The following is a 72,089-nucleotide window of genomic DNA, read 5'->3' as shown; positions in this document are numbered from 1 at the left end:
TTTTTATCAAGACATTAAAATGTCTGTCGGATACTACAAATGTCAGGGTCGATGCCATCCTAGTAGTGTGCAGCTTGGCTTGTTGTTAAACGAAGCTCACACTTCTTCTGAAATTCGCCCTCCATTGGCCGAGTGCGTGTCTGTTTTGTCATAAGACCGACTTAAATTACAATCCTTAAACACGGCGACCTGCTCGCCACTAGCTACTAAGTAGATGATTTACCCCTGAATTCAGTAAACTAATATTTAGTGCTCTAAATCAGTCTTTCTCAACTTTTTTTGGCCTCGCGGACCGGTGAAACTGCAAATAAAATATTGCGGACCGGTGAACCTGCAAAATAAAAATTCATCCTTATTTACGACAAATGCATACAACTTAGTTGATGTCTTTTTCATATTAGATACTTATACGTGGTTGTACTAAATCAGTGCTTCACAACCTTTTTCAGTTCGCGACACTCTCTCATCCAAATTTCATTGCACGACCCACCAGTGCCCTTTCGCTACAAAACGTTTAAACCCCTGCGGTGTATATGCCGCAAAACATCAAGGACAAAAATAAACTATACGTCCTTTCCTTTTCCTTTCCTGCTCGTGGGCGCCAAAAGTCAGGAAGTGGACCGTGCTCCAAGCCGTCGGATGCGGAGTTTGTTTGTTTGATATTCATGGTGTTTCGAAATTTTTTACACCAGACCGATATTCTTTATTTGTATTCCCTATTTAACGACTTGTAGCTCGGCCCACTTCTATGCTTTAATAAGACACCGCTTACGCGGATGACGTGGCGAGGAGGAAGCCTAGATAAATCTCCAACACTAAGGTAGGAATTCTGGAGTCGGCCTCTGTCGTACTCAAACCCACATCCCCAGGCCGTGTTATTTTTGGCATTTCAGGAGCCAGATGCCAAAACTGCCAAATATAAAAATTTGAAAATGCCAAAAATAACCAATTTTTGGCATATGCCAAAAATAACACAGCCTGCCAATAGTGTATTTCGTTCATGCTGTTGTGTTAACAGGACCGAATTACAAGCAAGAAGAGCGTGTGTGAATGGCAGGTTTCTTACTCTATGGGTCCAGCCCACCCATTATGGGTGAAAGCATGGTGTCCTAAATGGTGTGGGCACAGCGAGATTGAACGGCTGACTGCACTTGGATTACGTCATACTTTCCATTCGTCCAAAGGCAATTTTACGGCCATTTTTGACCAGCTTGTCGAGCGCTAAATTTGATAAAACGGGTATCAATAGAAAGCTTCCGCTGTACTGATTACTAGAATATAAATTGTATTCTGCTCATGGATCTGGAACCCCCAAATTTCGTTGGTTGAAAAATTAATTCAGGAGAAACTTTGCTGACCTGAGTTTGGAAGCACTGTTACAGTGCAAACAATTTAGGTCTATTCAGAAGCGGTAACAACCAGGTGTATATCGTGTTTGTTAGGCTTCTCATTCTTTTTGCTTATTGGCACCGATTTCGAATGGATACTGCACATTTTGTGGTTTCGTTTGATATTATGAACCTATGTAATCACTAGTTTTTTCCTTATTATTGTTTGTTGGTACTGATTATTAGTGGATGCCGCACATTTTTGGTCTCTTTTATTAAACTGGCCCAAATAAAGCGATTTTATGACTAATTCGAGTCTCAAAATATCTATTTAGAGATCGATGCCAAAACTGCCAAAAATAAAAATTGAAAAATGCCAAAAATAAGCTATTTTTGGCAGTTTTGGCATATGCCAAAAATAACACGGCCTGCACATCCCGTTGGTGTTGTGGATCATACCACTACTCTATCGCGCCACCTAATGCGGAGTCATATTAAGGAAAATCGGCCTGGTGTAAATTATCATTGATTAGTAGAAAACACCATGAATACCACAAACAACAACAGTCGAGAAAGCGCGTATCCAAACAGCAATTAGTCTATTTCGTCGAACACAAAGGCGTTATGAGTAGCTGGTGTTGCGGCAATTGTTTGCTGATTATAACGACAAATTGGGTTGGATTGCTACATTTCTCAATCAACGTTCGCAAAGCCTTTGGGGGAAAGAATGAATTTCAGTCTCACACATGCACAATAACGCACTGGTGGATTTCACGCTCCAATCAATATAACTGTGCATTGGCGTAGACAGGGGGGAGAAAGGGGCGGTCGCCCCCCCCTAAATTTTTGGAAAGTTTTTTTTTCGCAAAATCAATACATATTACAGTATTTTGGGGCAGATGAATGCAACCTGAATTTTTCTTCTCGCCTCGCGCGATTTAGTGTCCATACGTGTCTTAATTTTATCGTCGGTATCCCGAAAAAACTTCTTCCGCAAATACCCATACTTGAATTTAGCAGCATTCTCAATTATGAGAATACAACAGTACCAGAAGATACACTCTAGTAGCCCGAGGTCGTGGGGTTGATTGAGTCTAGGGGTGTCAGTTCAGTTTGGGGGTTGGGGACTGTTAGTTCCAGCAATTTCCGTTCCGGGACACACGAAGACATATAAAGTAGGCTACATGCGACTCATCCGCAATAGCGCTCCCAAAATGATTGACGGCTATAAAACCGACGAATGTTTTCCGAAGCCTTCGATATATATTTTCAGGTGCTTAAATGGCTGGCGCCTAATGCAATCAGACCTCTCCGACATAAATGCGACTGGCACAGGAAAATATCGCAACCTCTCGTTAAAAAGTGCTAATTTGAAATCGCGCGCACGAGTCTGATCAAAGGAGTTTTTAAAATTTGGTCTGGTATGTCTCAGCGATTTCAATCTTTAAAGTAGCGTGAATATTTACCAGGGGTTACTAAATAGCCCTGTTTCAACGAAGTAAATAATAAGAATGGACACCACTTGCTTATATACACGAACCAATATTATTGCTCAAATTCTTTCATTTATTCAAAAAATTTCACGCTCCGCGCACCTAGACCTGAACTTCATACTAATTGTTCATCGCTTAATGTCAGCGATTTGGGCTCGTCCGTGAAACGATCGTCTAATACAAGCCATAGTTGGCAACTGGGAGCTTCCATAGGATGTGTGTGTCTGCGTCTAAGAACCGTATGTATAAAGGGTAGCGATGAAATTTCCCATGGCAGGATGTATCATATTTTGGAATCGGGAAAGCAGGACACTTTTACCAACTCAGAAAAGTTAGTTGATCAAAACTGGAATTAGCCAATTTCGCTATTTCTGCTGAAAAATTGTGTAAGTTCACTGAAAAAAGGACGATTTCGATCGAACCACGAATTTCCTATTTAGCGTTATGGTCGTTTTCACTCGAACCTGTACATTATCTGAGGTGTAAAAGTTGTAAATGATGCCGAATTGCCAAAAAGGAGGACATCTAGGCGTCGGAGGAGGATATTTTCCAAAACCTGGAAAAGAGGGCAAATTCTTCTAAAGGAGCAAGTATGGTAACCCTATCCCAAACTCATAACCAAAAAAAAATGTTTTTCTGGCTACGACCTTGCGTGTGCGCGACCTCTTGAGTGGTGACAGCTTTCTCCGCAAGTCATGAAGTAACAGCAATAAATAACAACTATCCTGTCCGGCGCCCACCCTCTAGAAACTTTAAATAGTCTTGCCATGTGGTATGAACATATAGTTCAAGATCTATAATTAGGTGCCCCTGAATTCTTGATGACACCCCTTCTATCAGCCCTACCAGTAAATCAGATAATGAAAACGTATTTGCAATATGCAAGTGACAATATGAATCAAATAATGAATCAATATCATTCATTAACCATGAAAAATTTTCCGCAAAAGTTTCGACGCCAAATTTTCCACAATCATCATATTATCACATCAGTTCATGTCTGTGAGTAAACTATATGTATAACGATCGCCCCATATGTTGCGTTAATCGTCCAATAAAGGCCCAAAGCAATCACTTTTTTACCTATTTTGTCCTTATCTTCAAGGAGGGGGGGGGGTCATTTACGTCATCGAATTTTTCGATCCCCCCAAATATTTTTTCTGGCTGCGCCCTTGAATATATGCAAGTGGCATTAATAGGATTGGCCGAACTCATTCATTAACTTTGAAAAATGCTAGCGCTTTGTGCGGTTATAGTTCATGAGTGCACTATATGCACGCTGACTTTTCATGATATAATTGTTATCGATTTTGATGCATAGTAATTGAAGTCTTGTTTTCGTCTTTACGTATAGTCTAATCCAGCTCGCTCCTATCGGACGACTAAAGAAAGGTCATATTAACATTCAACATGCAAGTGGCCCGCGCAGTGATTCGCAAATCTCATGTGGCCGCCTCAAAACTTAGCTTTTCGGGCTTTATTCGCCGAAGCAAAATCAGCGACAATATCCTCAAAATCAAGTTTTTCTATAGAAAGAATGGATAGAGCTAATAGCCAATCATCATTCATGGTATAACGTAAATAAGACTTTATCAGTTTGAGCTTTGAGAAGCTTCTTTCACAGCTCGCAATTGAAACACCAATGGTCAGACAATCCGACACGCGAGCATAACTATGGTGTCGAATCAAGTGGGTGTGATTTAACTAACCACGGTAAAACATCAAACGCTGTTGCATTACGATCAAACGTGGTTTCACTGCACCGCACCAGCCTCCTAAATCTGTCAATTTCCGCAGCTAACTCCAATTTAACAATACTGATCTTAATCGAAAGCTATTGCTGCCGCCCTCATTCCGGAAATACGATTTGAAATCTGGTCAGGACAACGGCCTGTACCCAATGGTTGTTATAACAACCTTGATTTGATCCCGAATATAGCACATCATTCAAAATTATAAGCGTCAATTGGTCGCGTGGTTCTCCCCAGCAAACACATTACGGCAAACGGATATCCGTCGGATAACTTGTCATTTGGCCCAGATTCATCCTAGTGTCATCCGGTCGCACCGAGAATGTCGAATCTTGGTGTCATCCAGTGCTCGTCCATTTATCATCCCATCAAGTCATTTCCTGGCCACTGTAGGGACAAAGTCTGGTTGAGACTGATATCCATAGACTATCCACTGATCAACCCTCCGAACACTAGCTAGCTATAGCTAGCTCCTGGACCTGCATATTCCCTTATACCACAGGTTAGGCGACGCAGAAATATACTTACACAAGATTGATTTTGAGGCAAAAAGCTTATATTATCAAATTTTCAACAATAAAAAGCATCAACAAGTAAAATTAACAACTGCTGTAAATCACGTCAAAATCAATCATTCACTCAAGTTAAAGAGATGCCATAAAGATGCAGGTGGACTTGAAAATATCACAAGCAGTCGATCAATCAGGCAAAAAATAAGATGACTACGAAGTATGTACACTGAGAAGAATACCACACATGGGCTAGTGTTGAAAAATTAAAGAAAGTTCGAAGCAATTACCTTGAATTTCGTCAATGAGAATGAAAACAAGACACGCACCGCATTACACATACACAACTATATCAGAAATACCAGAGGTTGGCAAGTTTTGAAAATCATTATAGGCAATAATAAAAACTGCAGCAAAGTGAAGCACAGCACAGCATTGAGTCAAAGCAACAACTGTCAATCAATCAAGGTAAAGAAGCATGCACAGTTCACACTGATAGGATTACAGAATACGACACATGGGCAAGTGTTGAAAAATTATGATAGGTCGAAGCAATTACCTGGCGAAGCAATTAGAAGACACGCACCGCATTACACATGCACAATTGCGCATACACAAATGTATCAGAAATACAGAGGTTGGCAAGTTTTGAAAATCATTATGCAAGAAGACATAGTGATACATTAAAAATTGCAGTGAAGTAAAAGAAGTCAGCATCGAGTCAAAGCAACAACTGTCAAATCAAGTTGAAAAATTACGTTCACAATATGAGAATACATTAGAAATGAGACGGTAAAAAAATTCAAAAAGTGGCAGGTTGAAGTTCTTCAATGACAGTAAAAATCATGCACATTAGGGAAAGACCTGACATTAACATTTAAGATGGCAACTATTCAAGGTGAAGAGGTAATACGAATAGAGATACAAGAAAAATAGGATGTTTTACTCTGGTCAATCGGTCGTTCCGACATCCTCTATGTGCAGATCTGTCACACATTGTTCAAGATGCAGTATAACAAACAAAGCACTTCTACTCAAGTTTTTTCTACTTTCACTGCATGTTTTTGTGACTACTTCTACTTACCTTTCTAAGACATTAACAGTTAGATAGCCCCTATAATGTAGTAATAAGGAATGCAATTTAGAAATCGCACTATAATTGGAGTGCCATTATATATTTTTCGCGATGGTACATCCTGCAATTTTGAAAGCGGCCTCTACCAGCTGCAGTAACCTGCAAGTGTGCGACTCGTTCTACTTTTGGAAAGTACTCAAGTAGTCACAATTTTACATCCACCTTTACTTGAGCAGCAAGGATGACTAACCTTCACCCCTTTTTGATCGTCTAGAGCAGATGAAAATAATAATCAGCAAATTCAACTGTAACTTGTAAAAAATTCCACAGCAAGCAATGCACACTTGCAATCAACAATCTCTCTAGCTGGAAATATCTTCAATCTTCATACAGGTTTAACTTGCAACGAGGTCAAAAGTTGGTAGGAGGGGAATGACTTTATACAGCATCCTCTTCTTCGTCATCGTCTGCTTAAGGCTGAGACAGGATATGGACTTGTTCTGCATTCTTGTCCTAAAATAATTAGCAAGAAAATCATTACAAGCGAACACGAAACAATCCTTCAAAATGCTACCAACTCCGAAAGCCTTGCAAAATACATTCAAGCACTGACAAAGTACAGCATACTATGCATTAACGTACAAATCATGAATATTAAAATTTATGACCATTATAGAACAGTGGACACTAAGGGTGCTCAAAAAAAACTTTTTTCAAATTTGATTGGCTCAACTGGCAAATCATTAGGTTACCTAAAATACCTTGCACAACAAATTTGACTCATTTCAACCAGTAGATGCTGAGGTCATCCAATTCGAAAATTCCATCATTTTCCAAATAATAGTCTTTACGGTGGGAAATTTCACCACTCCGACATGATCAAAAATGCCTAAGATGTAGGGATGCTTTTTTCCACTCATTTCCATCTTTACAGGGGCCTATGGTAGAGTTTGGATGAAAACATCGCCAGTTGACGAGTAAAAGATATGACACGGATTAGCTGGAAATTAGTAGACTTCATTGAAATAGCTAATAGACACGTTCAAGTAATGGTGATATACTTTGCAAATAAACTACTTTTCACACTAAAATTAACGACCACGAAAACGAAAAAAAAACTGACACGTAGGCAAAACAACGGGTAAATATATGAGTATGGTCATGGGCGCCGAGTTACGGGGGGGGGGGGGCACCCCATACAATATGCTGAAACGCCCGCCGTCTGCGATTTCAAATTTTCGTATGTCTCTATTGTCTGGTCATTTCAATACGACATCAGCGCTGTCAATGAGCGAGTCCGTGATATCGCGTAAATGCCAACTATTTACCATTAACCGATTCACGCGCAAATAATTGAATACGCAGCTTCCTAGGCGGCGACAAACTAATGCTTGAAACGCCCCAATAAATTGTAATCCGGGTTTTCGACATGCAATTGTCGTGTTGTTAGACTAGGTTCCAACCAATTGTGCTGAATTCAATTTTGGGAATTACGGATTAGATGCGCCAGGCAAGGCCTACAATATTCGTATCGTAAGCCTCGGATGCGTGCTTTCTCGTTTGCTATCATCTGTAGGGTACTTATTCTTGTCTGGTTTATACACTCGTATTCCCTCGATGTCACCTGTTGGTGTTTGATTCGTTGATAATACTGCGCATTGTGCAGTGCATGGCGTTGAATTACGTTGTCAAATAGTGATGCAACACAAGGTTTTCTGTGGCGTAAATTCTGAATTTATTCGATTAGTTTGAATGGGAACTATTTATTTTCCAATACAATAAGCTTCATTGCTGGACGGACTCGAGCTCAACCATATCGCAGATCGAATTTGAAACCATTAGGTTTGTATTTCTATTGATAAGGTCGCGGTATGCGGCCATATTGCTCTTGCTGCAACAACACATGGATAAATATAACACCATTTCGCGATCAAATTCGACTGGCTGATCGGGGCCTACGTAGGCTCTGGGCTGATATTAAACAGTGTGTCATTAGTATTAAAAACCTTACGCGCATAGCCATGGAGTTCCCCACTTAAAACTCTAAATACCGTCCTTTCGAAATGTCAATTTGATAATTCGTATCATCGGTGCTGCGTACTGCAAATTAGCGAGAATCATTTGTGTGCAATATTGGGTCATTGACATCTGATATGAGCTATCGGCGCTGGTTTGATTCAACGCGTCCGCATGCACGCCTGCATGCTATAATCGCTGGCATGAAATATCATGTGCGCCAGGCTATGCCTGATATCGTTACCAGCCTGAACTATCGAGTCTACAGCAGGACTGGCGCGTGTGATAACATCGCTGGCCTAAACTATAGCGTCTGCTACAGGCATCATATGATTTGCGTGGTATCTCTACTCATTTGATTGTTATGTTGTACTGGTTTAAGACTGACAGCGTCAAATTGAATAAACCTGAATCTGCGCAATTGGCCACGAACAGACGCGAACGAACATAATTGATTAGCGCTAATACTGAAACATCAGAGGATACATGTACTTAACCGTAATAAATGATGCTAACTTGGTAAACTTAAAGAAATTTCAAACCCCTCCCTTGTTTCATCTGGTCACCCTATGTAGAAATAAAAGTCGGCGCCTATGATTACGCAATATAACCATTATCCCCTCTGCGCGATATATTTAGACAATCAATATTGCATCTACCTCGTATTGCTGATTTCTGTTTTTGGATGGTGCATGGCGCAACATAGATCTGACTGCAATCTCGTAGTCCTTTTCCGGAACAGTCGTAGGAATATTGCAACAAGCACCTAAACAGGAAGATTATAGTTAACAATTCATAGAGACGACAAACTAGTTCAACCTACGATATATAATGTCTTGCATAAACTCAGTGCACAAAAAGCTTTCTTCCCAGTTCTGCTCAACTTTATCAGTTACCACTCTATTGGAAAACTCCGCGCTAATCAAATCAATATACTATATACTCACCATTTCCAGTAGGAAATTCCCAGCAGAATGAACCTAGACGACTCTCTCTAGGATGGGCTACTTGCTGAGACAACGTATCTGAACAGATAAATAACAGTCAGTGGCACCTCAAACACACAATAACAGGCATGGGTTGATTAAACGCAGTCAAATAATGGTAATCTTATAGCTGGCGAACAGAGCGCAAAATTGAATAAAACAGGTCTCAATATAAAGCTACTTTCGCACTGATTCAGAAAATATAAATTAAAATCTGGTCCGGGCACTAAAACCCCCCGAAAATTGCCTTCAAAGTCCGAAATCGCCATTGCTTTAGCGGCAGTAGACAATGACAAATCAAATGTCTCGAACTGATTGTGACATCATTGAGCGCCTTGGCGAAGTCGTGCTGAATCTATATTACAATGAAATTCATGAACCGCTGTACCGAATGGAACAAACTGTTTCGTAGATCGGCCTGTTGCGTACTAAGAAATACGCGTTGATAGTAAATTCTACGATATATGTGTAGGCTTTTGTGCTATAATTTGTATTTATCCAAATTTTTGAATGCGCGACGACGCAAAATACACAAACTATTCACATTACCACTTATTCGCGTTACAGCGATTGATACGGCGCGCTATACTCTGAGAATCACGGGGAACACGGCACACGACTTCGCCAAGGTGCTCAATGATGTCATAATCAGTAAGAGACATTGAACGGTCATTGTCTACCGACGATACCATTGATAGGAACAATACCGACTTTGGCCCTTTGAGGGCGTTCCAGTGCCCGGACCAGATTTTCATTTGTCTTATCGGAGTCAGTGCGAAAGTAACTCTCGATTGAGACCCGTGTAATTAAATTGTGCGTTCTGGTTGCCAGCTCTAGCATTACCGTTGAGTTTTCAAATTGGAAGTTTCTACAGTCATCATTGCATGAGCATAAAAAATTTCAAATAATTCATAACTTACATACGGTACTCAGTTCTACTCTATATACTCAGCTCAGCTTTAGACTATATATAAGAGTTAAATAATCTTTTTACAAATCAAACGGTCATAACTGCAGATTTCTTGCTGTTTTGATACCACATGGAGGAATTAAGCTCTAACCTGCATTTGGTGAATTGGTGATGCACTGTCAGTAAAATCATGACATTACTGGCAGATTGCCTCCTTCACTTCTCTTCAAGGTGCTGAGATTTCTTTTCGAACTGTTTTGCTTGAGCTTCAGCAAGATCCGTATCACTGGTATCAGTGGAACATGTGCGTTTTCTTTGAATCTTTTCGTGACCACCCGAATCAGACCTTGAATCGGAATCATATTTGGATCTTCGTATCCATCGTTCTTTCCCCGCATCCGATGCCGAGCTATCCAAGTTAGTATATTGCAATATAGTACTCATACGGTAACCATATATATATATATATAGATATAGGGCTGGGTAGAATTGAATATCGGTACTTCAATAATACAATTTGGAAGCCAAGCATTAATATCATGATTGAAATACCAGCAACCACGACTCTTGAGTAGGGAGGTCTATCACTCAATTTGGGTTACGGGTCTAATTCAGAAATTCTGATAGCTTCTTGCGGTCAGTCAAATCCTGTCAAATGTTACCTTCCACTCCACTTCCAGTCATAAATCACAAAACAGTAACTCTTACCTTATGTTGATCAAGAAATCAGGTTTGGTTACAATAAAAGGACGTACTATAACAGTATCAACTCTAAACAATAATAGGCCTGCCGAACATCCGTCATAGCTCTTCACTATAGGGATTCAATAACCAAGCGCATTTTTGTTCTGCACATACGCCACTTCTGACTTCTGACCGTATCATGACTGACTACACTGCCACAACGAGTGGTTATGGTTAAGTAATCACCGAGCTAAGTGGCACACAGCAAATGTCGAAAATGCTTCTCGCCGCTGACAGCAATTCACTTCACAGAATCACAGTTCAAACTTCCCAGACGAAAATTTGAATCACGTGAACTGGGCTCGCTGCGCAATCCGCCACTGCGCATATCGATGAAAAAGGCTAATGATCTCATTCACTTCACGCATGGCGCCGCGCGACGCACTAGGAAAGCTCTTCAATCGTTGAGTGGTATTAAGCGGGCTAACATCGGTAAAACATTATGCGGTACAAAAATTGTAAAGTTTATTACATGCTCGAAATAAAAGTACGAAAGAGAATGTACCATTATCGAAGTCGATAATAGAGTATACCATTAACTATTCAATATACCAGCATATAATCCTTGTCAATTATATGGCGATCAAGTCAGATTCACTGTGCGCAGTCGCCATTTCTGCCGACCCACTGAGTGCATTCAAGTGAAAAACGCTAAACATCTCACGGCATGACGCACGCAAAAAGTTCGTAACATCTTTCGGAATTGCGAATGTTCACCGCAGGAACAAACAGTAACACGACAGCTAAAAGGACACAGAAATGACAAAGTTTAAAAGCTTGAAAAGTAGGCTCGATAGTGAATATTGACCGTTCAATGCCAGCAAGCATAATCCGGTTACGTGACGTCGCTATGAAGAATCACGTCCAGTGACGATTTTCCTTGAAATTCTCTTGAAATATTTTGAAATACTGAAATATGTGCAATTTGTGCATATCAGCGTCGGGAGTTAATGAGAGATTGACTTTATAGCTGAAACAAAATGGAGCTATCCTCACACTGTCCGAATATCATATCCATTGGAATTCTGATTCGCACTTTCAGTGGACTATCCCGAATATCGGTGTGTAAATGTGCGATTTTCTTTCGAACTGTACTCGAGAAATATTTTGAAAGGATGAAATATGTGCCCTTATCAGCAAGAACTTGAGTGGTTGACTTTTTAGCTGATACAACATGGAAATATCCGCACACTGTTAGATTATGATATCCATTGAAAATTGAATTAGGACTTTTAGTGGACTATCCGAAATGTTTTTCTGTATGTATGTCCTAGGATATCCGAACCGCACATTTTCGAACGTGGATAGCCACGTATTAGCCCACGTCTGTCCAACCGGACACTGGGACACTCGGACACTGCTTGGATAGCCATAGGCAATTATGTGTTTGCTGGGTCGGGCGCGATTCCAGCTATTTCCGATAGCGAAGTACCAACCCGAAAAGACCGACCGGACTTTGAACTCTTAACCCTTTTGACTACCGTTCTTAAAATATGGAGCGGGCGCCAGACCTATTAGGCAATTCTTGAAAACGGGCGCTCCAGGAAAAAAGGTTAAGAACCACTGATTTAGGTTGTTCATTTCATTTTCATGTATTGAGTATTTAGACCAGGGGTCGCGGGCCACTTTTTAAAATTCGTAGAGGCCGGGGGCCGCATGAATTTAATATCGAGATGAAAATAAGCAACGCAGTTTAACAACAGCGTTTTGATAACTCTGCGTCCGTACAAGACTGTGCTCGCTAATATGGACGGCGGCCATAGTTACCACAAAGGAATTATATTTTATTGAAGAGATACAAATACAACAAAAAATATTATGATCATCACTTTCATTCTATTTGGATCTATGAGCTTCGCAAGATACCTGACAACACTCTTCAGCAACTAAAGCAGGGGTGACCAACCTTTTTGCTATCCACATTTTGATTACTTATGTAGCGTACGGCTGTATTCTATGGCATGCAGTCGTAATGAACTAACTGGAGGCCAAATACCCACATTATACTGTCCAGTGTCCATGCCCAATGCCAGTGAACTCCTTACACTCACATCAGCTTACCATGCGCACCGAAATCGTGAATAGTCATTAGTCATGGTATGAATAGCCACTGTGATTCGATTTGCAGTCGCGCGATACGCGAAAATTTTTTCATGTCCATGAGTAAATTATGTCATTAATATTAGTATAGTTTCACATATTACTAGAAAATATTTATCCTTTCTCAGCTCATGTCATCAGATTCATCGGTAGAGTTGATGCAGGGGGAGTCTCCGAAAATTTAGGGAAGTTATTATTGCGGTGCTTCATCTTTGCGTTGGCCAATTGCCATTCGGCTCCTTTGTTGCAGGTTGTTATTTCTTGACCTCCCATCAGGGTTGTCGGTGGAAAGACATTGAATTAGCCCAAACGTATGCCCATCAGAAACAAATTTTCTTCACGACGAGAACACGATTGTAAATTGATATTTGTATCTTTTCTGGTGCGCATCATTTTCCTCTGATGTTTGCATCTGTACTGTGGGGCTCATATTACAATAGGACACTATTATATTAAAATCGAAAATCAAGTGGGATTGAACCGCGTGGTTGGCCACCCCTGGACTAAAGAATCGATATTGGGATTGGCTAGACACGGTAGCCCACTTGATGAAAACTATCTCCTCGTAATTCTTGGTGTTTTGGGGACCCGAAGTCGTTTTCTAAGCGCCTCGGACTTGGCAATGGTGGGCATTGCACTCCATGTAATGATATTATACCATCGTCGAAGCCGTGACAACTGGTGATATTGGGCACCGGAGAATAGCTTACTTTGAACAACAACAATTTTATATGTTCAAACTGAAATCAATTTTAGCGTTTCAAAATGCTTTACTAAGCGTTCTTCCCAAATTTCAAATCAGGTCGCGTGTTGGTGACCCCTCGATTTAGAAGACATTCTGGGCGGTATGGGTAGCCTACGCATATAAAATTCACGAACTCTACTTTGTTGATTTACGAAATGATTTTCGCCCCTCCAATCAGAGGGTTTGGTAGTTACAGTCCTGCACTGCATGTTTACCATTATATCGGTTCCCAGTTAGATAATAAGTTTCACCTCGTTATCGTTAGCCTGGTTCACTCGTCACCAGACTTGTAAAAACTGCCAAGCAAGAGACCGTAATGGTGATGCGTCCGGCATCTTCGTCTGTAGGTCGTGTGTTTAACCCCCGACGGGGTCAGACCAAATACTCGAAAACTGGTATCTACGCTAGGCGCTCAGCATCCACGGATAGATTAGGGAGAAAAGGGTGCTGTAGTCAAGATTACCTTACTTAAATAGGTCGTACCGCATCTACATCGTCAAAGCATCTCGTTGGTGGAGGTGAAAATAAATCTGATCACTCTCTCTCCACTCATTTTTCAAAACTCGTAACTAGAACCACCACCTTTAAAAATTCACAACTAACTAACCAGAAAACACGCACTACATAATAGCTGATGATATACGAATTACCGAATAGCAAATATGAGCGAAGAAATATTGGAGATAGAATCGGTATTTCAAGAGGACGGATTTTCGAGTTGGAAATGGAATGGGATCCAAATCCGACCCCCAAAACCCGTACCCTGGATACGATCCTTTTTGTAGTGAGGACTCTGTGATTGCGATGACTGTAAGAACATCACACAACATAGCAACAGTATCAGGACTAACGCCGAACTTTTCAAAAAGCTCTGTGGCCCACTTCAAAATCCTCCTGTAGCACGATCAGTATAGTTCAACAACCTCAGACTGTCTTTTCATTTTATAGCAATCTTGTGGCGTTTCTGAACGAACGGATATTTTATCAAAAAAACAACCGGAAATGCAAGAAAACATGATTGAAAATTGTAAAGTTATATATCCGGTTTGTACCAGAAACTCATAACGCTACAAGCTGCAAGTAATCGAGCATTCCTCATGTATGTTTCTGCAGCTCTTCAGAGTCCGATGCGTTTTCATCCCTTTTTCGCTTTCGAGATCGTTCGGTTGATAACCCAGCTCGCATATGTGCAATTAATCTCATGGTCCTCTTCGTTCCTTTCAGATATGGGTTCGATAACCAATCAAATTGGTCACGGATATCATCATGCTTCTCCAGTGAGAATACATTTGAACCGGATCTATCCAATGCTTCCTCCACGTCTCTTCTCAGATATCGCATCGGCTCATTGCCCAACTTCAAGTTGGCTATCCCTCGGAACCTATGCAAGGCCAGTACCTTAGCCTTATTCCTTTCTTCCATGATATATGCGGCCTCATTAAGAGCAGGAAAGCCTGAGGGCTTCAAGGTAGAAAATTCCGAGGGTTCAATAGCGAACATGAGGGCAAAGACATCCTTGCCAAAACGATAAACTAGAGCATCATATGCAGACTTAAACCTTTTGATCGCCTCATAAATCGAGTTGATATACGCCAAACAGCCAGGCTTAAGACAGATCCCATACATTATGTTACATCTCCTCATCCCTTTGTTTCTCATTAGGACCTGTGCCTGGGCCCGCACAATGTCACCAATCGGGCTAGTCACTTCAGTTGGGATTGCCAGAAGGCCTAGCAAACCCTTTCCACGTATATATTTCAAGGCATGCTCTTTTATCATATCAACGGCGGCTGATACTTCTTGATGTGAGTAATGTCGAATCTTTGATTTCAACTCAGACTCGGCCATTTGTCGAGCTGATTTCAACCATCCGATTACTCTCTGGACATCAGGGCTTTCCTCGCCTTTTGCGGCATTGAGGTTATCTCGCTTTACCGTGAGCATAGCGAGGCAGAAAGCTCCAAGGAATAGTTGTCCCCCATCCACGGACATATCGTATTGCATGTCATTATTCTCACCAAGTGGAATATGTTCGCATATCGCCCGGCCCATTAGCTTCTCTAGCACGAGAATGCATAGTGCTGCATGTCGGCGATTTGCATGTTTCAGTCGTGCAACGATGTCTGAGCTTGCACTCCCCTGTTCGGTTTGGCTCGTGCCGATAAAGCTACGAGATGTGCGCAGAGTATCCAGCTCCTTTTTTATGTCAAAAATCTCTTTGTATACTGCTCGCCAGGACTCGTCAACACTGCTTACAAATACTGGCTCCGAACCCGTAAGAGGAACAGCAATCTTGCCATGCACAAATTTCACATCAGCCAAGAACTTCTGAAGACAAGCTGGTATAACCACAGGCTTAACGCGACCAGCAATTAAATCATTGACCACATCACGGGCGGCCTGCATTTGACGCTCCGTTGGCATATCCTCCTCCATCACGGTCTCGTCAGGATGATGCCGTTATCGAAATCTAGTATTCGGAGCTAGGCGTGATGCACTGTAGTCTGTCCTTGATTGCAATTGCGGTGCACTTTTGACAGCAAATGTCGCGATCACACTTAATACTGGATTTCCAGTCTCTGTGATGGATTGCTCCTGGATGGATATATTGGTCCAACTGCCAGCCAGATCTAACTCAGTAACTTACTAAATAAAGTTAGTCCAAGAACTTGATACAGCCAAATACCAAAACAGCTCATTGTACATTTTCTGCCTGCCATATCTTGACCATGATTGTGTTACAGAAACTTGATTTTCTCAAGACATTTAAAATGACATAAGCTACTCAGATTTCAGAGCGATGATATCCTACGACCCGGGTCTGGTTTACGATTTTAGAAAAAACACAATATAATGTATATTCGAATGCCGAGATTAAATTTATTTCACTACAGTCTCACTTAAAGGAATCTTTTGTGGTGCTCAACTCCTGGATATCATCTGGATTTCAAGACTTAAAAGAACCCCTGACAAACCTATGGTGAGGTAATCTTATCACACAGTCTATCGCATGGGTTCCCAACCTTTTTGCCTTCTCGTACCTCTTGGACCATATGTACTGCCTCGTCCCACTTGTTGCAGAGCAACCAACTTGATCGGATAATATGTTTTCAGAATTCCCATATTGGTAGGGCTGGGCAGGGGCACATGATTTAAATACATGAATCTGAATAGAGTAGTTTTTCAATGATTTGAGTCTGGTAGTAAGAGATATTTTTTTCAAATCCTGAAATTATACGGTCCTTGCCACAAAGAGAATCTATCCTTGAAAATAGTTTAGAGTCTAAACTTTAGACTATATGTTCTAGGATGGAAGGCTGTAAGCCTTGATTGGTATTGTGGCATACGAAACATGTAGTGCAAAGATACACAGTACACACGTTAGTGGAAATGACATGTTTTTCATGATCAATGTACGACGCAGGTCTTAAACTCAAATGTACTCGCGATAAATGTGCTTGCTGGTAAAACAGTGCTTATTGCATCAGAATTCCCTGTTTTGATAACAGATGGGGTCAAAAATTGATTTAAAAAAATTACAGATAATTCATAGCTCGAAAACGTGATGTGAATGAGAAAATTTGAGGTCATTTTTGGATTCAGCGCCCCAAAATTAGCTAAAATCAGTTGTCAAAACCGAAATTTTGTGTATAATTTCCAAGTATGCCTTATTTGACGGCCGAGCTTGCAGCCAGGCATTCCACAAACATCGTGAAAATGTGATTTACTTAATTACTATTCACGCTTGACACGGAAAAAAGTCACATTTTCAAATAGTTCAATAAAATTGTTTTTGTGCCGGACAAAGTTAGTTAAAATAATGAGTTATAGACATCATGCGAGAGCATGCATCATGACATTGTCTAACTATCGGGTTATAATATTGCAGCTAGTGGACCTTTGACGTGTCACAATTTTATGTCGGCCTAGAATATTTTATAATCTACTGAAGATTGATCTGATATCAGAGCATATGCGCGGTGTAGCCTAATCCGGGTTTTGATATAGTCGTGATAAGTAGGCTATTGGTACTGTCCTTGCCACAGTCAAATTAAATAAGCGTTAGATTTTGCTTTTTATTAGTATTGGAACATGTCAATAACAACTTGAATATAATCATTATTGAGCCATAGTAATAGCCTTGTTTCTTAACTTTAGCGATTATACCCCTCAGGCCCTCATGTTTCCAATAAGATTTCTCGTAGTCCCTGTTCATTTTGAACACAATATCTGATGGTAACTATATTAAAATCAGGAAGCCCATTTCCACAAAATTGTTCGTAGACCAGTGGTTCTCAACCTTTTTGTCTTTACGGACACCGTATGGACGGTCATGGACCCTTGCGGACCCCCTCAAGTTTTCGTTCAAAATTAGCTCAATTATCGTCCAGCCATCATCTGTCTTGTTCAGATACATATTAATTGTAGGCTAGTGATAAACAGCCGAATAACTCCATGTCGAGTTCACCTGGAAAACGAAAAAATGTAACCAATTTTTCAGTTTTTCATGAAAATTGGCATGCTTAGAAAACTCCATTTTCTGATTTATGAAGAACAAATTTCATCAAAATCGGTCAACTAGAGTCGAAGATATAGCCGTTCAAAAATTGCTGTTTTTGTAATCGCTCAAGCGGAAAAAATGTATAAAATTTATACATGTAATTTGAATTTGCCATATTTACGTCAAATTAAGGGTATTACAGGTGATAATTTCATACTTGGCCATTCACATCCTACTTCATTCTCTTACCCGTTTTTTTGGCACATGGGGTCGCATAGTTTGACCTGTGACCCCATGATTTTGTTTGTACCTTCAGAAATCACTCACGCGTGATGACATTTTCAATTTCAAATATCTCTTGCTGACCAGGTGGTATCACCAAGTGTGAGGTGTCGTTGGAAAGCTCTTGTAAAGGACTTTTGAAATCAACAATAATATTAGTGGGGAATTAATCGAAACATTTAAAACATTCGCTGTGAAACAGTCTTGAAAAAATTGTTGAGTTTTTGAAAATTGTTGCAATTTTACTCAACATAACAGGTGTCAGTCTTATATTTGTAGCATGAATATTCGTAAAATAAGTTCTGTTTTGGAAGCTGGTTGTCAAAAAAAGTTTTTCCATTACCAAAAGCAGATATCATCAATAATTCAAAATGTATTAATATTATATTAATTCAAAATGGGACAAGGCAAAAAATTAAAAAATAAATCTCAAATGTAAAGCAAAGTTGTCAGGGTATTTCAAGTTGAATTAGTAGAGCCAGATAAAGTGAAAAATAGAAATGAAGCAGGTTTGGAAAAAAAGAAGAAAAAGAAGTACTGTAACTCAAATTCAACAAGATCTCCAAAAATTCGAGTCCTAACAATGGCTCAAGTAACATCGGTGAAGTATTGTGTATTCAACTCAAACTGTGCAGCAAAATTCCCTTACGTTTTTAAAAATCTTTTTAAAATTTAAGTCAACACATTCTATGTGAGCAATTATCTGTTTGAATTATACCGACTACCCTCCATACAAAACAATTGGCAGATAGAATAAAAGTAAAATTAGGTATTCTACAGAGTTTGTTTTATGAGTGTGTAAGATGAGAATTTAGATTGAAACATGTTATACGCATGTTAGTTCCTAGTTTCTTCTGAAAGTTACTTTCCTTTTTCTTGCCGTTTGGCATCTCTCATCAACCTTTCATTTGCTCAAACATTTCAAGGATTTTATGGAGCCATTGTTAGGACTCGAATGATTTGAGCTCTTGATGAATTTGGGTTATGAGTAATTCCCTCTCAACATGCAAACGCCCGTCTCCACACCATTTCAGATCAAATTGAAAATTTTCACATCGATCAGGCATTAAATTTGGTGCATAACAAACTTTGTTTCAAGAAAATCGGACAATTCGTTACAGAGTTATCGCAATTTGAAAAATGACATTTTGTGCTCACTCGGCCGTGACGCTATACCGCTTGGAACCTGTGTCTAATTGTAATTAACATTATAGTGATCAAATTGCTGCCGGGCAGACTTAAATTTCTGTAGTAAGATATTTTGGTATATGCTTATTGTGATAGACCTAAATTTTTAACTTTACTAATGGGGGTTAGGGGTTAAATGTCAATTCAAAGTCATCATGTTTTCAAAATCAGCCATGCGTAACAAATTTGCAACTCTGCCTAGCGTAATTCTATTTAAACCGATTTTTTCGAGTAAGGTGTCAAATGGAAGCTTGGAAAGAGTAGAACGTTGCTGAATTGGTATTACATGTGATATTTGACTGCCACTTGTCTAAAACTTCATTGAAAAGATGCGCTCTAAATAGTGCATGACCTGTTCTGCATAAAGTGTCAAAGTATATTTTTAACCTTGTTCCTGTCTTATATTCAATTCATAAACAATTCTGATGGATTTTAATTGATAACAGCTTTCACATGACACCTTACTTATGAATTTTGAGTTAGATAGAGTCGTGCCAGAAAGTACAAAAATATCGTCACGCATCACTGATTTTAATATACTGGTATGTCAATTTTCAAATCAAGATTTGAACCTTGATTCTGTAATGCAGAGGGGAATTCCTAGTGGGTGAAGAACATGTACCACCAATCATTGCTTACCAGCATTACTACCTGCAGCCTGTATAAGTAACGATTTTAGCAGTTATAATTATACGCAAATTTCATTCTTCATACTACAATTGCTCAAGAACCGATCAATAAAGTTATATTAAATAAATTCTATTCTACTCAGAATTGGGTACTTCAGTTGTACATAATATTGCAGAGAAATCTGAGAGGGTGTGAAGACGAATTGAAATATTATTTGGATGTTGACTCGAATTACTGATAGTCGGTAAACCCAGAAGCACCCTTGCAAGAATAATGCACATGCAATAAATAAAAGTACTCTCTGAGCATGGCAATAATTATCCACTGAAACACATTATCATACAAGGAGTAGAATAATGGCAAAATCACTAATCACTGAATTAATATAATTAAAATTAATTAAAAAATGACCTATTTTGCGTTATGCACCAAATTATATTTTTAACCATGTTGCTGTCAAATATCAATAATAAAACTAAGTTTCGTGCATTCTAGTTGGAAACAGCTTTCAAATGACACCTTGCTTGTGAATTTTGGTTTAAATAGAATTGCACCAGATGAGTTGAAAAATATCGTTATGCATCACCGATTTTAACATATGTCAATTTTGAAATCGCGTTTTGAACCTTGACCCAATACTGTGCAGCGGGGAAATTCGTGGTAAGTGAAGAACATGCACCAACAATTATTGCTAAATAACATTCAAACCTTTACTCTACGTAACCTCTGAGCTATATCAGTTACAATCATACACAGGTTTTGTGTTGCCAAATTTCATGGTTGAGTAATCACAAAATCATCATTTTTCAAACTGCAATAACTCAAGAGCCGTTCAACGAAATTGTCCGAAATAAATTTTGTTGTACTCAGAACTAGATACTTTAGTTGTATATAAATTTAGAGAAAAATCTGAGAGGGTGTGGAGACGGATTTAAAAAATATTTACATGTTGACAGGGAATTACTCTTATTGATTTTTCTTTTTATATTATATTTTTGAAAGTTGCTTCATTATAATTTTTCACTTTATCCGTCTGCCGTCTCCACTAATTTTGGCATCTCATCACCTTGAAAACTTTGACAAGCTTTGCTTTAACATTGAGATGAAATTTTTCTTTTGACATATCCAATTTTCAATTGATAAAATATGATCTATTTTTAATTTTTGTTTTTGGTAGTGGAAAACCTTTTTGTGACAACCAGCTTCAAAAACGGAACCTATACTAGAAATACAAGACTTAATCAATAGGCTTGCAGCCTGTTATGAATGTATAATAGTAAAAATTTTCAAAAACGTGACAACTTTTTAAAGACTGTTTTACAACAAATTTTTCGATTGTTTCGATTAATTCCCCACTAGTATTATTGTTTATTTCAAAAGTCCTTTACATGAGCTTTCCAATGACACGTCAAACTTGGTGCTACCACCTGGTCAGCAAGAGATATTTGCAATTGAAAATGCCGTCACGCGTGAGTGATTTCTGAAAGTGCGAACAAAATCATGGGGTCACAAGTCAAGCTATGCAATCTCAGGTGTCGAGCAAGGGGTATAAGTATGAAGTAGGGTGCAAATGACCAAGTTTGAAAGTATCACCCTCAACACCCTAAATTTGACCAAAATATGGCAAATTTAAATGACATGTCTAAATTTTTGGCATTTTTTCCGCTTGAGCGATTACAAAAACAGCAATTTTTGGATGGCCATATCTTCTATTCGACCGATTTTGATAATATTTACTTTTCTCAAATAAGAAAATAAAGTTCTGTAAGCATACCAATTTTCATAAAATTCCCAGGTAGTGGTTACAGTGGCCAGAAGAACTGACATGGATTGACTCAGCCACAAAATGAATTTTCTTGAGAATAGCACTTTCAAATAGACTTATGTTATTTCGAAGCAAATTTTGCAGCTGTATCAATTGTCTTGGAAATACGCGTCTTCGATTTGATATGAACAAGTGCCGAAAATCCCATTTCTACAAAGGTGGTGGTGAATGTAATATTAACACGTAACGCTTCCGACGACAGCTTTTGGTGTGAGTTTTTAATGAACAGATCACATCCAGCCTACAGTCATTTCTATCTAGCATCTCATCTGGAAGTTATTTAGTAGTTATATCACCGAAGAAAACGGATTTCGTGGCGAGTTTTCAATTCCTTCATTGGTACAGATCAAGAAAAAATTCAGGAATTTCTATTTCAAACGACTGTCTTCTAATTTGCTGAAACTGACAACTCCAAATCCGAAAAACATTTCGAAGTCACCCTGTTTGACCTTATGCTACATCCAACATTTCATTTTTCCAAAACCCAACAAATCACCTCTAAACAGGAATTTGTTTGCATTGGCAGGCTATTGGCAATTTGACAATTTTAAATGAGTTTGCACAGTCGGATATTTCATCTCAGACGACGATTTTAATGATGTGCTTCAGCATTTATGTAGCGAAACTATCTGATGCTTACCCTAATTTTAAAAAACACACAAATTAGGTTATCAATCATATTATAACTTCAGAGGTTTCGCGTACCCTCTGAAAATGCTTTGAAGACCCCTGGGAGTCCACGGACCCCCTGTTGAGAACCCTGATGTGGTGCTTCGTACCCCGAAGGGTTCTACGGACCGTGGTTAAGAACCCCTGGAATAGCAATGTCCAATCGACGATGAATTCATTGGTGTTGCATCCGCGGAGCGTACTACTACCTTACTCGCCACCGAATATAACATGGATAAAGAGAACAAACAGTAGTACCCAGCATGTATAACCAACTATACGTCACGGGGGTTACATAATGCCAATGGTTGCCATACTGACCTGATTAGATAGCTATTATACCCTACGCAACGCAACCTACGAATTTTTGATATATCACTATTCACCATGACAGTTTCATAGATTGTTGTGTCAGTAGGATTACAAAGTCACCGTTCCGAGGCACAAGTCCTTCTCTGATTTTAACGTTTGGCCCAACTCAACTCGACTCATTTTCATTTTATCACCCAGTCAATCTGAAATCAAGTAATTTTACGAAAGGTCGCACAAAAACCAAATCACAATTTCAGTCACTAATCATGAACGGGTTATGTTTTATCATCATGAACTAGAAATGTGACGTAATAGCTGATCTTCTACCGCATGGCCAGAGTGGAACCGGTGGCAACGGCACGGGCAACGTCACGCGAGCATTTACATCTGATCACGCCGATTAATGGATTATCCTGACGTCACAAAGCGATACCAGAGTTTAGATCCAAAATAAGGCGCTTGCGCTTTACAATGAACGCAAGCAAGCGTGGCACTTGCACAACGGCTTAACCCTAGTCCGGCCTATACCAGGTCTATTATAGAACATTGTGTCGTTTCATAAGTAAGTCAGTATCGAATCAGAGCAAAAAATGTTCCCGTCATGCGGATGAAAATTTCCGATCACGCGAGAAATCCGTCTGTCACACACAACATGTTGTCGAAAACAACCACCGATTCCAGTCTGGCCGCATGGTAGCTTAAAAAGTGATGTGATAATGTAGTTTGTTGAGATTTAAGTGATTTTTATAGTTTTATAGTAGGGTGAACTTCAAGTTCTGATATCGAATACTTGAAATTCCATAATGCCCTCGCGGCCACACAAAATATTCTCACGGGCCAGGTGTTTGAGATTAGTACTTTCCATTTCATTCACTGACGTGACCATGAGTGTTACCCAAATGCTCAATTCAGAATTGAATCAATCAGTCAATGGTACTCAATTTTGCTCAGCCTGAAATATTGGCCTAGTGAAATGACACTATAAAACACGCTAACTGAATTTAATAAAAATTTTGCTCTTGTTTTCTGTCCAGGGCCCAGTGTCCATCCATTAATTGGTTGATGCTAACACCCGCATCGAAGCTCATTTTTGGCGCATTAAGCAGTGTTGGGAACAAGTCACTACCTTCAAGTCACTTTAAGTCATATCGAGTCATTGCACATTCTGTCTCGAGTCAAGTTGAATCACTCGATTATAATCAATATTTTGATGGTGACTCGAGTTGAGTCGAAACTTCAAGATATGAGGGATGATAAAATAATATAACTACCGATTATTCAAGATATTGCATTTTGCAAGATCATTAAAGGACTGAGTGAATGGATATTGTTAACTGACTAACAACTTGAACATGTCAGACATATGTCAAGTTCATAAGCTAATGGTCTATAATTATCAATTGAATCTGAGGAGAACATACACAACTTCGGAAAGTCAAAATAAATGGATACCATGCGATACATAACCTACTTAGCCTATACGCATCCAACTGTTGACGAGTAACATGAACATATAAACCAAATATCTGTTCGATTATTAACCATACAATATTGGGCACTTCTTCGTTGTTCCCCACACATCGAAAAATAATTCCCATGAAACCGATAAATGTCTCCCATGAACATGTGAAAATTTATAAACGTCAAAATAAATTGTTTTTCGCGTTGGGATTAGGACTGGGGAGACGGATGTTAAAGTTGGGGTGGGAGATATTAGGGTCTGGGGAAGGGAATATTATGGTTGGGGTGGTAGATATTAGGGTTGGGGTTGAAGGAATTAGGGTCGGGGAAAGGGGATATTAGGGTCAAGGTTGGGGTATGGTATGATATCCCAAGAATGGAGTTATAGGTGGGTAAGGGTTAAATTTGGGGTCAGGGTAGCCAAAGATTAGGGTTGGGAGGGAGTGTTGCATTCCTCACCCCCCAGCCCTAATCTAAGGATATCCTAACCCTAATATCTCCCACCCGACCCTAAGGATATCCTAACCCCAACCTTGACCCTTACCCATCTTAATACCTCCTTCCCCAACCCTAATCTTAGCATTCTTAGGATATGCTAAAACCAAACTTGACCCTAATACCCCATCCCTAATATTTGTCTACCCCACCGGCCCACCACAACCAGAGATGCCACTGGGATATTTCGGAAAAACCCAGATGTGGACGGTAAATAAACCCTGAAAATCCAGATCCTGTATTTCACTCAAATTCCCATGCGAAAGCTGAGAAAATGGAATCTCACAGTCATATTGACATAGAACCAAGTTTTAGCCCTTAATATTGAAACTATAACAGTTCATACTATACATTTTGGTCGGTTAACAATGCTATAATAGAAAAAATATATGCCATTTTCCTTTTGACGCATTGCTACGAAAATAATAAGTGCGCGTTGCCCCGAAAGCTTGTGTGAAATAAAATTATTACTTTGCAAGTCGACGTTTAATAAGCTGTGAAAAAAACAAGATCTTATTTGATTTATTGATACTAGCAGCCGAGTCTTGAATCGAAACAAATTGTAAGAAAACGGTTCCAAATTCCAATGAGTTGCCCTATGAATATAACTATCTGCAAGCTGGAAGTTGGTATGCAATAAAGCTCCATCCACATCACAGCGTTTCATTTTAGTACGCAAACCGTTTCTCAAGACTCTGCGGTTACAATAGAACGAAATCCCTCTACAATGCAGCAATCAAGCAGTCAATCGACAACTGAAGCTCGTGCATTTTTAAACATTATCTTATAAATTAATTAAACTAATATTAATTGATTTTCGAACATAAAATTAACCTGGCGAACATGATGTTGAAAAAACCCAGATTCCCAGGACAAAAACCCAGAAACGAAGGTGATGCCCGAAAAACCCAGATCTGGGTGGAAAAACCCAGGTTGGATTGGCATGTCTGACCACATTGCTAAAAAAAATTTACGTATATAAATTATCACATGTTCAGGGTAAACATTTATTGGTTTCACGGGGATCACTTCTAAATATGATGGGGAATAACGAAGAAGTGCCCAATATTGTCCATGATACAAGTTGAGGTGACCACTAAGCAGTCTATAGAACAGAAATACACTGTGATAGATCGATTACTACACGTCTACGATAACGTGAGCTAAGTCATCTGAAAAAGTTGACTCAAGTCATTTTAGCATCTTACCAGACGTCCGATACCAATATCGCATCTCGTCTCCGGGCTCCCAGAGTTGCCACGTTCAGACTCCAGATGGACCAAAGTCACTCAACTATGACATATGTCATAGTTGAGTGACTTTGAGATGGACCAAATCGCAAAAATGGTATTAAAAATCGCTAGATGTCGCTAAATCTTGAAAAATACACTGAGCTATTGCTACAAAAGCAAATACCGCTAAAAATTCGTTGAATCTGCATTAACTACGAAGTTATTAAATTGAATGAGAAGATCCGTACATTCTTGTCATCTATATTTTACTCTGTCTAATACCGCACATTATATTTATAGCTTTTAATATAGGCTTACCATACGTCCTCTTTTTGTCCTCTTTTAGTCCTCTTTTTTGACTTTTTTGAAAGTGTCCTCGGAGGACGCCCTTCTGTCCTCTTTTTTGAGATTTTGTCCTCTTTTTTGAAAATTTAGGTAAGATTTAGAGCAAATTGCGAGTGATATGCCGCAAATTAGCACAGAAGTGAAGCTCCTGCGGGTATTTCGGAGTGAAAAACGGTGATTTTAGCTCTGAGCGAAAATATGACTTTTTTTTTTAGTCATCCACCTGACAATGTGGACAGAAAAACGGTATTTTGAGCTCTGAGCGGAAAAGATGACCTTTTTTTTAGTCATCCGATCACAAAGTGGGAAAAATTCACCGGTTTTTGAGAATTCTACTCCGGTTTTGCAAGTTGTAAATTTCTGAAAAAGTGTCCTCTTTTTAGATTTCCAAAATATGGTAAGCCTATTATAATACTAGTCAGCATTCAAGTTTACCGGCCCACGACCCGACATATCTTTTTGCAGCTCTCAATACACATACTTGTGATTATGGCGTTTTCATAGTTTTATTTCTTTTCTTATTTTTATTTCATCTTGTGAAAGAGGGTACGAAACATGAAGTATCACAAGGTAATTTTTACTTGTTTTTTTGTTTCTTTCTATTTGCGCTACGGTACGAACTTTCAAGGTAAGTGTGCGCGGAACATGCGTAGGTTAGTTATCCATGGTTCATCTAAAGTTTTGGTCGATATGACGTCACACTAGCTATGATTCGCTTACAGAAGGGGTCGATAAACTTTTGAGCTCGCGGGCCACATTCATTCTGAATCCATTCGCGGGCCGCACTATATAAAATGAGATTATAAACCAAAACGCGATATTGGTATTTGATTATATGCACTACAAAAAATAATAAGACAAATTTGGTCTTATGGTCTTAAAGTGACTTTTTAGAAAAAAATGTCTTGAAGACCAATCGGTCTTACACCGATTTTTCGTCTCAAAAGTAAGACTGAAATTAATCGAAAATAAGACCATTGTCGCCCACGCGAGCTGTGTGGGTATTCATGTCAGTGTTAGGTTCTGCATGAAGGGAAGCATAACATACCTGATTTGCAATTCATTATATAGCCTACCCATTATATAACTATAGAATGTAAACATGGAATGGCAGCGACCGATTTTGCAGGTTCGTTCCGCTTCACTGAAGCTTTACTCAGACTTATTTTACGGCAGCTACTGTAGGATTTATGGCAATCCAAAAGTTGTCTTCCAGAGCTCAGAACTTACTGAATCTGGTCTTGATCGAAAGCTACTGTTGCACTGATTCCGAAAATATCAATCAAAATACGATCAGGCTCCGTACTTAGATGATAAATCACCCTCAACATCTAAAATCTGCATTGTTCAGAATAATCGAATGAACGCAAAACAATGACCACAACAATGACCCATTGCGGCTCTTCGATTGTTCGGACAATGCCGATAATTCAGACTTGAAGGGCGAATTCTAAGCGGCCCAGTGCCTGATCATATTTTCATTTACATTTTCGGATTCAGTGTGACAGTAGCTTTCGATCAATACCAGATTCAGTAAGTTCTGAGCTCTGGAAGACAACTTTTGGATTGCCATAAATCCTACAGTAGCCGCCGTAAAATATGTCTGAGTAAAGCTTCAGTGAAGCGGAACAAAGCTTCAAAATCGGTCGCTGCCATTCCACGTTTACATTCTATAATAAAACATTATAATTCTATATAACACTTACCAAGTTGTATACCATCCTCCAAACAATATATAGTGTAGTCTGAGTATGTAATAGTATTTGTGGTGGGTGCGACGTGCCAACACCATTGTGTCAGTGAAAAGTGACAAGGTACGGTACTTTGAATTCTTTTTCTGGCGCAAATGCATCCTGTATTTGACTTATTTGAAGTGTGACATGTGACCAACGAAAAATCGACAAACATGGCACCACCAAATACGTTTTGGCTCTCCGCTCTAAAGTCACCGCTAGATTGTATTTGCAATGACCCATATGGATCAAAATTTGTCAAAGAAAGCTAATTACGTCTTGTGCTACGGGCTCAAGACAATTTACCATTCTGATTTATAAGACTACGGACCATGATGTTTCTTGATTAGCAAAATTCGTCTTAAAAACAAGACCAAAAAAACTTGAGGCATCATAAACCGTCTCAATAAGCTAGTTATGTCTTAGAGATCCTGGCCCATGTCAACTTTCCGGTCTCATTTTTAAGACCACAAATCATGTCGTTTCTTGATTAGTGAAATTTGTTTTAAAAAACAAGACCAAAAATACTGACACATTAAAAACTGTCTCAACAAGCTACTTATATCTTGCAGCTCCTGGCCCATGTCAACTTTCCGGTCTCATTTTTAAGACCACAAATCATGTCGTTTCTTGATTAGCAAAATTTGTCTTAAAAACAAGACCAAAAATACTGACACAGCAAAAACTGTCGTAACAAGCACAATATGTCTTATAAGATGCGTTTTATTGGTCTTCTTTTTATGACCAAATAGTTGTGACAATTATATATGGTCTTAAAAAGCTGAATCGGTCTCAATTTTAAGACCAAAAATACTGACACAGCATAAACTGTTGTAATAAGCACAATATGTCTTATAAGATGCGTTTTATTGGTCTTGATGCGTTTTATCCATAGTCGTTTACCGCTGTAAACGACTATGTTTTATCGGTCTCATTTTTAAGACCAAATAATTGTGACAATAGGGTCCGTCAAGCAAAATCAGAATATCCGCTAGTGGCGCTAGACTTGAGTTGTTAACTTCTACTAGAGAACTTACTGGGGGCTTTTGACAACGGGTCAGTACCGTGAGTCGTCTTTGTAGTTTGATTGATTAGGATTGTAAGCTCTCAACGGAGGTATGCCGCAGTACTGCTGTGCCCCTAGATGTAATAGTACATCCTAGGGTCACATGTTTCCCACTGACATGGATTTACAGTTGAAGTGGCGAGTAGCGATTAGGAGAAATGTGGAGCCCTGACTTGGATCGCGACCGCGTTTGTAGTAGTCATTTTATGGAAAAAGATTACGTGCAACTGGATCACTCGGTAAGCGCCGTTACAGAAAGTTGAAAAATGCCGTCCCGTCCGTTTTTCAATTTAGCACACCGGTATCTAAGCTACCGTCTGCTAGAAAAGAGAAAATGGTTTCTTGGAGAAGTATTTTAACCGTTGATTTGGAGGAGGATGAATGTCAGCACCAGAATATAGCTAGACAAGAGACGGTCGAGAAAGGGAATTTTCTTGATTGCGCAAGCGTAATAAGTAAATGTGATGTAGCTTACAAGGTGCAAGAAGATTCCACACAACATAACGGTAATTTCCTATGTTACATTTGTTTCGCAGGTGTATGTAAATTACTCTCATACCCCTGAGTATGAAGCGACGCTACTTGTGTAAACACTGCACTCCAGACTGCTAAAAAGAAATCTTAGGCCTTGAATGCTGCCTCGCTCCGCTAATTCAGAAACAACAGGTAAACAAAACAATAGTTTTATTGAACTGAACATCAAAAGAATATAACATATAACCAATCCTAACAAAGTAACTTATTTGAAAAGAATTTCGTCCAATGATTTTCATAGGAGTGAACTAATGGCAGTAAAATATATTTCTCTAAGAAATGCTTATCAAATTTAATATTTTCTGTAAATAAATCTTTGAAAGTGTAAACAGCAAAATAAAATATTTTCTATAGTTAGTTGTTAATCCAAGTTAGCCTTTATTTGGTGATAATAATTGTGGTTTCTTTTCAGCTCACTTTTCTGATTTTCGATCACAAGAAAGGGGAATAAATAGATTGAAGCTGCTGTGATATGGCTATTTCGGCCATTGTATGGGCAATGGGCATGTCACTTCAACAAGGCCGTCTGGTGAAATTTGCGAATCAGTAGTTGCTCCCAGATATGGAAACTCGGGATTAATCAAGAGTCCACATTGGGCTGCCTCTATGCCGGTTACAGTCGTGAAAGCTTCAATTGCCGTATGTTCGCATGCTCTACCATGTAAATAGCTGGTGAGCATAAACTTTTGGAGGCAAAAATATTCTCACACAGTAACTCAATATTTCTCGTGTTTGTTGCCTTTATAACCGCCACAAATTGCGATGCACTAATTCTCCACTCTCTGTCGTGGTGCCATTTTTTGCATTCACTCTGTGTCTGCAGTAATGTTGTTTCTTGAATACGTTGCGCTTCCTCATCAGTTATCTATTTAGTTTAGATGGTCAAGTTCATAAAAATTAATTATTTGCCTGTCCAGAATTTTTACCGCCATATGCATGTTTAGACGCTTTGTAGTAAAACTGACTATTGTGGCTTACTCACTTTCTCAGTTATAAACCTTATTCTGTTACTCACTTTCAAAGAACGATCTATCCAGTATTCAGTGAATGGCAATTCCGGGTAGTCATGGTCCATATAGCTGCTTGTTGGAGATCTGCTTTGCTGTATACGTATCTTATAGCCAGATTTTAGACGTAGTGGCACAGTAATTCAGAAATGTAGACCGCACATGATCCCTGTAATTGCTGCTTGTTTCCAATAGAGCAATTGTAACAGACGGAGGTTGATATAAGTCTTTCATTTTTGAAATTTTACCTAAGCGTAAATATAGAATAATACATTAAGAGTCAAGTTTGATAGTCTATCGTGAGAGTTCAGATTGCCTGCCTATTTCTGTTTGCATTGTGAATTTATCCTTTACTTTTTCAGATTGAAAGACCGAATCAATACCAAAATGTTTCAGAGTGATTCTGGGACGTTCGCGATCGTGAAAAAGCTCCGATACCTGTGTATAATTTCTGGGACCGATGAAATGTCTGAAGTTTCTCAGTGCAGGACTCATCAATGAAGAGTCGACCATGCTCCGTGTACTCAGCAACCATGAGGCAAAGTGCTGCCAAATGCTTACAAGACCCTGTAGGTCCTTTTCATCTAGGACACTCACATCCCACATTCAAAATGACTCCATCCCGTGCCATTCTGGCCTTAACATGATATAGGACATCTCTCTTCATTTCAGCAGCAACAATGCCACTGAAAAAAACATCTGTCCCAATGGTCAATGCTGAACATGCCTTCCCTTTAATGCAGAAACCATGGCTTTTCCATTTTCAATAGCTTTTACGTCTCCAACTATCCTTTCCCTTTTGTATCTCATAATAAAATAAGTTTCCACAAGTTTCATTGAAATTTTTGGTATAAAGTTTGTCTCTGTAAGGCTTTGATAACCATCTTTTGACCATACAAATGGCTGAGCGGTTTCTTAGTTCGCAGATGTTGACTGAGCGGTGGTTTCAAACTGAAAATTGCAGTTTCTATCATATGCCCCGAGTCTGAGAATAAACAACGATAGATGCAATTATGAAGGATAAGCAGTATGGATGATTTGGAGTTCAGTATCAGCTTTATTTAAAATTTCATCATCATTTCAAAACACTATAAGAATGCAATACAATAAAAAGATAGCAAGGTGTCGAAGCGACTTAGAGAACGGTAGTCCTCGAAATCAGACACCCACATGCGCCTAGGCGATGCAAAGAGGGATGCACAGTTTGCATGCACAATGAATGAAAAGTAGAAGAATCTACTAAACCTTGAGTCGAGGAGCCGTTACTAAGTATTTTGCAATCTGGTGTGGCAATTTTAATTTAATGAAGTTTTTTCATACATATGAGTCATCATTCAAGACGTAACTTCTGGTGCTGAGCTGCGGGTAGCCGACATTTAGTTGACAATTTCACATACTCATCTAGTTATCAAATCGGCCTTATTTCCTTCCGTAGAAGCTTTCCGAAGCTTTAGTTCATTTTATAGCGAGCTCACGGTCCCCGTAGAATATGTTGTAGTCATTATTTCCGTATAAAATACCCTTACACAATCGAGAAAGTAACCTACAGGTTTCTGATAACGGCAACCGCGTACGTAACAACGGCGGTTACCACCTCAAGTTTGGCGACACCTAGTGGTTTGATGGACCCTATTTATGGTCTTGAAGGTCAACTGCATCTTCATGACAACTTTGCGGAATCATGTTCAGAATTTTTTTTCATAACGAAATTACCGACTTTCCGTGTTTCAACTCAATCGGAAATTGCCGTAATTTTGACTGAACGTTCCAATATTGGCATGTTTACAGAAAAAGCAGAATGTGCATTGTGACGTCAAGTGAGTGACACATTCCATCAACACCGGTCACAGCGGCTGTTTGTGTTCTCGCGGTTTTTATTCTAGTCAGTTATAGTATAGATAGTATATAGTTATAGCCGAGGTTTCCATTGTAACGGATTTGTCAAGTGATATTGAGACTGAGTCCGAGTACTCGGATGCCGAATGTAAGTATCATTTTTGCACGTACTTACAAAATTACCGTTTAAATGCCGGATTGGTTCAGGTGTTGATGCGATCCCACGTCAGTGGAACCCCTTGCAGCTTCATATGATGGGTCATGATCAGCCTAGCTTGCTCAGCGCAAGCCACTCGTCGAGACTACATGAAATACAGTTGTATATATAGCCTGTAGTGTAATAGCTCGTTTCAGTCATGTATCTTGATATCTGATATCTTGATAAGTTTTTGCTGTAAGGAGGTTCCGAGAGTTACCTACAGAATTAAAGTGTATCACAGAATTGCCAGGATGCAATTCAGTGTGTCTGGGCGTTGACGTATTGGAGATGTTCTACTATGGATATCAACAGGAATATGGCCGCAGAATAATAACATCGAGTTCAATGCATGAATGGGATGAAAGTCTGATTCGGTCGCCAAATACTTTTCTCGCACTAATACACTTGTTTTCACTTTTCAGGAAGTTGAAACATACTGCCTACAGAAATTGTGTTCGCTGGGTATGGGGATTCTGGGGCAAAAACCAGCGGAAAATCCTGCCTGCATGCGTTGTTACTGTTGTCCGAACAAAATTAACGTCAAATTCTGTTTGTCCGAACAAAATTTACGTCAAATTCTTACAAAGGATTCCAGTTCAGTAACGCTACATTGTGAATGTACAGTTGTATTCCAAATAATAAACGCAAATAACTCTTCGACCAAAATAACTACTGTGTCAGGCAGAAAAGCATATCGGGTTTTATGTCGGTCAGGCAATAGCTTCCTCTCTGCTAATTTTGATTATGCTGCTAGTCAGAGGAGGTGGAACGGTCTCAGCACAATCGCTCAACTCAACAGTTTCTGGTCCAGTTCTGATGAGTGCTTGAACTTCTTCGACAAGCTCATTGCAGTAATCTAGAACAGGCATAACAATATGACGAAATCTTATGATGCAGTCAGATCGACGGCAGTTACCAAATGTTGAATTTTCAAGTATCTTGTGGACCGTACATTTCCCATTTTTTTACTTCGGGTATTTGACCGCGGTGCTCCTTCTTTCGACATTTTCCGAGTTTTCGAGCAATTTTCATTGAAATGCAGGATTGCCAACTGCATCCTACAAAAATGCATAATTGATGAGGCTAGTAATTATGCGAAAATCTGATATACCGGTAGGTTGTTTTGAATAGCCAAGACACTGCAAGGTACCTACCTGGCTTTTTGACTGAAATATGGTTGTAGTGATATAACTTTGGGCAGAAATGATTGAGGAGGGCATTGAATGATTCACTTCCAGCAGTGTTTCCATTCGGCGATAGATGGCGTATGTCATTTTTCATTCGCGTGGAGTAGAGAACATCGCAAATCCTTTCATATGCCAATGAATCTGAAAATGGATTGTCATAATGGTAAACAACAGAATCAAAGATGCTATTCATTGTAACTTGAATTTAGGCCTATATGTATCATGTATATATGCTGAATGAAGCAGTTTGTTTCTTTTTGATACAGTCAAGTAGGCTATTTCATCTTTAAAGGATGTAACGGCATCCACACTACCCGTAAATCAAAATCTGGAGTATGAGCAGTTTGTGCAATCTTGCTTGATTCTCAGTGTGCTACCTAAACCAGACTCTTGCACGTCCGACTCTGATTGACACATTGGACAATGTTGAAAAATGCTCACCAGTTTATTTCTGTCCACAATCACAAACTGGGTCTTGCTATTCTCCAGACATTCCTCTGAATCTGAATGCCCGCAAATCACAATATCTTGGTGAAGACTTGGTACAAATATGATTACACTGTTCAAGTACTCACTCTGACTCGCCATCTAACTCTGTTGGGTGGAAGCTATCATCACTTGACAGAGATTGGATATCACTTTCACAGTCTTCATAATCCTCTCCAGCAATAGGGTTTGGACAGCGATGAAAAGACACTTTGGGTACCGAATATCGCGTATTCGAGCAACCATACGCGACACCAGATGTACCTCCGTGCCTCATCTTCTTCATACCTTCCATATTCACAATCAAATCCAGTATCAAAATCAATCCCAACACTAATAACTATCTGTTTACCACACTGAGCTATACCAGGACTTTAGCCGTGTCACTCAAATGACGTCATTTCATAGCTGAATGATTTCATATCCGTTTTTCAGCTTTTCGATTTATAATTTAAATTACTTGAAAACTATTGTGTAATTTCAATTTTTATTATTTTATTCATATTCCTAACCACATAACGTACGATATAAGGCAAAGTCAATTTTAGGATGCAGTTGACCTTTAAAAAGCTGAATCGGTCTCAATTTTAAGACCTCAATTCATCAGTGAGACCAGAATTGCAGAAAATGAGACCAAATCATCCTCATTTCTTAAATTTGAGACAAAATTTGTCTAAGTTTCTTTTGTAGTGTAGTGAGAACATGGGGATAACATATGTGCTTATTTAAAACAAAAATATATTGCTTTGATGATATCGTACACGGGTCAGAAAGATAGTGGTGAGATTTCATAGGCTGGTCGACTTCAATAACCAATTTGTCAAAACTATAGAGATGAAAGTCGGTTGTTCCTATTCTTAGAACAAGATTAAAATTTGAATCTGTGAGCAGCGATCTGTTCATAGATTTACTAATTTCACTTATGGTTCAGTTCCAGGACACGCAATGCTTACAGAATCATAACTATATGTGAGCTTCAAACACGCTTCTACTATTGTGTAGATAAAATATAAATGCCCAGAATCTATGCATAAAGAGAACAAATCTACCTAAGACACGTGCAAATCGTTTTTCTTAGCACATCTCTGAAATAATTAAAACTGAAATGGCTAATCTGAGATCCCACTCGTGATCAGAATTATGTCAATCTCGTTTAGGATTTCTATGCTGTTAAGCAATTGAAACCTTTCAAACTGTCTGGGCCTTGAGATCGGGCTGTCGCGCCCGAAATCAAACATAAAAAATAGTATAGGAAGTATTAACCTTCTAACGGTGGTTCTCAAACTTTTTAAGACACGCCCCCCCGTATGATGGTGAAAGATTTCTCGCCCCGTTATTGTCATATCACAAAACGCAACCAGGTTACTAGTGGTTGCTAGCAACCTAACGGATAGTTTGATGGCATGGGAGGTTACGACTGTGCATGAGAGATTTTTAAATGTGAAATTCAGACTAAATACAGAGCAACAATTATGAAATTGTCGGTAAATTGCGCGGAGCACGAACAATTTTTTCTAGTTGAGCTCAGCTTCGCGCCTCACTTCTGATGCTTTCACGCACCCCAGTTTGAGAACTACTGTCTTATAATTATCATGGTGAATTATACTAAGAAATAGTTTAATCAAGTCCCTGCAATATATCTATTTTTAGTACGCATTCTATCAATATTTTTATAAAGTTTCTTTAGACTCTCGCGGGCCGCACAGACCGGTTTTGGGGGCCGTAGTTTGCCCACCCCTGGCTTACAGTATGCACACAGGAGTAGGAGTGGACGTGAAGTGGTCCCAAAGACCCTAATTGGGCCATCGCCATCTATCTCTGATGTGAGCTCTGGTGATTGCTAAGGTCTGCAACAAATTTCGATGGTCAGATCAAATCGTCAGACCGTATCTCACCCGCCTGACGTGTGTTAGTTTGATAGCCTTTCTATTCTGTTAGGTCGATGCGGTTATCTGGTAGTGTGTTGTAACCTTGTTCGAAACAACATGGGATTCTAAGATTACGATATGATAGGTAATTGCTAGATTGCTAAACGGTAGTTTCAAACGTTATGATGGGCCATATTTACTGTGATGAAATATTTGATATGGGCGACAATGCGGTGTGAGCAGAACCAAGCAATCCGGTACCTAAATTATATTCACTGATACTTCCGTGAAACATATTTGTTACTACTTAACTACTGTGCGCGAAGCGCAGCAAAATTTCTGGGCTTTACTTGACTTTTATGAATATTAAAGCCGGGGCACTGCACTTCAAAAATGATGTGGTCTCAAATTAAAGGGCAAAACGAAAAAAAAAAAATTTGGCCGCAGCTGTTTTCTTCAGAACGCCACCGTAATGGAGCTGCATTTTATTGAAATTCCCACAAGGGTTTCACACTCCAGCAGTCACGCAGAGATCAAACTTTATATAGTTATCAGCCAATGTTATGTAGGAAATATGTCGTACACGCCAAGGGGGATTAGATACCGACTTCAACGGAAGATGTCCAGTCACAAGATTCATGTCAAAATTGGGCCTAGTGTACAGTATTCTATTTCTTCAGGACATCTTTTTAGCAGATCACCTTTGAAGCTTTATGGACAAAAGACATAAAATGTACCTATCCTCCGCTTTTTAGATGTGGTATTTGTATTTCACTTTCAATTCCGAGTATCATACTTGGAGCTATAATTACTTTCAGTTCTTTTGTCTGCAGTGCATACATGTTGAAGCATAAAAGCAAGTGTAGCAATGCCTCTCATCCGAAAATAAAGCTACACTAAATATAAATTTTACGATCCACAATATTGGTTATTAACGTATACTAATCGCGCAAAGTGTTGAAACCATATCCGATACAGCTCCTCCATATTGCTCTTCGCCTAAACTTGGGGCCGCATAATATGGGGGAGGGCGCCATGCCATAATATTCTCTAAAACGGGGTCTTATAGTGAACAAAGGGTTAGTATTACATTTTCATATCAATACTATCATTTGCATCCCATGATGCGAAAGAATGCTTATTCTGTCGAAAATTGATACCTCCTGAGATGTATCAATACGAATCAAGCTCTCTGCACCTTCCACATACCGGTAGGTTAATTTGCAGCTTTTGACAGTCCATGTGAACGAATTAAGACTGTTTTCAAAACTACTTCCTTGAGTAGATTTGAAGCCAGTCAATTCTACTTCTACTTCAAAAAGTAATTTTAGGTGGCTTATGGAAGAAGTACTTTTACTTCTACTTGAGTAGCTTTCTTGACTACTTTGACCACCTCTGCACAAAATCCAAACAAAGTTTGTGACTGTATTTCACAATGCATTGTGATATTATGATATCATAACATTTGCTTTTCTGCACTCCTATACTCCTCTTGCAAGTGAATTGTGACTCATGGAAAATATCTTCTATTTCTATCTATGTAGTGTAGTGAACTAGGGTCGTGTATCGATAGGATACTCGAGCGATCTCGCCTTTGGCTCATTATAATCATCACAATTTTTCCTCTAATTAAAAGTTATTGTATTCTTGTCATTTCATGTCATTCGCGATATTTGGTGATTACCATATAATTGTCGAATAATTCTTTGAACCGATAGCAGACGATATAGATAATATTAGGATCTTGGTTGCTTTCACACCCTATTTAGCGTCCACTTGCAACTTAATAATTTTATTTATTACACGAGCTTTCGGAGCTCCGCTCCTTCTTCAGGTGTTAAAATGAAAATAACGCAAAGCGATTCTGGATTCAAACATATACGCGTATTGTGACATCACAGAGAAGATAACTTTCAGGCCGAAAAAGTTTGTACCTTTGTAACGTCATAGACAATATAATCGAAATTGTAATTTGAAAGGACTACAGCAAGTTATGGCACTGAAAATGAGGTTTGAAAGCGTATATACAATGATTAAATACATATGCACCGAATTTTTCAACTGCAGATTCGCATGGTGTAATGTGACATGCACCCCCGATCTATATTAAGCCCTTGATGGAACGTATTGAATTGGTCGATGTATTTCTGTTCAGTGGCCTTACGCAGGGTTGAGTCCTCGATGTTCCCGGCCAACACGTTAACAATCATATCATTTTCCGAGTGTCCCGCAGAAGAAAAGTGCTCACCGACAGGCTTCGATCTGTTTCGTTTAGAAATGTCATGTCGATGACTATTTATTCTTCTGTGGAGTGGTTGGCCAGTTTCGCCAATGTACCACGCAGCATCACATCCCTTTTTGCAACGAATTAAATATATCACATTATCAGATTTGCATGTGTACTGGCCTTTGGTCCTGTGATTAGTTTGTCCTCTAGTAATCACGGTGCTGGTGTCGAGAATTGGACACGTCTTACACGAAGTTTGTCCGCAATTTTCAACAACGTTTTTTTGTATTGTATGAGGTAATCTGCTTTGCACCAAAATGCTTCGCAAGTTTCGGGGTTGTCGGATGGCTAGAAGTGGCCTCCTTGGGAATGCCTCTTTACATTTTGGATCATTTTCCAAAATACTTTGGTGTTTCCGTAGCATCTTACGAATCTTTTCCGCCCCGGGAAAATATGTGGTAACCATCGGCACTCTGTGTTCTTTTTTGCCATCACTACTAGTGCTGCCAAGGAGTTCTTCTCGTGGAACGTTGATAGCCTTGTTAATTTGGATCTTTATCAGATTTTGATCATATCCAGAATTTATTAGTTCATCTCTTAGAACTTTCAGATGATAATCCCTGTCGTCTTTCTTTGAGCAAATACGATGTATACGAAGAGCCTTGCTGTATATTATGCCCTTTTTACAGTGCATCGGATGAAAGCTGTGATAGTTCAATATTTTACCGGAGTCCGTTGGTTTACGATAAAGTGATGTGGTAATAGAACTCTCTTCGATATTGACGAGTGTATCGAGGAATGGGACGGCGTTCGTCGAGTGTTCCATAGTTAGTCGGATATTTGGATGAAAGCCGTTTATGGACTCGTGAAACTTTATTAGTGATTCTTCTCCGTGGGTCCATATCATAAATATATCATCGATATATCTGGTGTAGAATATAGGTCGCAATTTCTGGGTTTCCATAAAATCTTTTTCAAAATGATGCATGAAAATATTTGCATATTGTGGAGCAAATTTTGTGCCCATTGCCGTACCTTGAAGTTGTAAAAAAATGTCGTTATTAAATTCGAAGGTATTATGCGTCAACGTGAATCTGATGAGCTCCATGATGCTTTCTTTCATTGGGTGACTACTTTCCTCCAAGGATCTTTCCACAGCTTTCATACCATCACTATGTGGAATGCTCGTGTATAGTGACGAAACGTCCATGGTAGCTAATATAGTGCCTGGTTTCAATTTCTTGAAATGCTTGAGTTTGTTCAAGAAATCTGTTGTGTCCCGGCAAAAACTAGGTGTGCTTTTCACCAATGGTTTGAGATGTGTTTCCACGTATCCAGATATTTTTTCTGTTAGCGTGTTGTTGCACGAGACAATGGGGCGTCCAGGAATGTCCGCCTTGTGTAGTTTCGGAAGCAGATAAAAGCGGCCGAGGCAAGGATCGGAAGGCTTATTGATTTTCGATTTCTCTTCTTCACACATGTCTAAAGATTTAATAATGTCCCTCAATTCCTTTGTGTGTTGTTTTGTTGGGTCATTGGCTAATTTTTTGTACGAATCGGTGTCGTTCAGCTGCCTGTAACCTTCTTTTAGGTAGTCTTTCAAATCCATAACGACTACTTTTCCTCCTTTATCTGCAGGCTTTACCACGATGTCATGGTCATGTTTTAGTTCCCTTATTGCTCTTCTCTGCTCATTTGTGAGATTTTCGTCGTAGTTTCTTTTCCAATTGTCAGATTTACTGATGAATGTTGCATTTAACTCATTGTGAAAACTTTCCAGATATTTATCCAAATTAGTGTTTTCGCCGTGTGGGGCCCTCCATTTTATATTTTTCTTCGGTTTCTTGCTGTGTATTTGCTCATTTGTATTCTGGGCATTTTGAGAGCCATCGTTTTTCGAATTGGTATCGTAGAAATGAAATTCATTTCTCATTTTTCTGTCAAATTCGTCTGCGTCTCCGGCGAGCACGTACGGATCTAGTTTTTGTGCAGGACAGAATTTCAAATTCAGACTGAGCACTTCTATTTGAGATTGGCTCAATGTTTTGCTAGACAGATTTGCGATAGCCAGATTTGATTCTTTGCTTTCAGCTGTTGCACCAGGAGGCAGTGATATTTCAGATTGCTGTCTTTCCGTTAGTAATTGCGTAATTTTATTCTCCTTCTGCATGATCATCTCTCTTACTTCCTTTGTCGAAATATTTCGAACTACTTCACGCAACTCTCGCTGTGATTGGGGATTGGCAACTAAATTTATGGTACACTCAATATCGTACCTGAACTTTGCTCTGCTTCTGTAATGCACATCAGTCAGATGTGCTATCAATTTCTTCGACATTCGTCGAGCCAAATTTTCGGAGTATGTTGTCCTGAAGGTGTTACGTAAAGGATTCTGAATTCTTAGACCCTTTGGGATCAGGTCGCGCTTTTTGCATTCGGACAGAAAAAAGATGTCCGCGTTTTTGCGAGCAATCTTCTTTGCGATTCTTTCCACTTTAATTCGGCATTTTCTGGTGTGATCCATAGTTGAATAATTCTTTGAACCGATAGCAGACGATATAGATAATATTAGGATCTTGGTTGCTTTCACACCCTATTTAGCGTCCACTTGCAACGTAATAATTTTATTTATTACACGAGCTTTCGGAGCTCCGCTCCTTCTTCAGGTGTTAAAATGAAAATAACGCAAAGCGATTCTGGATTCAAACATATACGCGTATTGTGACATCACAGAGAAGATAACTTTCAGGCCGAAAAAGTTTGTACCTTTGTAACGTCATAGACAATATAATCGAAATTGTAATTTGAAAGGACTACAGCAAGTTATGGCACTGAAAATGAGGTTTGAAAGCGTATATACAATGATTAAATACATATGCACCGAATTTTTCAACTGCAGATTCGCATGGTGTAATGTGACATGCACCCCCGATCTATATTAAGCCCTTGATGGAACGTATTGAATTGGTCGATGTATTTCTGTTCAGTGGCCTTACGCAGGGTTGAGTCCTCGATGTTCCCGGCCAACACGTTAACAATCATATCATTTTCCGAGTGTCCCGCAGAAGAAAAGTGCTCACCGACAGGCTTCGATCTGTTTCGTTTAGAAATGTCATGTCGATGACTATTTATTCTTCTGTGGAGTGGTTGGCCAGTTTCGCCAATGTACCACGCAGCATCACATCCCTTTTTGCAACGAATTAAATATATCACATTATCAGATTTGCATGTGTACTGGCCTTTGGTCCTGTGATTAGTTTGTCCTCTAGTAATCACGGTGCTGGTGTCGAGAATTGGACACGTCTTACACGAAGTTTGTCCGCAATTTTCAACAACGTTTTTTTGTATTGTATGAGGTAATCTGCTTTGCACCAAAATGCTTCGCAAGTTTCGGGGTTGTCGGATGGCTAGAAGTGGCCTCCTTGGGAATGCCTCTTTACATTTTGGATCATTTTCCAAAATACTTTGGTGTTTCCGTAGCATCTTACGAATCTTTTCCGCCCCGGGAAAATATGTAGTAACCATCGGCACTCTGTGTTCTTTTTTGCCATCACTACTAGTGCTGCCAAGGAGTTCTTCTCGTGGAACGTTGATAGCCTTGTTAATTTGGATCTTTATCAGATTTTGATCATATCCAGAATTTATTAGTTCATCTCTTAGAACTTTCAGATGATAATCCCTGTCGTCTTTCTTTGAGCAAATACGATGTATACGAAGAGCCTTGCTGTATATTATGCCCTTTTTACAGTGCATCGGATGAAAGCTGTGATAGTTCAATATTTTACCGGAGTCCGTTGGTTTACGATAAAGTGATGTGGTAATAGAACTCTCTTCGATATTGACGAGTGTATCGAGGAATGGGACGGCGTTCGTCGAGTGTTCCATAGTTAGTCGGATATTTGGATGAAAGCCGTTTATGGACTCGTGAAACTTTATTAGTGATTCTTCTCCGTGGGTCCATATCATAAATATATCATCGATATATCTGGTGTAGAATATAGGTCGCAATTTCTGGGTTTCCATAAAATCTTTTTCAAAATGATGCATGAAAATATTTGCATATTGTGGAGCAAATTTTGTGCCCATTGCCGTACCTTGAAGTTGTAAAAAAATGTCGTTATTAAATTCGAAGGTATTATGCGTCAACGTGAATCTGATGAGCTCCATGATGCTTTCTTTCATTGGGTGACTACTTTCCTCCAAGGATCTTTCCACAGCTTTCATACCATCACTATGTGGAATGCTCGTGTATAGTGACGAAACGTCCATGGTAGCTAATATAGTGCCTGGTTTCAATTTCTTGAAATGCTTGAGTTTGTTCAAGAAATCTGTTGTGTCCCGGCAAAAACTAGGTGTGCTTTTCACCAATGGTTTGAGATGTGTTTCCACGTATCCAGATATTTTTTCTGTTAGCGTGTTGTTGCACGAGACAATGGGGCGTCCAGGAATGTCCGCCTTGTGTAGTTTCGGAAGCAGATAAAAGCGGCCGAGGCAAGGATCAGAAGGCTTATTGATTTTCGATTTCTCTTCTTCACACATGTCTAAAGATTTAATAATGTCCCTCAATTCCTTTGTGTGTTGTTTTGTTGGGTCATTGGCTAATTTTTTGTACGAATCGGTGTCGTTCAGCTGCCTGTAACCTTCTTTTAGGTAGTCTTTCAAATCCATAACGACTACTTTTCCTCCTTTATCTGCAGGCTTTACCACGATGTCATGGTCATGTTTTAGTTCCCTTATTGCTCTTCTCTGCTCATTTGTGAGATTTTCGTCGTAGTTTCTTTTCCAATTGTCAGATTTACTGATGAATGTTGCATTTAACTCATTGTGAAAACTTTCCAGATATTTATCCAAATTAGTGTTTTCGCCGTGTGGGGCCCTCCATTTTATATTTTTCTTCGGTTTCTTGCTGTGTATTTGCTCATTTGTATTCTGGGCATTTTGAGAGCCATCGTTTTTCGAATTGGTATCGTAGAAATGAAATTCATTTCTCATTTTTCTGTCAAATTCGTCTGCGTCTCCGGCGAGCACGTACGGATCTAGTTTTTGTGCAGGACAGAATTTCAAATTCAGACTGAGCACTTCTATTTGAGATTGGCTCAATGTTTTGCTAGACAGATTTGCGATAGCCAGATTTGATTCTTTGCTTTCAGCTGTTGCACCAGGAGGCAGTGATATTTCAGATTGCTGTCTTTCCGTTAGTAATTGCGTAATTTTATTCTCCTTCTGCATGATCATCTCTCTTACTTCCTTTGTCGAAATATTTCGAACTACTTCACGCAACTCTCGCTGTGATTGGGGATTGGCAACTAAATTTATGGTACACTCAATATCGTACCTGAACTTTGCTCTGCTTCTGTAATGCACATCAGTCAGATGTGCCATCAATTTCTTCGACATTCGTCGAGCCAAATTTTCGGAGCATGTTGTCCTGAAGGTGTTACGTAAAGGATTCTGAATTCTTAGACCCTTTGGGATCAGGTCGCGCTTTTTGCATTCTAGTAGAACGCAGATGTTTTGATACTTTGGCCAGGGTTTTGAGGTGATATTGAAAGACACCCAGATGACTAATGCGCTTTTTAAAGTTGGTGAGCTGCCATTTGGTTTTCTTGAGGCTTGAAAAGTTTTCCAGCATATAAAGCAGAGTGCCAAGCTACCAACAGTTATGTGAAGTACGGTCACAGAAACGCCGCTCAGACATCGTATATAGCCTGTAAATATGCGCTTCAAAGTAGATGGTGACTAGACGGATTTGGGACTAGCTTTGAGTATAATTCATGATATGTTGAAATTTATGGGCTCTATACCAGTTATGCAGGGCATACCAATGTCTCTCGGCCTTGCTTTAAAGTTTTTTACTGATTGCAAAATCGCCATTACCAGATTCTCATATCAGAGACATCAATTGCATCCCTCAGCAGCCCAGTGTTCGAATATTTCTCTGCTACTTGACGGTAACTGATCCAGGGCGTTAAAAATGGTGCTCATTGCAATTGAGAATGGGATATGCCAATGAATAGTATTTACGAGTTGAAAAAGCATTTCTGGTACTTCACATAAGCGTTGATACTAGGGCTTTTTATGTGCTCAAAACTTTCCGAGCTTCAGGGAAGCCAAATGGTAACCCTATGAGCTTATAAAGCACATCAGTCATCTGCTGTTCTCTCAAAATCACCTGAAACCCCTTCTTGCCATAGAATAATGAAAAGTATTAGTGTTTTACCACGATATATGGATACAACTAGATGGTATTCACCGAATATAGAGGATGTGAAGAGAGGACGATAACTTTTTGATAGGAAGAAGATCTGTTATGATGCCCATTAGTCTTATTATTCGCTGAAGAGCAAATGATAGAATATCATAACATCAAATTGTGTTGTGAAGAAATCTACATTGGACCGACAACGAATATAGATATTGGCTTGAGAAATATATTTACCCGTAGTTAGCTGCTTATTGTCAGTTCATTCCCTTTTCGTGGTTTCAGTGTGTAAAGTAGGCGACTCTATTTGCAAATTATCTCACCATACTTTTAACTTGGCTATTCCAATGAAGTGGACTCATTTCCAGCTTTTTCGTTTACTGGCGATGTCTTCATCGAAACTCCACCACAGGCCCTTGTCAAGGTTGAAACGAGTGGATAAGACATCCCTATTCCCTGCCACTTCAGGCATACCTGGAACAAGATTTTTGGTCATGTTGGAGAGACGAAATTTGCCACCGTAAATACTATTGTTTCAAAAATGACCTAATTTCAATTTGGCTGACTTCAGCATCTACTGGTTGGAATTGAGTCAAATTTGGAGTGCAATGTTCATTTAGGTAACCTGGCAATTTGACAACTAAGCCAATGAAATTTGAACGCCCCTAATGTACACAGATCACAGGGTTTCCATGACATAAATTGTTATCCATTTGGATGTGCACTAACCTAAGTTCTATTTTTACTGTTACCTATTCCGGTTCGCTCCTATCGGACGACTGAAAAAAGGACATCAACAGTCTAATGGCCTGCTCATTGGTTCGTAAATCTTGTGTGGCCCTTAGGCCAAAAAGGTTGGATACCCCGGCTGTAGGTGGCTAGCGCCTTAGCTGTCAGTGTTGCCTGGCGAATTTGGGAGCCAAATTTTTGAATTTTGGCCCATTTTCTCATTCGCTGGCAGCGGAATTTTGAGTTTCACACATTAGCACTATTTTGGCGCTGCGGACTTTTCAACTGAGACCGGTATCACATTGAAAACTTGTGCTTACTCGTGCGCATAAGGAAGTATTTACGTTTAGAATTGGAGAAATATTACGGTTAACATATTTTATAATCGGGAAAGGAGGACACTTTGACCAATCGAAAATGTTAGTTGATCAAGACTGAAAACAGCCGATTTCGCTATTTTTTCTGTAAAATTTGGTGAGTTGACTAAAATAAAGGTCACTGCTGCTAAACAATTCAGATTCCAGCGTCAGCGAAGCGTAACGAAGCTGCAATATCGGTCGTTGTCCTTCCAGGTTAACATTCGATAGTTTGACAAAAATATTTGCAGACAATTCCTCACACTAATATTCCATATTGCGAGACATTGTTTCAACTAACAATGAGAAGTAAATGGTCCAATGAAATGATCAAGTAACTATACATTAGATATGTCACCACCCCTAGACACAACTTTAGGTCTTTAACTATAGTTCTGATACTGTACATTTTGATGCTACTTCCAAGCAGCAATTACTATGCCAATATATTTTCCTGAATCACATATTGATAGCCAGGACAAATCCTTAGTTGCCCCTTGTGATGAAAGGTGACGAATTAATTGCACTGTTATGTAAAATTCGCTTCTTCTGCAATTTTTATTACCGTACGCCTTCTGGTATTACAGCCTATACTACGGAATCTTAGATATGAGTAAGCCAAGAGATTGTGAGTCTTCAACAAGCTACAAACTCCGTGATATTTCCAGATACAGAAGACGTGCATCGCAGACAAAGCATAGGTCGGCTCTGTTTGTCTGCTTCAGTTTGCAATTTTGTGTGAGATATTAATTAGGCCTACTACCGGACTGGTATATGAATTGAGTATCATTAATCCTTAGACAATCTTGTTGGCGACCTGAGCAAGAAATCTGATGAAACTGTCTAGCTTCAAACCTACAAGCTACAGTTGCACTAATTCTTGAGATATTATAGTCAATTTAGTCATTATAGTTTCATCAAAATGCTCACAAAGTTACAAATCAGCATTGTTACAAACAATCAAGGAACAGTGATACAATGCCTATAGTCATCCAGTAAAGTACATTGGGGCTAGACGTAGCGGTCTTTTGTTCGTCAATGGCTTGTAGGCCTACTGCTTTCCTACATGGTGAATATCGCAGAGTGATCGCTGTCAAGTGAAATAGTAGCCATTTTCATATTACAATCTATTTCTCTCATTCAAGGTCTGTACCGTATTGCTCTTTTGTGAAAGTACCGGTAACAGGGGTAGGCTATGTTCTAGGCTATGGAACTAACATGCTGGTCTTGATAATTTTAGATCATTTCATCACTGTGATGAACCTGAAAAGGTTCCCTATTCCCCATCAGTTGCCTATCTCCATCACCACACAACTTAATTGTCTGACATTCTTATTTGAAAAAGTCATTTCTATTCTTCCATAAATGACAATGGTATTTATCATTTAGGCATCAAGTTGCATCCTGTTATCAGCGTCTAAGAAAATGCATTCCTGATGGAGGTAAAAAGTGGAGGTAGGCATGTCTTGCACTGAAAATGATTTTCTATTAAATATCTGATTGAACAGTATGCTGATAAATCCCCGTAAAGCTCTTGATATTAATAAGGACATGGGAGTGTTGGCTAATTGTCATTCTCTCCTGATTTGCTACTTCTGGGTTACATTAAGCATGACCTGGAATTGACCTACAATGATCGGCTGTAGTCTAAAATTAATTTGATTTGACTCCAGTGAAATGGAGCTTACATTAATGACGAATTTTGCTATGATACAGGTAGTTTGTTCTGTAGACTACTTCTTACTTGCATTCAATTCATATTATGGAACTGAGGTGTCTCGTGAATTACAAGATGACTTCATTCTAGACCAGGGGTGCCCAAACTTGTTCCAAACAATTGCACCTTCCGTAAGCTCTCATGGACCCAGCGACATTACAGAAAATGTCAATGTTGCTAGCTGTGTTAATTAGGATTCTTGTTACCATAGCGTGGCAGACTTCAAAGCTCGTCCTACCCTGATGTTAGTTTTATTTCTGTACCGATGTAAAATTGAATTTTATGAAGCAAGATATACTAAAAAACCTTATTGTGCTCAGAGACAACTTGTGCGAAGAATGCAATTTTTAATTTTACAGATGATGTAGCCTGCAAAACTGATCGAGGAAGCTAGATTGTTATTTGCCTGCATTCTTCTTGTGATACAGTAGTTACCTACATTAGGGCTACCAAACCCCTGGATTTTACGAACATGCCCAGGATTTTAGTTTTAAATTTGTGTCCGAGTTTTATGCCTATTTTCGGAATTTTTATATTATGTTGTGGTCCAGATCTTTCCATCCGCTCCCACCTATAGGTTACCTGCTATTTATGAGGTTAACATTCTCAGCCCTTAATAAAGTTTTGTCACTGCTTTAAATCTGTTGCGATCACTTGCGTGTGACACCAATACAATGTTCTAAGATTTAAAATGGCTGCACCAAGTTTGCCTCGGTGCGTATTCAACTCAAACTTAAAGTATCTGACTCTGAAATGACCGAAATTTTCTCGACCTATGGTTCCTAAACTTATCAAAGAAATAAAATTAATGAAACGATCCCTTGGCAATATTCTAAATGACTCGCTTACCAAATCAACACAAAATTACACGTTTGATTTTATGACTTGTCAATGTGACAGGTGTCGCCGCTTTTTGTGACAAGCTCAGCTATGATTGGTTGCGTTTTTGAGAACGCAAGTCTAATATCGTGAATCAGATTGATCCATTTCAAATTCACATTCAACCCCTGAAAACGGTGGTGTTGGCCCTCATAGGGCGATCAACCTAATCTCAGGGGGGTGAGTCCTTCAGACCCCTCTTACCCTAATGGTAATTTCATCAACCCCTAATACATCCGATTCATAAACACTATTACGCGATTCACGAACGAGCCGAAAGAGCTCTCATAATACAGGTAGACTTAAATAAACAATAAAATCAAGTACTGTAATGCATAGTGACACTAAAGAACGACCCAAAATTGAAGTTATATTGTCCAGCATGGCATGAGGGCTGGTCAAGTTCTATAGAGCAATGCGCTTTCAAGCAAGGTACAGTATTGTTAGGTTAAGGATACCGCTATTTTTTCATGAAATTAGATAACTTTTAGGTGTTTATTGCTGTCATTGTCAACTACTTGTACTATTTAGAAAATCTTGCGGAAAGAGAAAGACACCCAATAAAGTTGCTATCCTGCAACAATCAAAAGATTACATACTTCATTTGGAAAGCGTGCTCTTGAATTTACTGCATGAAAAGAAAGTGTCTGAAGGCTATTGCCGGATGAAAGACAATGCTATTGCTACAGCTCTCGCAAATTTCACTACTGTGGAAGATTTTCGTGCTCACTTTGACTGCCGGTATGTCTCATTTAATTCAGTGTCCATATTTTTCTATGCTCTGATTATTATATTCTGACATAGGTTTGATCCACAAAGTTCTGTGACAACTTATTTCAACAAATCACCAAATACCAAGCCAGTCAAATGGACACCTCGCAGGTGAGTTTCTCTATCAGATTCTAGCTTCTTGTCTAGGCCTAGTGCAATTTTGGGGTAGTACTACAATATCAATAGTGAAATTGAGCACCATGGTCGATTAATGCTTTTATAGGGTGTAATGGTAATGGTGTGGGTAGATCTTATCCACGTGTATTGTGCATTTTCATATTAATGATAATTCTTCAAAGTTATCAGTTGAAGTGTGCAAAAGTGGGTTAAGTTATTGATATTCACCAGGCCCGTAATTTCAAGCCCATTTCGAAATTGATGAAATCAGCCGACATCTTCATATTCGATTTCATTGAGTGGGAGTAAAGGTAGCATCAATATAAATACATAATAAATCCGATATTCGAGTAATCAGAACATGTCCACTAGGGCTCATCAAGTAGCCAGTACGATTTGAGAAAAAAGTCATTTTTGAAGAGCCCTAATGTCCATCTATCTTACCGAGAAAACCTGCTTATTTGAAGAGAATCATCAGAATAAGTAAATTAAGAAAATTCTTGTAATAGATAATGCAGTTCAAACCCAAATGGAGGCATGAAAGAGCCACATTTCACCCGTGAGGCGATCAAGATTATACTATAGGCTACTATACAATTACTATGGTACAATCAGTACTATAACAATTGTGTGAAAATGCAATCGAGTTGATCGACCCCTCCCAGATTGTGTGGAACCACAATTATGTGATATGATTGGAGTCTGACAAGCTAGGATCAATATGTTATCCTTATGTAATTGTGATTACTATACTTGAATCTTGGCCTAAAATTGCCGATCTAGTTGCATATATCTTAGAAGTATTTTGTGTTTCATGATAAAGTCTTAACTTGGTTTGCAGAAAATCTTCCCAGAACAGTGAAGATTTGGGCTTTGTGTCCGAAGAAGGAAGTCAGGACAAATGTTCCAACCACTCCGGATTACCTAAGTCTAAGGTACGTCCGTCGGGATTGTAATGGATCGAGTCCTTTGACTCAAGACATTCCATATGACTTGTTTCAAGGCTTCATGTATCAGAACCGATATTTAAAAATTAGTCAAGGTACCGATTTGTATTTGTTTGTACAGCAGTACAGTCATGTTAATAGTGAGAAATGAAATATAATATGAATGCGAAGCTTTCAATATCAACTGAGATTTTCAATATCCCGAGTCGAATCTGACTTCGCTTCGATAATGAACAGTGGACTCTAACTCAACCCTTAGCTGCCGATCTTGAAATCGAACTTGAGTTAGTGGTGAGTTGAAATTGACTCGATTCAAAACTATAAATGTAAGATTGACTTTGGCTTCGAACCTTGTGACTCACCGAGCGAGATAGTGTAACGGAAATGCGTCAGTCTTCTTGAACGGTGCATCGTGGGTTTGATCCCCGGCTGGGTCAGACCGAAGACTAAAAAACTAGTATCAGCGGCTGTCCTTCTAGGCTCTCAGCATCGACGAATAGGATGGAGGAGAAAAAAAGAAGGGGTGTGCAGACTAGGTTACCTTGCAGTCATATCGCATCTCTGTTGTCAAAGCATCTTGATAATACAGGCTAAAAGGAATATCATCTCTCTCTCTCTCTCTCTTTGTTTCTTGGTTACAACCCTGACATCCGTCATTCAGTATTTAAATAAATTGTTCATCACAAGAGAACAGATGCTTGTCATATGCCAATCAATCATGTGCGGAAGATTCTGGTAAAGCACCGATATCCATAATTTACATTCATATGCAGATATTTTATCCTATTACGTAGATGTTCAGTTTTCAAGAGCATTTAAAGATTTTATTATTGATATTATTGATCGAGTCTTTACAGCAGTGCTTTTCAACCTGTGTGACGGTTTGCACTTGTGCGAATGAAAAAAATTGCAGTGCGAATGACGAAGGTGATGCGAATGAAAATCGTAGTTAATTAATAGTTAACTATTCTGACCTGGAATAATTCAAATAAACCTGATAGGAAATTTAAGGTCAGTGTAACTTTTGTGGTTGCGACGCCATTGTAAAACTTAGTACGACGCACCACTAATCGTAGCTCTCACAAGCCGTAATGAATTAATATTCCCGCACTATTATTATTGCGTAACCAAAAGACTGGTTTGGAAGCTGGTGTAGTGGCAGTATAGAGATCTCTACAATCTCTATAGTGGCAAACCTACAGTATATCAGCCCGTCTGAGCCTGCGACAGGCTGGGAAAATGACTTAAATTGACTTTCTACTTTCTTTCACTAAATAATCATCATATCTTTGTAATAAATGTTCGATTAGCGCGTGGCACGAGGATAAAATACCATCATTACAGACTCACATTTGCAAGTTACTGAAACGCAAATTTTTGCTCCTTCAAGGGTATGGAAGTATGGACCGCAAAGGGTATAATTTTGGGTCGACAAGGTGCCAGAGCTATCTGTTAATATGTATGTAATATTTGTTGAATTTATTGCAAAAATTCCTGCGATAGTTTTCACATATCCAAGGTCACTGTGTCGGGTACTGTAGCCAATAAGCGAGACACGCAGAAAATATGGCTTTATCATGAGAATTTATGATAAGATTTATCCGATTGTTTTTTCTGGAAAACATGGTCAAAGACCGTTGGGATTAACTAGTGTAGGCCTGTAGCGGTGTGCAACGAGCGAGTTCAGGCCTATGAGATTTATTGATTTCGAGGCCAACCCCTTCTGCGTCGGGGCACGTGACGACGTAAAGTTTTGGCGAACCAACCGCAGATAAAATGCGATGCCAAAAACATAAGCGGCGACAAAACCTCCGTCTGAAAATGACCGATGCTGGATGGCCAAACCTTTAGAGATGGATTGGATAAGCTCCGTGGTTGGCACGGAATAGTCCCGTTCTTGCAATCTGGGTAGACAGTAGAGGTCGACCGATATTGATTTTTACAGGCCGATACCGATATTTCGACGCTCACAAGGCCGATAACCGATATCATAGGCCGATATTAATATGGAAGGAGCAGAGAACTATTTCGCCAAAAATATTATATATTAGGCAAGGTGGCACTTGTTCATGCCACAGAAAGGTGAACAACAAACAAGAAAACTGAAATCGGAATGACTTATTGCTTAATTGTGAACATTCGTTGAAATTTAGGATAACCCGAAAATCAAAACATGATACAGAATTGCAGATCAGTTCAGAAAAGGTAGATTGTAGTTAGATGTAAAATATCGGTCGCGATATCGGCCTAGATTGGCCGATACCGATATTCGAGAAAGTTCCAAATATCGGCGCCGATAATCGGCCAAGCCGATAATCGGTCGACCTCTAGTAGACAGTAGTACAACTGCGATACGCATAGGAATTTAATTCGCCCTAATTTGAAATCGCGTGCGTCATACATGTTTTGTAGAGCTGTCTTGGTTAGAATTGTGGTGTACGCGTTCTGTATGTCATATATGCCCGTAAAATCGTAGCATACAACTGTAATATTAAAAATTAATTCCTTTTCATGGGTGAGGCTCGGGTCGCGAGATGCCACAAAAACTCAAATATCAGTGGTAATCTAAAAGCAGCTATAGAACCGTTAACAAACTTATGAATGGATGGATAGATTGAGATTGAGATTAAGCTAAAGAATAAAACACAGAGTATCGTGAGGTATTTGCTCTTATCATAGACTCGCGAGACGGAAGTTGGAGCAAGGAATCATAAGGTAGCGAGCTCTAATGTGCCTTGATCGTTTTGCACCTTATGTTCCAAAGACATAACGCAAAAGCCTCCCCAGCAAACACGAGATATATTTCTGACATGTTCGGATATCTTTTTGTTATCCTAATTATCTCAAAATTGTGTTTGTGCATATCTTGTCCGGAAACGTATCTTGAGTACATCTTTTTCTTATCCAACAAATTTCGTCAAAATGCCGAAAATACATTTGTGAGGAATCAAATTCGATTATTGTTTCATTTTATGGTATAATTTATCTATACTATCAATTTTATTGATGTCTTACTCTTATGGGGTGATATGTCACCATAATTGCCACTATCGAATCATAGCAATTTACATCGTTGTAAATTGCTATGATCGAATGTTTTTCCTTTTGTCACACGCCGCTTTCGCGTGATTTTGCAGATATTTTGATTCTTGGCCATCCCAAATTTTGGAATCCGAATCCAGGCGGCAATTTGAAAATCTTATGAATTCTGGGTAACCCGAAAAACTGCTGCCAAAATAATGCCATACTATTTGATAGTTCAATAGAAAAATCCTGCTACAATCCGACTATCAAAGCAAATTCAGAATCCGGATCTACTCCGGCTCATCCGGCTGCTCATCCGTACTCCGTAGTGTAGCCGTCTAGCCGTCGTAGCCGAGTGACTCAATGGCTTGAGGCACTTTCTCCCCACGCGAACACCCGTTTCGGCGCGCAGGTTTCAAACTGCCAGACAAAAGACAAGCGCTCTGATAATGGCGGCTTGCAGTGCAGATATCGTTGTCGTTTTGGTTTTAGTAGCGTTCAGGGAAATCGCAGTTAATCGAGGCTAATCCAAGCATATTTCTATATAAGAATACCGAAAACTTCACTGTGCAAGGTAATTTATATATGCTTCTTATATAATCATAGTGAAGAATTAGCTGTAAATGAATATAGGTGGGTATTATAGTCTATCAATAAATCGAGCAATCATTTGCTGTTGTGCTTTTCGTTGAACAAGAACAACCGGTTGCTGTTGCTGTAATACATAAAAGCTGGAAAACCGATGTAGAAGTGATCTCATTGATTCCTAGCTTATATCTTATGAATTGTGAATTGTGCGAAATTGTTTGTATCTATAATAGAATTGCATGGCTGGTGGTTGCGTAAGAATGCAAATAGCACGGTAAGGCCAAGAACAAAAAGCAACCATAATATGATAATCGCAATTGGTCTCTGTATAAAAGATACAGATGAAATGCTCATCCAGTAAGTTTTAAACTCAGAATTAGCGTACTGTTTTCCAAGTGGGCCTACCTTGCCATCTACATTATCCATCTGTTTTAGATGTACGGAACGTAGCTTTTAGTGATATAATAAAAGTTGCGGAGAGTAGTGGCTTGCCCACGTCTTTGTCATAGTCTGGACTGAACATGAAGCGCAGCGGCCAAAACGAAAACGTCAGCGGAACAAACAATTTTTGAATAGTTCGGCGTCAACTGATGGTCAAGGTATACCCTTTTATTCTGTGCAATATGGTATATATATATGTAAAACGTTTATAATTTGTAGATAATGTTTTTCCTGCAAGGAAGAAACGTAATCCAAGTATTCAGATACAAGACATGCCAATTTCAAGAATGCGGTCATCTTATGATTCTGGCAAGCAGGAGTGATATCAATGATGCTCGCAATGCAAGTTTGCCATCATTAGCGAAAAGAGTGTTCAAGAATGGCATAATCCCATCGTTGAATGTAACGGCCAGAGATCTAAGTCATGCAGTAAGTTCCTAGCACTTTGATGCGTTCTCGAATTTGAGAATAAAGTCTCGCTGTTTTTCAGATGCTCCTTCATTTGAAATCATCGCTGAACTACAAAATTTTGACCATCAACAACGCGGCCTGTCATAAAGTAATGGTAAGTTTATCACATAGAAAGATCAATCCAACTTCCTTGTAATCGAATCCTTTTTAGCTTGTGCATCAAAGACATAAAGTTGCAGAAAAACCAGATGATGGATTTCCTCAGACATCATATCGACAATTACTCCAAAAGACCTCAATCGAGTGCCCCAATTTTGCTGAAAGATATAATTGAAGATCCCTGTGAAACCTTGTCACAGCTGGAACACCTTTGAACAACGGCAAAGTCTGAACTGGTATGTTTTTGTTTCTCATTCGAACAAAGCGATTGACAGTCTAAATCAGGGGTGTCCGCCGACACCAAGGAATCATTTTCAGACACAGCAGGGGTCCTTCTCGAAATTAGTTCTATTATCCAAAATTGAATTGCCAATGTGATTTATTGCGAAATCGCAAAGTCAACCAAGCCTTTGATGAGCGTGACCATGAAATTTATGGTGTGGATGGTTTTATCTAGAATGCCCATAAATGTCATTGTTAATTCTGGTGCAAACCATTAATGCAAGGCAGTACCATCTGTATTGTGTACCACTAATATAATGTTGTTACAGGTAGCCGCTTTAATGGGATTCCGGGGTGTACGATTGCCGGAAACTGTCGAAAATATGATGACCAGCATAGCTGTAAAGAAAGTATGGAAATCCTAGTCTTAAGGGTCAAAAAAGCAAGAGTGACACTTGAAAAGACTATTAGACGTAAGTTATCAACGGTTATTGACGGAAATTGAACGTAATCAACGTAAAAAAAAGTTGAGCCAAAGCCTCGATTTTTCAACATTTTAATCGTTTGACGTCATATGTCGTCACTGATGTGCAAAGTTATCTACTTTAGTACTCTAGTTGTTGACGAGTTTTGTTCGTTGTCTGATGGCTGATGTATAATATACCATGATTGTGACTGGACAGTAGGGCTGTTCAAAAATAACTTTTTCTTCCCGATTCAAGCCGTTCACCTCTTAAATCGTCAGGTTGCAGTAGAAAACCTTGCTCACCAAATTTCACTCGATTCCAATCAGTAAAGGCATCCGCAGATCCAATTAGAATTTTTAATTTATTATAAAAAATTAAAAAAAAAAAATTCCAAATTTTTCTGCCAACCCCATGAAATTGTTGAGCCGTCTTCAAAGACGTTGCAAAACAAATTTGAGTCAATTCCGACCAGTAGAAGCGGAGTTATGTGAGTTTTTCGATGATAATCTTCGGATTATCCTTGATTGGTGGATAATCCGCGATTTATCAACGAAAAACTCACATAACTCCGCTTCTACTGGTCGGAATTGACTCAAATTTGTTTTGCAACGTCTTTGAAGACAGCTCAACAATTTCATGGGGTTGGCAGAAAAATTTGGAATTTTTTTTTTAATTTTCCATAATAAATTAAAAATTTTAATTGGATCTGCGGATGCCTTTACTGATTGGAATCGAGTGAAATTTGGTGAGCAAGGTTTTCTACTGCAACCTGACGATTTAAGAGGTGAACGGCTTGAATCGGGAAAAAAAAGTTATTTTTGAACAGCCCTACTGGACAGTGGATATATTCATCTAATTATATCTCGTTTTAGAAGCATGCAGATCGGCTCATCCTGACCTCGAGATCCCAGATAAAAGAACTAAAGATCAGGTTGCAAGATCTCTAACTGTTGCTGGATCTTGCAAGGTAATTTTGTTATTAAGTTTGATGATTGTGTGGTGTGACAGTTGTGTCTTTTATGATATGAGTGGACTGTAAGTGAATTGTTCTTGCCGCTCATCTTCAGAACATTGTATATCAGTGGTCCCCAAACTTTACGAGAAAATTTACGTGACAATTTCCCTCCGCGGGTCGCATTTGTCTCGCACGGGGAGAATAAAATTTAATTTGAATAACTCTACTTCATGTTGATTTACAAAATAATTTTAAGCAACTTCGATTTTGGTTCAGACAATAACCTGTCTAAAAATTTTTATACTCTGGGAGTTAAAATATTCGAAAATTTCTGGATCGTGTGAATTTTTGGAAGGTACTTTGCAGTCATAAAAATTGTCTCGCAGACCCCAGTTTGCGAACCACTGCATATATTTACTATGCCGTACATGGAATGAGCGATCATTATCACATCAGCCTCTCACAGGCAACTATTACCATATTAATAATAAAATGATAATGTAAAGAACAATCTTCACCCGGTGCCCAAACGATAGGTTTTGAAATCCGTTCCCAGCAGCACGTCTTCATGACGCCAATAGCATGAAAATCTTCTCTATAATGACAGGCATTATTGAACTTGAACAGGTTCTGGTTTCTCATCTTGAAAGTGAACTGCGTTAATTATATCTTCAGTGTAAAAGTAAAGGTCATGTCGCTTTTGAAAGAGGGCTTGAGGTCTTTTGGTTAATGTAACTCAGATCACCATCCCATTTTACCCACAACCAAACACATAACGACTTCTGTTCTACAGTGATAATAATCAATTGTACTAATTTACTCATTTATGTTATAGGGTGGCGATAAAGAAGATAACAGGAGCAAGGCTGTCATCACAGAGTCTGACAATTCCGACAACGATTTCGAACTTATGCTTAGGCAGCAATATTTGCTGAAGTGATTGCGCAGCTCTGTGCTGATTTAATACACGAACAAAGCCATGCATGATTTGTAAAATCATCAGTCAGTCTTCATTGATAAGGGCAGTGCAGGATGTGGCAGGTCCAGGTACCCAACCAGGGTCAGGGGTCACCTAGGGTCAGGGTTCATCTAGGGTCAAGCAAGATATCATGACAATGTCATACAAGTATCTTTGAAGATGTCCTATATATGTGCAAATGTGTCGACAGATTTATATAAACAATACATATGACTAGATATATTTTGAAGTAGTTGAGTCATATACAAAATATATCTGCAATATATTCTGTGTTTGCTGGGTCAACACAAACATGTGGGTTTTTCATCCTTTCGACAAACAGGAGCGTCAGGGGACCTTTGTGTCAGCTCTCAAAAACGATTTCTGCCAGCAAGCATCTTTCACTCGCGAAAAATATGCTGTATTTTGGCTAGGAGTACAGAACAGATTATAAGACCTGGCCATCCAAGCACTACCAGACGTTCTGGTACAAATTTCCAACAACATTGTTTGGCCGAGACGGGCGCGTTTTAATGAAATAGTTGAAAGCAAAATGAGCGAAAAATGTTGCCTTTTTAATGAGGCACTGGATAGCTTAAGCTACATAATAGTCAATTTGGTGCACATCTGAACAAAATTTTGTTAGGTAGGCCAATCTTCATCTACTTAATGTATAAAAATTTTCGATTAGTTTGTGCGAATGAAATTTATTTTACAAAAAAAGTGCGAATGGAGCTCAAAAAGGTTGAAAAGCACTGCTTTACAGGAAAGGAACGTTCAGCACAATTTCAATCTTCAATCTTTTATAATACATGCAACCTTTCCTTCACAGGAGCCATATCAATGTGGCGGCGAAGCAATTAACCGCAATCAACTACCGTCAGGCTTGGGGCAATACAACCCATACATGCTGTATCCTAACGGGCCCTATTTGAACAGTCCTCACTTTCTGTATTACGTTCCGGCAGTTGGATACCCAGCGCCGTTTTACAATCCCTGTGGAAGCGCCGTGCACGGTCTATTACAAACTAATGTACCTAAGAAAAACGGTAAGCGATAACTTTCCATCTGTTGCTACTTTTTTGCTGATATGTGCCATGCTTGCCATGCACGCTCATAAGAAGGGCCGGGCATGATGATTCAAGTGCTCAAATCTGAGTCGACTACTGATTTTTTTTATCTGAGTCTAGTAGTGAGGGTCATTTTTTGGAGTACGGCACTGAATTTATAAGCCTCTTGTGACCAAGAATTAATTTTTCAAGGAGAATTATCAATTCGACAAATGACAATTCTCAGTAGTAGTGATCCACCTGCGAGGTTTTCTCAATGTGTTCTGTCATGTTGGGCACATACGGAATTATTGTTGATCAAGTTCAACTGGTAATATTTTATTTCTGATCGTATAAAATAACATATTTTTGTGTTCTAGGTTTTTCCAGTGTGTATGATGGGTATTGAGTGATACTCGAAGGCTCGAATTGGAAACAGACTACCCCTGTACTAGAATTTGCCCAATCCTAACTAAGAACAACATTGCCTTCAGCTGCAGAATTGTATGCAATCGTGCTTGAGGGTCTAGATCTCTAGTGAGACATTTACATTCATTGTCGGTTTGATCGCTTGAAATCTACGTATGGATATTTAGATATCCGTTCCTGATTCTACTGATAATCTCTGAATTGCAAATATCGATTTATACTCTCCTAAAGTTTTATTTATTAGCTAGAATAATCCAAGGTAGACAGATGAAGGGGCAGTTCTGTACCAAATTGGCTATTGATGGGTGTGCTTGGGCCTACCAATTACCTTTACACGTAGGAAAATCAATAATGTTTATACTGTAGATCAGTGGTCGGGAACCTTTTTTGTGCGAAGAGCCATATTGGCCCCATTTTTCCATCTCAACTCCTAAAGAGCCATACATGCCAATCAACTGTTACGTCACAATTGAAAGTTCGTGACGTCATGGTAGCACTTATTCGAACTCACTACATGGGATTTCTCGTGTGCGCCAAATTTTCTCTTTAAAAACTGGTATTTATTGTTCGAAAGTAAAGCTCGAAACGAGAGGTGAGGCACAGACGGGCCAAGCCTCACCATTGATAACTCAATTTATCGTAAGTAGGCCTGGCTTAGAAATTATTATAACTGATATTAATCGAATGTGACTGCCACACTGATTTCGAAACTCTAAATACTGATCGGCTTCTCAATTCTCAACGTATTCGGCGGTATCATAACGTTGCGCTACACGCCTACATTTTATCGCCGGTACTACACAGATCTATAGCCTACTTACCAATCAAGAACATGGATAGCTATGACGTTGTTTGTAATTCGAGTTTGTAATTGTCACATCCACAACAGTTCATTTCGCCCTTGGATCAGGAAGACAATGCGTATTTGAAAACTGCGTTTTGAAATGGGCGTCGCCATGTCAGCTATGCTCTTTGATTAATCAACGTATCGCACAATTCAAGATCAGGGATATCTAGAAGTTCTAGAAATCCCTGTTCGAGATTTCGAGTCGAGTACATAGAATTGGCGAGTGATTTTGGCTGCCGGCGTGACAGTAATTTAAATATGATGATTTTAAAAAGAGGGGTTCTGAGCTCCTAAACCTGAAGACAACATTGTCTTTACCCCTCAAAGACATGTTTATACTGCCACGAGAATAATTATTCTGGCCGTGATAAAAATTTACCAACAAGTCGCTGCAATATTGATTTATTGTTTGAATTCAGAACAAAAATATATATTTGGCAAAGAGCCATATCTCATACCCAAAAGAGCCATATATGGCTCGCGAGCCATAGGTTTCCGACCACTGCTGTAGATGGTGGGGTATTGTCAGCTCATCACTGTAATGAAACAATTTCTTTAAAACAGAGATTCCGGTATCTCGCACATCAACAATGCTTTCATTTAACAAAGCATCAAACTTGACGCCTCCTGGTGTTGACGACTCTCCACATGTTCCTTCAGCTAAGCCTTGTGGTGGTAAATTACTCCATCCATTGGTAAGAGCCGTAAGACCGCAATGATACTCTACATTTCTCTTTTTGCTGTATACAACTCATTCACGCATTCATTTGTTCCAACTTTTTGCCAATAAAACACTATCATTTAATTCACTGTCTTATGAGTGAAGGGAATTATGATATTATTATAGAGGCATAGTAATCATGTGCAAACTGATATCCGTTGAAGACCACTTCCTGCTGCAATTGTTGATGAACATGAATTTTGAAGAGTTTCTTGGAGGTACAGAACTTCAATATACAATTAAATAGTATATTCATATTGAAATGAACCCGAATATTTTCGGCTGACACTCGTCAGGGGTAATCGTCAGCAACTAGTAGAGAATTGGAAAGAACATTGTATATCAACAATCGTATCACAAAATATGACGTCACCAGCATGAAAGAGAGAGCGTTCAATGTACTATTTTTAGGTGGTACACGAACTCCTTTTGTTGACAGAGTTTTGGTTGGTGTATTTTGATAAAAGTTGATTCCAAGGCACACAAATGGAATTGTGAGCGACCTCGCCCTGTTCTGATAAATCACGCTCAGTGAAAAGCTCACCCTTAACTCATCCACTTAAGATTGATGCTGATCGATCAAAGGCCATTAATTCTGCCATCGGCAAACATCTGTTGGATAATCCGATTTGTGCGAATAATTATCGAGACGACCGATTTCGAATCGTATGGCGAGGTCGCTCACAATTCCATTTGTGTGCCTTGGAATCAACTTTTATCAAAATACACCAACCAAAACTCTGTCAACAAAAGGAGTTCGTGTACCACCTAAAAATAGTACATTGAACGCTCTCTCTTTCATGCTGGTGACGTCATATTTTGTGATACGATTGTTGATATACAATGTTCTTTCCAATTCTCTACTAGTTGCTGACGATTACCCCTGACGAGTGTCAGCCGAAAATATTCGGGTTCATTTCAATATGAATATACTATTTAATTGTAACATGAATTTTATGACCAGTTGTACTAATGAATCTTTGAATTATTCGAAATTTCTTGCCTGTGATTTCATATTTTGTGGTACGATTGTTGATATGCAATGTTCTTTCCAATTCTCTACTAGTTGCTGACGATTACACCTGACAAATTCATTTCGCTATGAATAGGCCTATACTATTCAATTGTATATTGAAGTTCTGTGCATGTACAAGAAGCTCTTCTAATGAATATTTCACTTTAAACCATGATTGGCCATGGTCACAATACCCATGTTGCAATCTTCTCACAGGTAGGAGGGCCAGTGCCAATGCCACAACTTGAGATGCATTACTCTTACAGCAAGCCGGACGGTAAGATGTCGCCGCCAAAGATATGTGTTCGTGGTAAGTCGCGGTGTTCTGTTTATGCTCTTCGAAATGGACTGTTGGCAGCATATTAGTTATGTGAACAAACAAAAATAAAAATACCTCTGATGATTGATTATTTGGAGGTACTTTAATATCCCATTGAATAATATAGATCGTATTCAAATTTGAAATACCTATTCAGAAGTAATCGTCAGCAATAAGTAGAGATTTCAAAAGAACTTTGTATGCCAACAGTCGTAGCACCAATTATGACATCACGGACATGAAAATTCGAATAATCGAGTCGAACTGATGGTTTATGCTTGATGCACATGAACTCGTTCTGCTAGCACTAACAAGATTGGATGATTTCGACAAAAGTCAACCCCAAGCCACACATGAAAAAAAAGTAACGACCTCTTCTGGTAATGCGAAATCTGTGGTCTGGGTAATTTTTCGGACACCTAGAATTATCCTATCCATTATATCGTTTGTCAATGGCAGAATTCATTTCATATCTATGACCTCATAATTGGTGATAAGACTGTCGATGTCTGCAAAATTCTTTTGAATTCTCTTGTTGCTGACGATCACCCAGGATGAGTGGCAGCCAAAAATATTCGAGTTTATTTGAAATTGAATAATTATTCAACAGATTGATTATATTTATTGTTATTAGTGTTGATTAAATATCTTGCATACTTTGCTTGTGAACTCCAACGTGACCGTTTCAAACAGGTCTAGGTGAGTTCGCGACATGGTGCCCTAATTCGATTGGTAACTATGTTTGCATCTGTAAGCGGGATACTCAAAAATACCGATTGCTCGAGGGCGAAACGATTTGGACCATTCCAAAACAATTTCGACCATCATTATAGTCCAAAAGATAATCTGGGCGAGAGCAATTAGGATGCACAGGATGATCCCTTGCAATTTGTAATAAAAATTTTGTGGTGTAAACTGTGGTAGCTCACTTTGTTTGCCGTATTAATACTGTGCTATTCCAAGCGAAAGAATTTTCGATCCGGTGTCATATAAGATATCGCTGCATTGAGAGGTGGGATGCTGACGAGTTATTTTGCCCAAATGGTCTGATTTGCCATTTGCGTTTCCCTGTCTTGATTGGTTCAAAAGTTTGATCCTGTGATGTAATCAATTGATATGATAAAGATCCGAATTTCTGATTTCAAAGTTCGATATTTCATGACAAACCTTGGCAATAGCATAAATATCGTTTTTGTGACATCACGTTTCCATCTATTTGTTGATCAGACATTCAAGGCCCTCTCGATCCACAAGACAATTACCCGACCGGTCAGTTCTGGCCCACTGGCCATAAGTTTGACATCATTTTTTCGTGCTAATCAAATTTCGCATTTATCTGCAGTCTGCAGTAATTCACTTGACCCGACCTCGTATGTTGGGCAATGACTTCTACGTTTTCGAATTACTCAAGTGGTTATGTTTTCACACTACCTTCACTGCTACCAAATTCCACTTTTTGCTATTTGATTTGAAAAAAGTTTGCATAGGTTAACTTCACTTTCGCGTGAAATAGCTGTCTCATTTAGTATGAATGAATTTTCATAGATTCTAGGCCTACCTATTTGTGGTGTTAGCCGTGAAGATGCATTTTGAAGTGTTGAAAGTCGCGACCCCACCACCGATTAGCTGCCAAAAGTATGTGAACCCATGACATACCTTTGATGATGAAAGTAGTACTTTTACTTCTACCGGGTTAGCAACGATGACTACTTCTAGTAATGACAGCGCATTTTAGGTTTTATCAGCAGTCGAGTTGCTTGTTTGGGGCCGATTGTATCATAGGTATCTGATTGTAGCACATTGAGCGCTCTTGTTCTTTTGCCGTTATTTTTGATGTAGTCTGATTCGTAGAAGCTGTAAATTGGTGTTATTGATCGGATATATCTGATTTCCCTTATTACATTCCAGGACTCTCCGATTCGAAATCTCCTCCCACATTGCTGGTGATGGAGAAGTCGAAAAACGTCTGTGACGATGGTAGCGGAGAATATTACTCGTGCCTTCTGCCCAATCCTCGATAGCCTAGTTGAGAAGCTTTGGTAGTTTAATTGCAAATGCCTTGGCATTGTGATCATTTTACCATGATATCCCATTGAATGATGCATATTGAAATAAATCCGAATATTTTCGGCTCACAAATGCAGAGGTAATCGTTAGGAGCTTGTTGAAAATTCATACTTGTTGCTGAGTGTTAACCAAAAATATTTGGATTTATTTTGATAGAATAATATTATTCAATTGTGTTTTGAAGTCATGTACCTACAACAGTCTCTTCAGACTGACAGTTGCAAAGCTTTTGTGAAGGTTTAGTGATAATTTTTCCACGCATATCATCACAGCGAGTGATGTCACGCACACTGTTGAAAATCTTGGTTGGTTTGGCTTTGTTTTTTCAAGCTTGGATGCGCATTATACTGACATTGCAATTCAAAAGTGTTGGGCGTCTGTATCTGTGCAGGCCTATTATGGACTGATTACAATCATGATTTTGAAAAAATACCTAATTTGTGTTTCTTTACTGTTCAATTTCTTTGTTGGGATATGAAAACTGTGTGGAGGGATTTTACCTTTTATTTATTCTGTTTGCTCTGTTTTATTGCGAGAGTTTCGTTAGTGGCGATTTTCTGTGATCGATACCTTAAATTATGTTGGCATTGGTGCACGAATTGGCGCAGTAAAGGCTGTTGAATTCGTTGCATTGTTTTCTTGTGCCGTGTTGCCAGTTTCTGTAATGCTGCAGATACCTGTTATTACCGCCTACATGTTCTTGTTATTTTCATTCACCCTTTGCCTTCACGTTCCGAACAGCGATTTATAAAAGTGCTGGCGAAGTTTCAAGCTCCTGCTTTCCTTTCGTTACTCTATGCGGAATAAATTGCCTTATTCTTGGTACATTGCCGCACAAGAAAAGGTTACGTCTCGCATAGCAAAATAGAGTAGCATTTGCACCGATTGCGTAGGGTCCCTAGAGCAGGGTTGCCAGACATCTTTTGAGAAAAAGGGCCAAACAGCGCCGGAAAAGGGGCCAAAAAGGGCTAAATTGTTCAATAACGTTGCAACCCCACAGACCTTTTGTCAATCACCTGGAATTCCAGTCTTATATTGTTAATACTGTTGTAGGACACCAAATCAACTATCTACAACTACAATAACTGCTATTATTTCAAGCTTTTTCCAAACGGATGTAAGATCGTAAAATAAAACTTTTTGTGCAATAATATTCGAGTGATTAAATTTTATGAATTTCAATTAAAAATTGATAGAATAGTCTCTTTACATTTGAAACTTATCCAACTTATATATTCAAGTTTTAGGTTTTTCACCAAGAACTCTCCGGTTATGTGGAAGTTTTTTTCTTTGAAATTTCTATCAATCATTAAGCACTATAAGGGTGCTCTTCTTCAGACTTTTTCTGCTTAGCTTCCAGCCATGTTCAATGCTTTTTCGTCCACCTGTTCACAAATCTGTAATTACAATTCCCACACAGTCTACATTCTACAAAAAGGAATACAAATCTTCATCTTATACAATGTTTCCACTGAATCTTTGACATTGGCATAAAGATAAACATTATCAGCTCAATTTGCGATATACATTTATTTTAATAGCTAGTTTGATGGTATGTCTCAACTGCTTTCAAAGAGGGCCAAACATTGAAAATAAAGGGCCAAGGGGCCAAATTGATTTTTTGGGGGCCAAATGCCTCTAAAAAGGGCCAATCTGGCAACCCTGCCCTAGAGAGAGATATGATATTCTTTTTCGCCTATATCATCGAGATGCTTTGACGACGGAGATGGTACATCTTTTATAGTAAGGTCATCTAGTCCGCACCGCCTTTTATTTCCGTGTCCATGATATCCGTGATTGCTGAGCGCCTAGCATTACAGCCACGGATACCAGTTTTCGAGTCGGGGATCGAACCCGCGACCTAACGTTCAAGAAGCCGTACGCATCAGCATTACACTATCTCGCTCGTAAGTAATAGATATGTATTCATCATGTGGGTTGCAATCAGTGCCTGGGTTATGAAGCAGGGTTGTAACCAAGTCCACAATCAGCAGTTAATCTATATTCTCGACTCGAGTCGTTCTTGTTCCATCAAGTCCAAGATTAAGTTTTCATTCTCGAGTCATCTGCGGGTGACTTTCCATGATATCACTCTGTTTATATGAGAAGTATCGCATTCAGCATGATGCCTTTTCACAACCTGGGTGAGAAGGAGACAGATCAGAACGATATACACGTTGCCTTTTTTTGTCGACCTTCACATTCGTGAGCGGCTACAGCAGTCTACTGAATAAACAGGCGCATTTGCAGCACAAATATAATTCAAACCTCGCAGTGCTATGGTAGGTACTAAATTTAGCATTGAGTATACAAAATTCGCTTTTGTGAATCTCTTGTCTTAAATGCATTAAAGGCACGTTGATGCTCGTCACTGTAGCTTTGAAAATAAAATCACGTCATGGAATACCAGAGGTTGTCAAACTAGTCAAGAAAGCTACTCAAGTAGAAGTAGCGACGAAAAAATCGACTCAAGTACGAGTAGAAGTACTTCTTCCATAAGCAACCTAAAACTACTTGAAGTAGAAGTAGAATGGACTGACTTTAAATCTACTCGGGTAAGTAAGTAGTTGTGAAAACGATCCTAGCTCGTTTACATGGATTGTCAAAATGTGCAAATTGAGCTAAGCGAAAGGTGCCGAGCTCGATTCATATTGATGCATGCCAGGAGGTATCCAATTTTCGACAGCATAAGCATTCGTCTGCATTATGGGATGAAAATAATAGTATTGATATGGAAATGCTATACTAAATCCTCCGTTTTCTCGAACAGCACGTTTTAGAAAATATCATGGTGTGACGCCCTCCCTGATATTATAAGGCCCGTATAGTTTAGTTGAAGAGCAATACGGAGAAGTTGTATAGGATACGGTGTAAACACTATACGCGATTAGTATACGTTGATAAAAATATATGGTGGACCGTAAAAATACCATATTGTGTAGCTTTATTTCCGGAAATTAAAGGCATGACTCAGACTTGGACAACTAGAAAATTTTCAGCTTTTCTGAATTAGATTAGAATTAGAATTAGAGCTCCACAGTTTTTTTCAAATTAGATTAGAATTAGAATTAGAGCTGCACAGTTTTTCCAAATTAGATTAGAATTAGAATTAGAGCTACACAACTTTTTTCAAATTAGATTAGAATTAGAATTAGAGCCACTAAGCTTTTTCCAGATTAGATTAGAATTAGAGCTATACTTAGTTCGCAAAAACTTGGAAATTGAATGAAATTGTATATGGGAAATGAATACAGCAAAATGCAGTTCACATCAAATCACAGTGCGTGGTGCAAAAGGCCGTGAGGCGATAAGCGCCACATATTTTTGTTTAATAAACAGCAACAACAGTGCATTCCCATAACATGAGAATGGTTAACTTCTGTACACCAAGCTTGGCTCGATTTTTACTATACTTTAATAAAATATTACTTCTTTTATGGTAACCGTGGGCATCGCCCATATGTTAGTCAGAATGGCGATGTACTAACGTAAAGTTTTAGAAACTAGGAGAATGTTGTTTGCAGACTACAAGCTACTCTAGCATCCTATATTCGTCATAATATCTACTATGACTGTACGATGTAAGGCGATGGCGGCTTGGCACTGGATTTCCCTGCGCAAGCGGGACATTCTTGTTAACTCGCTGCAATAGTGCAATATGCCTCGGACAAAGAGGAATTTTCGGGAAAACAATAATTAGATTAGAACTAGAATTAGAGAATACGGACATTTCCCAAATTAGATTAGAATTAGAATTAGAGCATAAGAACATTTTGCTAATTAGATTAGAATTAGAATTAGAGCATGGAAGCATTTCGCAAATTAGATTAGAATTAGATTACTGGCATTTTGCTCTAATTTAGTGAAATTAGACAACTAGAATTATCTAGTTGTCCAAGTCTGGCATGACTACACTTGCTTTTATACCTCAACATACTGGGAATTGAAAGTGAAATATAAATACTACTTCTAAAAGCGGAACATGTATTTCATCTCTTTAGTCTAGAAGATTTCAAAGGTGGTATGCTAAAACAGCTCTAAAACGAAAAAAGTCATTACACATTTCCAGACTAGGACACGCCATGGACATGCTAGATTACGATATGATAAGTAGGCCTAAATGCTAGATTGCGAAACATCAGTTTCAAACGTTGTGATGAGCCATAGATAATGTGATGAAATATTTCATATGGGCGAAGGACGACAATGTGATGTGAACGGAACCAGGCCAACCCGCTACCTAAATTATATTCACCGATACTTTCGTGAAATCGAACTGGTCACTCCATATCCACTGCGCGCGAAGCGTGACGAAAATTCTGGGCTTTACTCACCTTTTATGAAAATTAAATGTTAATACTCCATGAAAACCGCCCCGAAATTCCTCAGGCTATCTTCTGACAGGAGGATTGAACTACTTCTACTTGACAAACTGGAAATAGCGAAAAGTAAGTAAGTAGATCACAAAATATTACGAAGTAGAAGTAGCGAAAATCAGATCTACTTGAGTAAGCACCAGAAGTAGAGGAAAACTACTTGAGTACTTCGAAAAAGTAAAAGTACTTCGTTACTGACCACCTCTGTGGAATACTACCACATCTCGTGACTCATATTCGCCCTTGGTATAGAACCAAGCACATGTCGTGTATTGATATAGAACAGAGGTCTCAAACAGGTGGCCCGCGGGCCGCATGCGGCCCGGCACGGCATTTTGTGCGGCCCGCGACGACATTTTAGATTTTTATTAATTTGACAATATATATAAGTGTCACATATATCTTTTCGGGTTATTAAGTGAAAATTCCCTCTTAAATTGCTCCGAAAGCCTGAACCTATTCATCAAACTTCACTATCATATCCATTGCAAATGCTACCATGAAGTGAACCATTCACTATTTCGCCACATATCCACATCATGATGACAAAACATGACCCTTACACGATTCGTGTCTGATATTTGTGAGTTGGAGGAGGGCACCATACAATGCTATTTTCTGAAATGGGATGTTCGAGTAAACAGGGGATTAGTATCGCCTTTCCATATCAATGCTATCATTTTCATCCCATGGATGCGGACGTATGCTTATGCTGTCGAAAATTGGATACCTTCTGGTAGGCATCAAAATCAATCAAGCTCTGCACCTTTCGCATTGCTTAATTTGCAGCTTTTGACAGTCAATGCGAATGAATTACGATCGTTTTCGCAACTACTTACTTACTTGAGTAGATTTAAAGTAAATCAATTTTACTTCTACTTCAAGTAGTTTTCAGATGCTTAGGGAAGAAGTACTTCTTAATAGATTTTTTCTTCGCTACTTCTACTTCTGCTTGAATATCTTTCTTGACTACTTTGACCACCTTTGATTCCTAGTTATAGTCTCTCTCATTTACAGAATTTCATTTCAGTCGATGCAGATGGCAATATAATTGTGATTGGTTTGCACCAATTATGGGATAGGATTTGGAAGCAGATAGCCAAAACTCTTCCAATGTTATCGTACTAGCTTTACGAAAATACTTCTCCATAATATTATCTTGATATTCAGGATTCGAGATCTTCATGAATAAAACCCTTAAAATAGTCGCACACTCTGTATAACAATAGGCCAGCAGACATACCTCATAGGCAGATATAATACATAGGATAGGGTTACTATATTTTGAAAGCTCTAGTACCGGATAAGAAGAGTGTTGATTCAAGAATATTTTGACCAATAGTAGTACTGTTGACTAAAAAAAGTCCATTTTCCGACTCGACTCCCGAATTACTCGCTTTTACCCCATTTCAGAGAAGTTGACTAAGAAAGGTCATTTTTACCTTATACAGGCCTACTCCCAAAATACCCGTTGAGCCGTATTTCTCCTTATTTGTCTTGCCAACTCTGGTGTTCGCTGCGTAGGAGTCCAGTATTTTTATCGCATTTTAACCCTTTTTCAAGAAAAAGAGGTCGAATTCGGAATTCCCCCCAAAAATAGGACATTTAGGCGTCCTCCGAGGACACTTTCAATTTTCTGAAAAAGAGAACGTATGGTAACCCTATAATACACCACACAGACCGGGCGTTATAATGTCGATCAACACAGGATGAAAGGCAGATATGCAATTAGTAGTATAGCCTGTGTGAAAGTGAAGGATTAAGAGAGAATGGCGATGATATAATGGTCTCCAAATTAGAGGATGCGTCACACTTCTCGGATGCCGATGTCACCGTGACTCCGAACATCTTGTTTGTGGTATTCGTGGTGCTCGTGATACATGGTTCACTTCTAGGCTTTTAAGACACTGCTCACGCGGATCAGAAGGCGAGGAGCAGCCCAGATAAAATTTCAACACTTGGGATTGCATTATGGAGTTGATCTCGGTCGGACTCGAACCTGCAATCTGCTGGATTTACCAATCTGGGGACTGCAAAAACTGCTGATAAGGATAACTCTCCCGTTCCACCTGATTATCACACCACACGTGCCTGCTGGCTACAAAATGTTCAATTGCGGCAGTTTTGTTGTTAGAAGTTAGTACTTTAGACGTAATCTAGTTTGTTTGTGACATTCCTGGTGTTTGACGACCACCGTGGTCATTTACACCAGCCAGATACTCTACACTTTTATGGCATTGCTGCCGACTTGTATAGCACGGCCAACTTCTAGGCTTTTTTCTAAGACACAGCTTTCGCGGAGGAGATGGCGAGGAGAAGCCTAAATAAACCCCCAACACTTAGATAGGAATTCTTGAGTTGACCTCGGTCGGACTCGAACCCGAACACGTAACCCATTGGTGTTGCAGCTGTGGATCATATACCACTACACTATCTCGCCAATTACACACTTACGTAATCTAGTTGATTTGGCTTCAATATTGGCCGCTACGCCCATTATGACTTATCACCAGTATAGTTGCGCAGTCCACCGAAAGGTTCTCGAAACTAAACCCCTTGCCGTCAAAACGTTTTGAGTGATAAGTGATGAGTACTTTGATTCGTTGGGCCAAGAAACGAGTTCTGGGTAAAATTCCAACTGCTTTTATCCATTTTTCCAAAATCGGAATATAGGAAATAAATAGCTTTGGTTAAATTGGTTTTATTTGCCAATTCTTCGATTGATTAGACTTATTACCTAGAAATGAGAAATTTAGGCCGGGTTCAAACTTTAGCCTATATATTACCAAAAGGTTATTACAGGTGCCACAATAGTAAAGCGTTGGTGGTATATGAAATCGATTATTTCCAAAATCGAATATCGCCATGTGATTGGATCCAAGTATTATTCATAGAGAATCAATATCAAATGATCGGCGAGTGCCGTTATATAGCTTCATAGCTCGCTAACTAAATGGAGTTCTGGAGTTCTTGGGAGACTTGAATCGTCTAGTTTCAAAGTAACGCACTTATAGGTTACATATGCAGTTTAGAAAGATTGCGATGAGATTGGATGCAGTTATGTTGCTTTTACATCTACAGTTTATCGCTGGTAAGTCTATATATATTCTACTGTTTCCATTACTCTAATCGCGGGGTCAGGGCAAACCCTGTATATAGGCATACCGTACGGGTATAATGCGTTGATATGTATGTACTTTTTAGCACCGACACCGTAATATCTTCTAAGCGTTGGAGTTTCTGTAGGCTCCTCTTCGAAATCCGCTCCGCATAGCGGTTCCTTTCATAAACTGCTTCAACGAAAGTAAGCCGGGCTCTGAGTGGGCACTGGGACCTGGGCATCTCCAGAATAGTCAATAAAATATCAGCCTGGTGTAAACTGAGCATGATAATGACGATTGCTATCGACGAATTTACTAAATACGAAACAACAACTCGCTGTCTTTAGTAACACGTGTTCATCAACTTAATACATATTTTTCAGAAAGCATGTCATCGTATGTATTGATGGAGGACTTGTACAACAATCTCATCACAAGGGGACGTTACAATAGATACATTCGGCCTGTTGTTACTCGCTTCG

General features: G+C 39.1%; 2 protein-coding genes and 4 long non-coding RNA genes across 14 annotated transcripts; 4 read left to right on the top strand and 2 right to left on the bottom strand.

Annotated features, from left to right (window-relative positions):
- Positions 1-5,106: 5,106 nt before the first annotated feature.
- LOC145454958 (uncharacterized) lies at positions 5,107-11,206 on the bottom strand. Its single transcript, XR_013920258.1, has 4 exons — positions 10,220-11,206; positions 9,120-9,197; positions 8,832-8,938; positions 5,107-6,669 (listed from the first exon to the last, which is right to left on the bottom strand). It is a non-coding gene; the product is annotated as an uncharacterized LOC145454958 (long non-coding RNA).
- An 18,086-nt stretch (positions 11,207-29,292) lies between these two features.
- Positions 29,293-32,317, top strand: LOC145455500 (uncharacterized). Its single transcript, XR_013920351.1, has 3 exons — positions 29,293-30,062; positions 30,343-30,602; positions 31,300-32,317. It is a non-coding gene; the product is annotated as an uncharacterized LOC145455500 (long non-coding RNA).
- A 519-nt stretch (positions 32,318-32,836) lies between these two features.
- Positions 32,837-34,320, top strand: LOC145455499 (uncharacterized). The gene is made up of 2 exons (XR_013920350.1): positions 32,837-32,921; positions 32,981-34,320. It is a non-coding gene; the product is annotated as an uncharacterized LOC145455499 (long non-coding RNA).
- On the bottom strand, positions 33,583-38,203 carry LOC145455498 (uncharacterized). Of its 3 annotated transcripts, none has more exons than XR_013920348.1 (3): positions 34,127-38,203; positions 33,889-34,030; positions 33,583-33,828 (listed from the first exon to the last, which is right to left on the bottom strand). It is a non-coding gene; the product is annotated as an uncharacterized LOC145455498 (long non-coding RNA). The 3 variants fall into 3 exon arrangements; XR_013920349.1 differs by having other exon boundaries at positions 33,583-34,030; positions 34,127-34,662; positions 34,735-38,203; XR_013920347.1 differs by having other exon boundaries at positions 33,583-34,030.
- Positions 38,204-44,267: 6,064 nt separating this feature from the next.
- LOC145455781 (uncharacterized) lies at positions 44,268-64,955 on the top strand. Of its 3 annotated transcripts, none has more exons than XM_080333782.1 (9): positions 44,268-46,728; positions 47,417-47,482; positions 49,155-49,364; positions 49,428-49,505; positions 50,353-50,446; positions 58,516-58,732; positions 60,573-60,712; positions 61,961-62,054; positions 63,972-64,955. In XM_080333782.1, the coding sequence occupies exons 1-9, from the start codon at positions 46,637-46,639 to the stop codon at positions 64,082-64,084; spliced, it is 1,104 nt and encodes a 367-aa protein (XP_080189908.1). In that variant the 5' UTR covers positions 44,268-46,636; the 3' UTR covers positions 64,085-64,955. The 3 variants fall into 3 exon arrangements, with proteins under 3 accessions (XP_080189908.1, XP_080189909.1, XP_080189910.1); XM_080333783.1 differs by having other exon boundaries at positions 44,271-46,728; positions 60,573-60,703; XM_080333784.1 differs by lacking the exons at positions 44,268-46,728; positions 47,417-47,482 and adding an exon at positions 47,629-49,055.
- Positions 53,904-57,707, top strand: LOC145455804 (uncharacterized). 5 transcript variants are annotated; one of them, XR_013920416.1, is made up of 8 exons: positions 53,904-54,056; positions 54,506-54,669; positions 54,731-54,940; positions 55,002-55,076; positions 55,134-55,317; positions 55,633-55,776; positions 56,643-56,737; positions 57,561-57,707. XR_013920416.1 is itself a non-coding variant. In XM_080333823.1 (7 exons), exons 5-7 carry the CDS (start codon positions 55,716-55,718, stop codon positions 57,663-57,665), a joined length of 261 nt encoding a protein of 86 aa, XP_080189949.1. In that variant the 5' UTR covers positions 54,164-54,669; positions 54,731-54,940; positions 55,002-55,076; positions 55,134-55,317; positions 55,633-55,715; the 3' UTR covers positions 57,666-57,707. The 5 variants fall into 5 exon arrangements, 1 of the variants encoding a protein (XP_080189949.1); XR_013920417.1 differs by lacking the exon at positions 53,904-54,056 and having other exon boundaries at positions 54,151-54,669; positions 56,646-56,737; XR_013920415.1 differs by lacking the exon at positions 53,904-54,056 and having other exon boundaries at positions 54,151-54,669.
- Positions 64,956-72,089: the final 7,134 nt, after the last annotated feature.

This window comes from Botryllus schlosseri, chromosome 14 (genome assembly GCF_051294905.1).
Source record: "Botryllus schlosseri isolate E-star chromosome 14, Bs_hap1, whole genome shotgun sequence".
NCBI classification, from domain to species: Eukaryota; Metazoa; Chordata; class Ascidiacea; order Stolidobranchia; family Styelidae; genus Botryllus; species Botryllus schlosseri.
The sequence above is the reverse complement of the archived record's forward strand: the minus strand, read 5'-3'. Positions and strand labels throughout refer to the sequence as shown.

Coding starts and splice junctions, on each gene's coding strand:
- LOC145455781 (XM_080333782.1), top strand. CDS start 46,637: ATGAGTAAGCCAAGAGATTGTGAGTCTTCAACAAGCTACAAACTCCGT. Junction 49,506..50,352: donor GTCAAATGGACACCTCGCAG/GTGAGTTTCTCT, acceptor CTTGGTTTGCAG/AAAATCTTCCCAGAACAGTG. Junction 58,733..60,572: donor TAATGTACCTAAGAAAAACG/GTAAGCGATAAC, acceptor TCTTTAAAACAG/AGATTCCGGTATCTCGCACA.
- LOC145455804 (XM_080333823.1), top strand. CDS start 55,716: ATGGAAATCCTAGTCTTAAGGGTCAAAAAAGCAAGAGTGACACTTGAA. Junction 55,777..56,642: donor ACTTGAAAAGACTATTAGAC/GTAAGTTATCAA, acceptor ATCTCGTTTTAG/AAGCATGCAGATCGGCTCAT. Junction 56,738..57,560: donor CTGTTGCTGGATCTTGCAAG/GTAATTTTGTTA, acceptor TTTATGTTATAG/GGTGGCGATAAAGAAGATAA.